This window comes from Cryptomeria japonica, chromosome 6, assembly GCF_030272615.1.
Source record: "Cryptomeria japonica chromosome 6, Sugi_1.0, whole genome shotgun sequence".
Taxonomy (NCBI): domain Eukaryota; kingdom Viridiplantae; phylum Streptophyta; class Pinopsida; order Cupressales; family Cupressaceae; genus Cryptomeria; species Cryptomeria japonica.
The window spans coordinates 674,890,603-674,962,691 of record NC_081410.1 but is presented as its reverse complement, the minus strand read 5'-3'; the positions used below and the strand labels follow the sequence as shown (position 1 = coordinate 674,962,691).

General features: G+C 34.8%; 1 pseudogene; it reads right to left on the bottom strand.

The window, feature by feature from the left end:
- Positions 1–24,625: 24,625 nt before the first annotated feature.
- LOC131036410 (serine carboxypeptidase-like 44) lies at positions 24,626–70,210 on the bottom strand (annotated as a pseudogene).
- Between the last annotated feature and the right edge of the window lie 1,879 nt (positions 70,211–72,089).

Here is a 72,089-nt window from a genome sequence, read left to right as displayed (position 1 = left end):
TTGGAGAAAACAGAGGATTCTTTACTTCATCGAAAACCAAGATAGACACTGTAGATACCCTGGTTGAAGGAAAAGGAAAGGGGATTATAGGTACTTCACCCTTAGTTTTGAAAAATATTAAGATAGTGGAAATTGAGCCCCCGGTAAATACAAATGTATAGATAAACAGTGAGATGTCGGTTAATATAGAGAGTGAACAAGCTAATATTGTACATGATACTAATATTGAGGATAATTGTCCTCCAGATACAAATGTACAGGTTGAGTTTACTGTTCCTATAGAGGAACCAATAGTTACACAGACTGCACCAAGTGGCGAAGCCACCAGTGCAAGTGAGGAGGTTATAAGGGATAAATTTTGAGAGGAGAAAACAGGGAATCCAATAGGGAACCAGTTGTTGGTCCACATTATTGTCAATTGACACTTCTCAGGTAGAAAAGAATAACATCACAGAGATGAGTCCCCTTGAAATGATGATGATGGCAGCACAAAAACTAATGAAGGAGGGATCCATAGATAAAGGGATTATAGATCAATCAATCACTATTCTACACAAACTGGTTGGTGCAGGAGCACCTAGTCATGCTTTACTCTCCATTTTTAGTATTTTCATGCTTAAGTGTTTGTAAGTCTTGTAATAGGTTTTGAATGTTTTCATAGGTTGTGTTTAGTCATTTCATGAGTGTTTGATCGCATTTTGTGCTTGAGAGATCAATTTTTGCTTCTTAGGGCTTGAATTGTCAATTTTGTGCTTCTAGGCCTAAAAGGGCTAAAAAGTGAAAAATTACCTTATAGGATTAGGCATGCTTTGGAAAGAATTGAAACATGTTTAGGAAGTGTTTTTAATCATTTCTAGGTGACTTTGGAAGGTTGTTTGTGTTAGGTTGCTCAAATTGCCATTTGGAGCAACAAAAGTTGTCATTTTGCTTGTAAAAGTTGTCATTTTAGACACTTTTTTGTAAAAAGAAGACAAAAATGCCTATGTCCGTACATGAATTGATAACTACCTCTAAATACTATATATATGCCTCCCTCTTCTTTTTATAGGGTTGGATTTTATACTTTCTAACAAAAATCAATTGAAAGGGCAACAATTTCATGTTTTTCTCTCATATTTTGACTCCATTTGTATAGCAGTCCATATTGGGACTCCTCATTTCTGTACTGTACCTTTTGGGAAGTGATTTTATTGTATATTCAATTCTCCTCATGTAATTAGATTGCAGGTTTTATGTTTGGAAGTTGGTTGTACAAAAATAGTTTCATTTTTGCTCTTTGGCTGCCTTGCCAAGGGTTTGGGCCACATAAATGCATCAACTTGTCTAAATCCAGGTTTGGGCTCCCATGGATGGACTTAGACAAGTTGTATTGCATTTTTATAGTGTAAATATTTCACATTTTTTCCAAGGTTGTGAGAAAGAAGAGTTTTTGAGCATATGCTAGGCAAATTGGTGATGGATTTGGCTAGCAATGTGAGTAAGACCAAACTTGTTTGTGCTCAAGACCAATTTGAGTAAGAAAACTTGAGAAAAAGGTCTGCACTCGAATTCAAGGGGTTTTGGATGCATTTTGAGTTCCAAACAATTTACTTTTCATCTTGCAACTGTGTGTTAACTCTGGTTGGCAGCAAGCATACACTTTCCAAATTTATGACAGTCAAAATTGGTTTCGGTGCAGAGATGATAAGTTTTTATTGCACCGTTAGATCTTTATGAATATTGGATAGGTTTTTCTTAATAAAGTTTTCGAAAACTTCACTGAAGCGATTGGACTATTCTTTTTTGGTTTCGAAGTTATTAATGTCTGACTGTGTTGAAGTAGTGGTTGGCAGGAAGTGCCCAATTTTGGGGAATTTAATGTATTTTTGAATCCAAAGTTGATTGATGACCATATCCATGCTTGGGGATATTTTTACAAGTGCTAAAAATGTTTCTTATAGGTTTAAACATGCTTTGGTGAAGTTTTTCATGAGTTCTAACCCTTCAAAGTGCAAAAAAACAATGAATTAGCAGCGACAATGCATTTTAACAATCATTTTATTGTTGTATGACAAGTGTTTGTTATAATGTCATGCAGGACAGTGCTGAATAAGTGTTCTAAATGATGTGGCAGAAGATATAAAAGAGTTTAGGATCTTGGTGTGGGATTTAGAAGAGACTTCCTTTGTTTCATGTGCAAAACTCTCTTTTCTTGTCTAAAAATGTGGACAACGATTAAACCACCTTCTCAGGAGCCAAGACCATAAAAAACCTTGAGCTTGGACCTTGTTGACATCATCCAAGGTAGGTTTCATGATGGTGATGGTCATCATTTCCCTATGCAATAAAAATTCACCCAATTAGGCCTCCACGAGCTAGTAGCCGTTTAGCCTTGTTTTCACTAAAAGTTGAACCCGATCTTCCCAAGGGTGTCAGAACCTTCCAAACTTGTGAAAAGTAGTTGAAAGACACACAATGGACATATTCCAATCAATTTTGACAATTAAGACATAATTTTGGAGTTTGGATCTATGGTGGAGGATTGAGTAACTTGTGGAAGCAAACTAGAACAATGTTGCATAACACACAATAGGGTGATTGTTTGAGGAGTAGTGTGGGTGTTGGGGTTTGATGTTGCCAAACACTGATTGAAAACATAAGAAAAGTATATCCTTAGGTCCACTTGTCAAATTAGACCAATTCAGACTAATTGAGTAACTTCTCACTCAATTTCCCTATCATAGTGGTATCAGAGCTTGAGTAAGATTTAGGTGAAAAGAGAAAATGAATTGACTTAGGATCAATAGAATCCTTAGAAGAAAACATGGCGACTAATGCTGAATTATTCAAGAAGGTCGAAGACCAAGAAGAAGAAAATAGAGCACTCAGAGAGAGGTTGGAGCAACTAGCAACAAAACTAGTTGAAATTGAAGTTAAGACTGAAGAAGTCCATGATAAGGTTGGAGATAAGGGCAAAATGGTCGCAATAGAAGATGAGGTTCCCATACTTGACCTTGTTCTTGAGCAAGAACCATTCTTGAAGGTTTTGAGAGCTATGAGTGGTAAAACCTTAGAGGGAGTGGCTCTTTTTAGTGGAAAGATGGATCCAGATGTTCTTATAGAATGGATTGAAGGCCTAGAAAACCATTTTGAATGTGATGGAATAAATGAAGCACAAAAGGTTAAAGTAGAAAAATCAAGGTTGAGAGGGACAACATTAACTTGGTGGAAGTTCATCCAAGAGGAAAGGGTGAAAGAAGGCAAACAACCAATAGCCACCTGAAAAACAATGGTATCCAAGATTAGAGAAACCTATCTTCCTGAAGACTATGAAATCCAACTACATAAGAAAAGACAAAATTTGAGACAAAAAGACTTAGATGTTAGTAGCTACATTGAGGAGTTTCAAAAACTATGCATGAGATCCAAGGTAGTAGAGGATGAGAGTATAAAGGTAGCAAGGTATTTGAATGGATTGAGATGGAACATACAGGAAGAGATGAGTTTGTTATGTCCACAAACACTACACAAGTGTTATCAACTAGCACTTAAAGTGGAAGAGAAGATTAAGAAAAAGAAAGAACAAAGAAAAAGAGGTAGAGGTAGGGGTAGAGATGGTAGAGGCCATAGAAGAAGTTTTGGTGGAAGAGGAGATCAAAGGTCCCAAGGAGAATCCAAACTTATTGAGCAAAGTGGGGATTCATATAGCAAGAGCAACTATAGAGGAAGGAGATCTAGCAACCCAGGTAGAGGTAGATCTAGTGGACCAGGAAGAGGGTCCTACTTCTCCACCATGAAATGCTACAACTGTCAGAAGTTGGGACACCCTACCTACAGATGTCTAGAGAAACCCACCTTGTCACAAGGAGGTGAAAGAAAGGTGAATTATATGGAAGAAAGTGCAGCAAGTAGCGAAGCTCATGAAGTGAGCTTAACATCAGAAGATGGTGAGAGTTTGATGATGAGAAGAGTCTTGATAAAGGGGCCAATCAAGGAGGAACCTATTCAAAGAAGGTCATTGTTCATAATTAAGTGCAAGATTATGGGAAAGGTATGCAAGGTGGTCATTGATTCAAGATCTACAGATAACATAGTTTTAGAATAAGTAGTGAGTAAACTCAAACTAGAAAGAATCCCTCACACACATCCCTATAGAGTCACATGGTTGAATAGGGGGCAACATGTTCTTTTCAATGAAAAAACATGGGTAGAATTCACCATAGGAGGGTATCAAGATAAGATATTATGTGATATTCTTCCAATGGATGCTTGCCATCTACTTCTTGGTAGACGTTGCCAATTTGACAGGAAAGCCATACACAATGGTGAAAAGAACTCCTACTCATTTCAGAAAGATGGTGTTACATACAAAATTCAATCTATAAATGAAGAGAAAGAGGGAAGCAGTTCAAAGAATTAGAATATTTTAATAATGAATGATAAAGAGTTTATTAACACACTTGAATAGGGTAAAGGAGTGGGATTTGCACTCATAGTGACACCTAAAGAAGAAAAGAAGGAGAAGAAGGTTGAGATACCACAAGAAGTGTAGAAAATACTTGATAACTATAAGGAAATCATAAGGGATGGGACACTTGCAACCTTACCACCTCCTAGAGCCATTAGCCATTAGATAGACTTCATACTAGGAGCTTCTTTACACAGGTCAACTGGTAAAAGTCCCTTTGAGATTGTTTATGGGATGCACCCAAGGGGTGTCATGGAGTTAAGGGACCTTGGTAACATGTAGCAAAAGAGTGGTACAACAGATGACATGTCTCAATCAATGAAGGAAGTTTATGAGCAAGTGAGAAAGACTCTTCAAGATACCTCACAAAAAATGAAAGCTAGAGTGGATGCATCAAAGAGGGATGTTCAATTTTCAGTTGGGAACTTTGTGATGGTTCATTTGAACAAGTCTAGATTGCAAAAGGGAGTTCCTAGCAAGCTCCAAATGAGGTGGAGTGGTCCTTGCAAGATATTGGCTAAGTATGGTTCTAATGCATATAAAATTGATTTGCCTATTGATCTTTCTTTGTCTCCTATTTTCAATGTCTCAGATTTGGTGGCATTCAAAGGCTAGCTTCCTAAGGAGGATGATATAGTTTAAGATGTTCAAAAGTCACTTTCAAACCTGCCTTTGCCTCCTCCATCCATTCCTCAAGCTGAACAAGTGTTGGACTCAAGAGTTTACAAGAAGACTCGCCACCAAGTGTACATGGAGCATCTTATCAAGTGGAAAGATAAACCACTTTCAGAAGCCACTTGGGTACATGAATCTTATTTCTCTAAGTCTTGAATTCCTTCTTCTTTTCTTCCTCAAGGAGTCATATGACTTATTTGTCTTTGGGGAAGTATGGTGCAGGAGCACCTAGTCATGCTTTACTCTCCATTTTTAGTATTTTCATGCTTAAGTGTTTGTAAGTCTTGAAATAGGTTTTGAATGTTTTCATAGGTCAGTTTTAGTCATTTCATGAGTGTTTTAGCTCATTTTGTGCTTGAGAGATCAATTTTGTGCTTCTAGGCCTAAAAGGGCTAAAAAGTGGAAAATTGCCTTATAGGCTTAGGAATGCTTTGGAAAGAATTGAATCATGTTTAGGAAGTTTTTTTAATCATTTATAGGTGACTTTGGAAGGTTGGTTATGTTAGGTTGCTCAAATTGCCATTTGGAGCAACAAAAGTTGTCATTTTGCTTGTAAAAGTTGTCATTTTAGACGCTTTTTTGTAAAAAGAAGACAAAAATAACTTATGTCCATATAGGAATTGATAACTACCTCCAAATAATATATATATTCCTCCCTCTTCTTTTTATAGGGTTGGATTTTGTACTTTCTAACAAAGATCATTTGAAAGGGCAACAATTTCATGTTTTTCTCTCATATTTTGACTCCATTTGTATAACAGTCCATATTGGGACTCTTCATTTCTATACTGTACCTTTTGGAAAGTGATTTTATTGTATATTCAATTCTCCTCATGTAATTAGATTTTAGGTTTTGTGTTTGGAAGTTGGTTGTACAAAAATAGTTTCATTTTTGCTCCTTGGTTGCCCTACCAAGGGTTTGGGCCACAAAAATGCATCAACTTGTCTAAATCTAGGTTTGGACTCCCATGGATGGACTTAGAAATTTTTTATTGCACTTTTATAGTGTAAATATTTCACATTTTTTCCAACGCTGTGAGAAAGAAGAGTTTTTGAGCATATGCTAGGCAAATTGGTGATGGATTTGGTTAACAATGTGAGTAAGACCAAACTTGTTTGTTCTCAAGACCAATTTGAGTAAGAAAACTTGAGGAAAAGGTCTGAACTATCATTCAAGGGGTTTTGGATGAATTTGGATTTCCAAACAATTTACTTTTCATCTTGCAAGTGTGTGTTAACTCTAGCTGGCAGCAAGCATACACTTTCCAGATTTATGACAGTCAAAATTGGTCTCGGTGCAAAGATGATAAATTTTTATTTCACCGTTGGACCTTAATGAATTTGGGATATGTTTCTGTTAATAATTTTTTCTAAAACTCCACCAAATAGATTGGACTATTCATTTTTGGTTTGGAAGTTATTAATGTCTGAGTGTGTTGAAGTAGTGGTTGGTAGCAAGTACCCAGTTTTGGGGAATTTAATATATTTTTGAATCCAAAATTGATTGATGACCATTTCCATGCTTGGGGATCTTGTTACAAGTGATAAAAATGTTTCATGGAGGTTTTTACATGATTTGGTAAAGTTTTTCATGAGTTCCGACCCTTCAAAGTGCAGAAAAATGATGAATTAGCAGCAACAGTGCATTTTAATAGTCATTTTATTGTTGTATGGCAAGTGTTTTTTATAATTTCATGCAAAGAAGTGTTGAATAAGTTTTCTAAATGATGTGGCAGAAGATATAAAAGATTTTAGAAGCTTGGTGTGGGATTTAGAAGAGACTTCCTTTGTTTCATGTACAAAACCCTCTTTTCTTGCCTAAAAATGTGGACATCGATTAAACCACCTTCTCAGGAGCCAAGACCATAAAAAACCTTGAGCTTGGACCTTGTTGACATCATCAAAGGTAGGTTTCATGATGGTGATGGTCATCATTTCTCTATGCATGCAAAATTCACCCAATTAGGCCTCCATGGGCTAGTAGCCTTTTAGCCTTGTTTTCACTAAAAGTTGAACTCGATCTTCCCAAGGGTGTAAGAAACTTCCAAAATTGTGAAAAGAATTTGAAAGACACACAATGGACATATTCCAATCAATTTTGACAATTAAGACATAATTTTGGAGTTTGGACCTATGGTGGAGGATTTGAGTAACTTGAGGAAGCAAACTAGAAAAATGTTGCATAACACACAATAGGGTGATTGTTTGAGGAGTAGTGTGGGTGTTGGGGTTTGATGTTGCCAAACACTGATAGAAAACATAAGAAAAGTATATCCTTGGGTCCACTTGTCAAATTAGACCAATTCAGATTGATTGAGTAACTTCTCACTCAATCTCCCTATCACTGGTCCCAGAGTGTAAGATTGAAAATGAAGCGAGTCCATCTGAAAAGCTTAAGGTGATCACTGAGCATATCTCAAAGGAATTTCAATCCTTACAACAAATCTCAAACCGACAAGCACTAGAAAGATTTACTCAAGCTAAGAGAGTTGCATTTGATCAGGTAATTGAAACTGAGAAGAAAAATATTGAGGAGAAGTTGATCCTAATAGAAAACTCCTTGAAATAATGTACAAATATATATAGGGTATTTTGTAACACTGAAATACTTATAGCTAATGTGGATAAAAAGATAAAGGAGATTCGGGAGAAAATTGCAAGTATAGCTAACTCTTTTGACATATTGATTTCATTGACTACATCAATTGATGGTCAAATTTTTATTATAGAGAACCAAATTTTTATTCTTGATAAGGAGAGAGACAAAATAATTAGAAGAGCCAGAAGTCTGAGAGGCTTGGTGAGTCCACGGTTGGATTCACTCTATGTACACAAGAAAGAATGCATGGATATGGTGGGAAAGCGCACATCGACATAGGTAAATGAGAAAGAGTCTTTGGCACATTTATTGAGTGGACTTGTATCTATTTTTGACACATTCAAAAATGGCTGGGATACTCATGTGGAGCTACTGAAGAAGGCTTATCCAGAAATTTTGAAGTTGGTCAAGCTCCGGCAAGACATTTTTGGGGATAATCATTCTTTGACATTCTTTTTCTAAATTCTTTTTATGGAATTTATGTAAAAGGGGGAGTATTATAGATGTGAAAAAGAATGAAAAGAGTTGTATACATTAGAGGGAGTTATAGAGCTTTGGATTTTTGGAGATATGGAGTATTTTGCATATTCAACTCAGGGGGAGCAGGGCAAGATTGAAACTCACAGTTGAAACCTTGACCATTTTTCACATGAGTGTTGCCATCAATGCCAAAGGGGGAGATTGTTGGCAATTGACACTCTATTGGTTGGTTTTACCATGTTGTCATTGATGGAAGCATGGCATTATGTTCCGGCTTCATGTTTTGGTTCTATGGTGTACCGGTAGGCACTTCACAGATACTACACTGGCACCGAGACCGATAGCGGCAGGATAGAAGGATTTCTTTGGTCACCGAAAATGTAGGCCGACATGGTTTAGTAAAGGTTATTGGTATTAAAGGCCGACATATCTTGGATCTGGCATTGACAATTGATTTTAATGTTTATGCATTTATGTTATCTGACCGACATGTAATTTGATATTGTATATATCTTTGTAAGCTAACATAAGGCATGTAAAATTTGTATAGGGTATATAGGATAGTTTGATAGATCTTTTTGAAATAGAGATACAAGAGACATATGATAGGAGATCATGGATATGTGAATGTAATATGATGCAAATATATCAGAGAGATCATGTATGTGAGGAAATTATTGTAAGGGTTATTCCGGTAAAGTGTTTAGGGATTCAAACTAGAACATACATAGCTTAAATCAAAGCTGTATTCTGGCATAGAAGATGCTATCTTATCAATTCTCACTTTTCTGGATTGTAGTCTGGAATTTTATGTAGTTAGTTAGGCTCCTATTGTGATTGAGCAGTGTGCTCTAGGTTGTAAGCCTTCCTGTAAGTGTAGGCCCCTCATATTTTGTAATATCTCTTCATATGACCAGACAATTGATATTGTGGGTCACAAATCCCACCGTGGTTTTTCCTTTTTGAGGTTTTCCACATATAAATCTATGTGTTATGATTCTAATTTATGTGATTGGCTTATTAGTTGCTTTACTTATTTCAATTATGTATGTACCAGTATACTGGTTGGTGTATGCATGTTTTAATAAGGCTAAAATTTACTATTCCGGTATAACACTGATTCACCCCCCCTCTCAGTGTTATTGGTTTCCAACAAGATAAAGAGAGGGAGAGGGAGAGAGAGAGAGAGAATAGGAGAGAGAGAGAGAGAGAGAGAGAGAGAGAGAGAGAGAGAGAGAGAATAGGGTCAAGAGAGGGGGAGGGGGAGGGGGAGAGAGAGAGAATATGATAAGATAACGAGAGGGGGAGGGAGAGAGACTTAGAGATAGAGAGAAGGGGATAGGAAGAGAGGGAGAGAGATAGGGAGAGAGAGAGAGAGTAGGGGGTAAGAGAGAGAATAGGGGATAGGGAGAGAGAGAGAGAGAGAGAGAGAGAGAGAGAGAGAGAGAGAGAGAGAGAGAGAGAAATTGGATAAAGGAGAGGGAGAGAGAGAGAGAGTAGGGGGAGAGGGGGTAAGAGATAGAATAGGAGATAGGAAGAGGGAGATAATAGGATAAGGAGAGGGGGAGGGAGAGAGAGGAGACTGGGAAAGAGGGAGGGGGAGGGTGGAGATGGGGAGAATAGGATAAAGAGATGGAGAGGGAGAGAGAGAGAATAGGAGGGAGAGAGAGAGAGGGGGGAGGGAGGGAGATTAGGAAAAGGAGAGTGGGAGAGGGAGAGAGAGAGAGAGGGGGGGCGTAAGAGAGAATAGGAGATAGGAAGAGAGGGAGAGAATAGGATAAGGAGAGGGGGAGGGATAGAGAGGGGGAGAGAGAGAGGATATTAGGAGAGAGGGAGAGGGAGGGAAGAGATGAGGAGAAGAGGAGAGAGAGAGAGAGAGAGAGAGAGAGAGAGAGAGAGAGAGAATAGGGTCAAGAGAGGGGGAGGGGGAGAGAGAGAATAGGATAAGCTAACAAGAAGGAGAGGGAGAAGGAGGGGTAGAGAAAGCGAGAGAAGAGGGAGAGGGTGAGAATAGGATAGGATAATGTGAGAGAGAGAGGGTGAGAGACATGAGGTAGAGAGAACGAGAAGGAGAAAAGGGTGAGAGACTCGATAGAGAGAGAAGTGTGAGGGGGAGAGAGATGAGATAGAAGTCAAGGAGGATAATTAGGGCTCAAAATAGACAGAGATGGTGATGGGGGAAGGAAGACAAGAGAAAGGAAAATAAGAGAGACATGCATGTATACAAACATATATACATATATCTATATAAATATTGTTGGCATTTAAATTGCATGAGAGATTGTTGTCTTTTCATTAAGGATATTGAGAAGGTTGTTGGAGATTATTGATATAACTGAAGAAGGATGTTTACTATCTTAATAATATTATTTTGTCATTGATGTTAAGAAATTGATTTTCTGATTCAGTATGATGTTGCCATATCTTGAGAAGTATGTTTTGATGAGAATTAAGATGTCAGTAAGTGACACAGAAAGAATATGATAAAGGGAGGTAAGGAATAAGTTATTCAATGGGCAACTATTACCGAGTTAGACAATGATGAGATCATGTTGTTTTTGATTTTTGTGATATCCTACATATGTTGTTTATTGTAAGGTTAATACTATACTATATCACCGAGCAAAGAACCTAGTCAGTAAACCCTAAGGAATGTAGTCAGTAAACCCTAAGGGTATCGATATCGGTTAATGAAGGTAGAATGACTACTCAATAAAGTTTAGTATTTATCGAGTTGTAACCGAGTTATGACAGATCGTATTGGATGGATAAAAGCATTATTTAATGAAGGATGTTGATGAGATAGAGATGTATAAATGATTGGTATGCCGCGCATGAAGTTTGTTAAGGATCTATGGCAATGGAAGATTGGTAGGAAGATCTACAGCTTAGATTGAACCGCAATAACCTTGTGCAAGTTCCAAGAAAGGAATGCAAGTCCCAAGGTGAGGTAAAACATTTTCAGATCGAAGGATACATTGAACCTAGTCAAGATTGAAGATCTGATGGCTAAGATTGATCATGGGAAATGTGATCAAGGAGATTAAGCGGTTAGCAAATTATTTATAAATAAGGAATTGTTGATAAACAATGTATGCAGATAAGTGTAAGCATAGGGATGCTACATAGTGATTACCAAGCATAGAAGCTTGAATACCTATTTGAATAACAGAGTAGGGAGACCAGTAGAGGGACAAGATAAGTCCTATGATTAGATTGTTTTGAGCAAAATAGAATATGCTTTAGCATTTTAGATGTGAAGTTGCAGATATATTTTATTACTGTTATTTTGTAAATGACAGAAAATCTCTTAACCGAGCGGACTTAACAGTCTTATTTGTAAACCCTCTAGCAAGGTAACATTCTAAATGAGTGTTTGAAATCCTTTTACAAGGTCACTTCTAACAAAGTGAAGATCCTAACAGATCTTAGGGAAATCCCTTAACGGGGTCACATCTAGCAATGTGTTTGTAATCTTTAACGGGATTTCCTTTTAACCGAGCATACTCTAGAAGAGTATATTTCTTAGTGAGTTTGAAATCCCACAGTGGTTTTTTCCTATTTGAGTTTCCACGTTAAATCTGGTGTTATATGTGTTTATGAGTTTGCATGCTTAGCAATTTTTGGTTATATTGCTGAAGTTTTATTTACCGAGGTTGAATCAGTTGATTTTATGGAAGATTAAGTTTGTATGATTCACCCCCCCCTCACATCTTGTTAGATATTGGCATCAGTACTTTACATTTAGTATCAGATCTTAACAATTGGTATCAGAGGTTTGGACTCCAGAAGAAAAAGTTTAAAGGTACTTGAGGCAAAGATCCGAAGATGTATAAAAGAGATGCACCAAAGCTGAACAAGTCAAGTTTCTCCACATGACAGAAAAGGATGAAGCTGCATTTATCAGGAATTGGAGAATATGCAACACATTATTTGGAGAATGATTACATACCACCAAGCACCAACCCGATGACCTTGGAAAAGATAAAGGCAAAGAAAGAACATATCCAATTTATGATTGAAATAACATCAGCATTGACCGACTCAGAGTTTAATGACCTAGAAGGTTGCAATGATGCAAAAGCAATGTGGACCAAGCTCATATCTATATGGTGGTGATGAACATGTTCAAAGAGCAAAAGTAGATAGTCTAAGAGGACAACTTGAATCCATGAGAATGAATGAAGGTGAGAACATAACCCAATACAATACAAGGTTAAAGGAGACTGTCAATCAAATTAAAGGAGCAGGAGGAACTATTGAAGAAAAGGATGTAACAAGTAAGTTGTTGAGAACACTTCTACCTGCTTATGCCATTCAAGGCTCTGCAATCAATGAATTGAGGTCTGTACCTAACATGCCAGTTTCTTTGGATGCTACTATTGGTAAGCTACATGCATTTGAGTTAAGTAATTTTGATAACAGTGGGTCTTCGATAAATAAAGTAGAATCTGCATTCAGTTCTTTTCATATTAGTGGATCTCATGATTACAATGATAGAATGAGTAAGTACTCTGAAGGGAATCACAATGGAGAAAGTGAAATATTTTGCAAGAACATAGAAGAAGTACACAAACTGTATGAGGAAATCAAGAAGCAAGAAGAGTTTGAAGCATTATTAGCCAAAAGGTTACCTAGAGGAAAAGGTAAGTATAAAGGAAAGCTACCTTTAAAATGTTTCAATTGTGATAAAATAGGACATATGGCTTCTAACTGTCCTGACAAAGAATCTAGTGAAAAGAGAGAATACCGAGATAACAGGAAGAAAGACAACCAATACAGAGGACACTGAGATTTCAGAAGGAGAGACAGAAAGACATGCCTAGTAGCTGATGAGGAATCCAACGATGATAAATCTGATGAAATAGATACAGAGGAAGTTGTTTATGTGGCTATTGAAGATGAATCTAATGAAGAAAGGTATGAAGAAAAAGCCCTAGTATCTCACATAGCTAATAATGATTCTTGGATCATAGACAGTGGATGCTCACATCACATGATAGGTGATAAACACAAGTTTGTTAAATTAGAAGACTATGATGGAGGCTATGTAAGATTTGGTAATGATGCACCATGTCCAGTGAAAGGTAAAGGATCTATAACACTTCTTGACAATGCTAAATGTGATGATGTATACTGGGTTGAAGGTTTGAAATACAATTTGTTGAGTGTAGCACAGCTAAACAATACAGGATACCGAATAGAATTTCAGAAAGGAATTGTCAAAGTTCATGACAAGCATGGAAAGTTAGCTGCTACCGGGACACAAACAAAAGGTAATACATTTCATCTTGACTCAACTTAGAACAAGTGTCTTTATGCAAAGATAGATGATACCTGGTTATGGCATAAAAGGTTTTGTCATGCAAATTTTGATAATCTGATCAAAATAAGCAAGAAGCACCGAGTAAGAGGTCTACTAAGCTTAGAAAAACTTGAGAATGCTATGTGTCGGGAATGCCAGATGGGTAAGATGATAAGATCAAGCTTTACAAGTAAGTTCTACACTTCTAAAGGAATTTTAGATCTTGTGCACACTGATCTATGTGGTCCCATGAAAGCTCAAAGTTATTATGGTGATAAATATTTCATATTATTTGTGGATGATTACTCAAGGATGATGTCAGTTATGTTTTTGAAAGAAAAATCAGAAGCTTTTCAAATGTTCAAGTGGTACAAGGCAAGAGTTGAAAATGAAACATGAAGACAACTGAAATGTCTTAGATCTGATAGAGGAGGTGAGTTCACTTCTGATGAATTTAACTTATTCTGCAATGATCATGGTATAAAAAGACAAGTATTTGCACCAAGAACACCTCAGCAAAATGGGATAGCTGAGAGAAGAAACAGATCAATTGTAGATTGTGCTAGAACCCTGATGATAGAAAAAAGGGTACCTCAAACATTTTGGAGAGAAGCAATCAACACTGTAGTTTACACCCTGAACCGAGTACAACTGAAGAAAGGAACTATGAAGACACCATATGAGATTGGGTATGACAAGAAACCTAATGTAAGTTATTTTAAAATCTTTGGAAGCAGATGCTATGTTCACAAAGATGACAAAAATGGAAAGTTTGATCAGAAAAGTGAAGAAGGAACATTTCTTGGTTATTCTTCTAGAAGTAAAGCATTTAAATGTCTAATCAAATCATCTAACAAAATAGTAGAAAGTGCAAATGTGAAAATTGATGAATTTGTAGAAAGAAATGACAAAGGAAATTCTAAAGAACCAGAAGATTATGAAGAATTTGTTTATGTTCAACCGAGAACTCCTACCGAGAAAGCTATTGAATAAAATGAAGATAATGTCCAGTTACCGAGTGATGAAGAAGATCATACAAAACCTACCGAGCCTATATTAGCCAAATATGTTAGAAGAAATCATGCATCAAGTCAGATTATTGGAGATAAGGATGGTCTAGTGATGACAAGGAATAAACTGAGACAAAACACATGGCTGATATCTGAATTTGAACTGAGAATAGTAAAAGAGGCATTTAACAGTGAAGATTGGGTAAATGCTATGACATAAGAGATTGATCAAATCAAGAAGAATGACACATGGACACTGATCCTAAGACCGAAGGACAAAAATGTAATCGGTACTAAGTGGATTTTTAGAAACAAGCTAAATGAAAAAGGTGAGGTCATTCAGAACAAAGAAAGACTAGTTTGCAAAGGATATGCTCAAGAAGAAGGAATAGATTATGGTGAGACATTTGCACCTATGGCTAGACTTGAAGGAGTAAGAACATTGTTGGCATATGCTGCTTTCAAAAACTTCAAGGTATATCAAATGGATGTTAAATCTGCATTTTTGAATGGTATACTAGAAGAAGAAGTTTACATTGAACAACCTAAAGGATTTGTTGAAGACAAGAATAAAGATCAGGTATGTAAACTAAACAAAGCTTTATATGGTCTAAAAAAAGCACCTAGAGCATGGTGTGAAAGACTGCACTCTTACTTGATCAAGATTGGTTTTATAAGGACAAGTGAAAACAACAATATGTACATTGAAGAATGACGAGGACAATGGAATACTGATCTCAACCATATTTGTTGATGACATTATATTTTGTGGAAATGACTCTCTATGCAAGAACTTTGGAAATGAAACGAGCAAAGAATTTGAGATGTCATTAATTGGTGAGATAAAGTATTTTATAGGTTTATAGATATTGCAAATGAAAGATGATATTTTCATTACTCAATCCGAGTACATAAAGTATATCTTGAAGAAATTTGGAATGGAGGATTCTAAACCAGTAAGTACTTCTATGACTACTAACTGTAAACTCTCAAAGAATGATGAATTTGCATCTGTTGATGAGACACTTTACCGATCTATAATTGGGAAGTTGCAATATGTTGTGCATAGTAGACCGGATATAACACATGCAGTAGGTATTGTTGCAAGATTTTCTGCAGATCCCAAAGAAACTCATATGACAGCAATCAAGAGAATTTTCAGATAACTAAGAGGCACTGAAGATTATGGCTTAGTATATGAAAAGAGAAATGATTTTGATTTAAAATTTTATACTAATGCTAATTGGGCAGGCAACATAGATGACAGGAAAAGCACAAGTGGTGGAGCTTTCTTCTTGGGAGAAAGACTAGTAAGTTGGCTTAGCAAGAAACAAGGATGTATTTCATAGTCAACAACTGAAGCTGAATATGTTGCTGCAACATTGAATTGCACAAATATAGCATGGATCAAACAACTATTGGAAGGTATAAATGAAAAATTTACCAAGCCAGTAACTATATTCTGTGATAATACTAGTGCCATTAACATTTCAAAGAATTCGGTAATGCACTCTAAGACCAAGCACATATCTATAAACTATCATTATCTCAGAGAAGAAGTTCAAGAGAAGAAAGTTGTGCTGGAATATATCAGTTCAAAGGAGCAAATAGCAGACATCTTCACAAAGCCACTGCCAAGGGACACTTTTGAGTATCTCAGAAGCAAGTTAGGGGTCCTACCCCTATCTTCTACTCACTGACAGAGTTTGGTGAAAGCATCAATTCAATGAATCTACAGAATATCATGTGTGGATTGATGCTGATTTACACTTTAGGATGTCGCCTAAAGTTGTGCAGGAAACAAGAATTGAAGATATGTTACTTTGGCCGAGATTGAGATGATATATTTGTATTTGTCCTTACCAGCAAGGAAATCACTTCTCAGAGGAAGAAATCATGAATTAGTTCTTTTACTTTTTGGCATTGTTGTCAAAGGGGGAGAAGACTAAATGGACCAAGTAAGATGGAGAAGACTAAATGGATCAACGAAAGGGGGAGAAAGCTAATTGAGGAAGATGAAGAAGAATAATGACAGGGGGAGAAGACTTTCAGAAGAAGTCTACAGCTCAAGGATAACAGGGGAAGTCTCTACAGTAATCTGAATCCGAATCAATTTGAATGAATCATGTTGGTATTTCCATTTAACGTTGGTATTGCCATCAATGCCAAAGGAGGAGATTGTTGGTATTTAAATTGCATGAGAGATTGTTGGCTTTTCATTAAGGATATTGAGAAGGTTTTTGGAGATTATTGATATAACAAAAGAAGGATGTTTACTGTCTTAATAATATTATTTTGTCATTGATGTCAAGAAATTGATTTTTTGATTCAGTATGATGTTGCCATATCTTGAGAAGTATGTTTTGATGAGAATTAAGATGTTGGTAAGTGACACAGAAAGAATATGATAACTTGGGAGGTAAGGAATAAGTTATTCAATGGGCAACTGTTACCGAGTTAGACAATGATGAGATCATGTTGTTTTGATTGTTGTGATATCCTACATATGTTGTTTATTGTAAGGTTAATACTATACTATGTCACTGAGCAAAGAACCTAGTCGGTAAACCCTAAGGTTATCGATATCGGTTAATGAAGGTGGAATGTCTACCGAGTAAAGTTTAGTATTTACTGAGTTGCAACCGAGTTATGACATATCGTATTGGATGGATAAAAGCATTATTTAAGGAAGGATGCTGATGAGCTGGAGATGTATAAATGATTGGTATGCCATGCATGAAGTTTGTTAAGGATCTATGGCAATGGAAGATCGATAGGAAGATCTACAGCTCAGATTGAACCGCAATAACCTTGTGCAAGTTCCGAGAAAGGAATGCAAGTCCCAAGGCGAGGTAAAACATTTTCAGATCGAAGGATACATTGAACCTAGTCAAGATTGAAGATTTGATGGCTAAGATTGATCATGGGAAATGTGATCAAGGAGATTAAGCGGTTAGCAAATTGTTTATAAATAAGGAATTATTGATAAATAATGTATGTGGGCAATTGTAAGCATTGGGATGCTACATAGTGATTACCGAGCATAGAAGCTTGAATACCTATTTGAATAATAGAGTAGGGAGCCCAGTAGAGGGACAAGATAAGTCCTATGATTAGATTGTTTTGAGCAAAATAGAATCTGCTTTAGCATTTTAGATGTGAAGTTGCAGATATATCTTATTACTGTTATTTTGTAAGTGACAGAAAATCTCTTAACCGAGTGGACTTAATAGTCTTATTTGTAAACCCTCTAGCAAGGTAACATTCTAAATGAGTGTTTGAAATCCTTTTACAAGGTCACTTCTAACAAAGTGAAGATCCTAACAGATCTGAAGGAAATCCCTTAACCGGGTCACATCTAGCAATGTGTTTGTAATCTTTAACAGGATTTGCTTTTAACCGAGCGTACTCTAGAGGAGTATATTTCTTAGTGGGTTCGAAATCCCACAATGGTTTTTCCCTATTTGGGTTTCCACATTAAATTTGGTGTTATATGTGTTATGATGATTATGTGTTTATGAGTTTGCATGCTTAGCAGTTTTTGGTTATATTGCTGAAGTTTTATTTACCGAGGTTGAATCAGTTGATTTTATGGAAGATTAAGTTTGTATGATTCACCCCCCGCTCACATCTTGTTAGCTATTGGCATCAATACTTTACATTTAGTATCAGATCTTAACAATATGTATATATAACTATAGATATGCATATATACATACATAAACACATATTATATATGTATATCTATACATATGTGTAGTAAATGATAGGTTTACAAGCATACATTAGTATTTCTTTATAACCCGTATGGGTTTTGTGAAACACAAAATAAAGGTTTTAGTTCTACATAACGCGTACGGGTTATGTAGAACTATGAATAGTACTTTTTTGTTTTTCAAAACCCATGCGGGTTATGGAGAACTATGAATAGTACTTTTTTTTTTCAAAACCCGTGCCGGTTTTGGCTTTGTAAGAGGGTTAGAAAATGACCCTAAGGCTTGCAAGCCCATTTTCCCTCTATTTTTGTCCCTTTACACATTTTTTCATCTTCCAACATGATTTCTCGACTTTGTCATCATCAGGTTTACAAATAATCAAGTGGGTATATCTAAAATTACCACCATAATCTCACATGTCTTCTCAGTTTTTTGACCATATAATTTTTTCTATTTTTGGATAACATTAGCATAGTAAATTTTAATTTTCTTTACTAGTGCCTTGACAGTCCTCACAGACATATGTCTATGATTTTTCTACTAACTTTTGATATACTTGACAAAATTCAAAATAAATTACATATTATTGTTCTACACTAGATTCTATACACTTTTAAAAAAAGAAGTTTGCATTTTCAATTATTTTGATGCAAGTTATGCCCAATGCACGAACAAGTACCAAATTTTCAGGATGCGGTCACTTCAAAAAATCATAAAAAAAAATACTCAATGGAAAATTACAAACAAATACACAACTTCTAGATCTCACTCTTACCTATCATCCTACCAAAGGGTTTTGTAAAATACTAAATCTAACTATATATTTTGTGAACTAAATGAAAATAACTATGTTATGTTTTTCTAAAAAAATCAAGAACATTTTTTTGTGCGCAAGAGGTTTTACCATCTTAATCTTATCCAATTTTAAAAAACTTTAGTATTTTAGAAACTAGATTTAGAGCACTACAATTCTTATTCTTTTCTCAGCTCCTAGTTTTTAGTGCATGACCTTCAAATATCTCTTTGAAGTTCACGTTTACCTATTTTCAGAAAAAAAAAGTGGCCACTTATACCCCCCCTTTTTTTCACCATCTTGGCGCACTTACCGCCTGTCTAAACATTAGAAAGTCACCTTCAAGTACTAGATCAACATTACCAACTCTCGCTTCTTCTGGTTGTTCTTCCCCTTGTGCTAATTGAACTCTTTTCTCAGCCTTCTTGCCACCTTGTTCACTCATTAGACACTTGAAAGAAGGGTGCCCAACCTCATTGCATGTAAAAAAATTGCCTATAAACACTCTTAATCCTCTACCTGATCCAAATTTTCTTCCACCTTCATAGCCTCCCCTCTGATCAGAAAATGACTCCTTTTGCTTGTCATTCCTGCCTTGTCTTTGTCCTTCATTGTTAGGTCTTCTGCCCCTTCCTCTATTTGCACCACCTCTGCCACTTCCTCCTTACCTCTCTTGCTTCCTCTTTACCTTTTCTTCAGTCCTTATAGCCAACTAAAAACACTCTCCAAGTTTCTTTGGTATACTCAAACCAATTTCATCTTGCAAGTTATACCTAAGCACATTAAGGTATCTTGCCACTTTCTCATCCTCATCTTCCAATCCACCTCTACTAATCAACTTGTGGAATTTCTCAGTGGATGTCATCACATCTAGGTCCTTCTGCTTCAATTTTTGTCTCATCCTCTTAGTTTGAATTTGATGGGAGAAACTGATTGTTTATCATGGCTTTCGTTCTACTCCAAGAAGTGATTTTTGTTTCTCCTCTAGCAACTCTCTCTGCCTTATCACTAGTCCACCTTGTCATAGAAGTACCCCTCAAATTTGTTTTGGAAAAATTAACCTTCTTCTCCAAACTCATCTCCTCATATTCAAATAAATTCTCTAGGGCATCTATCCACCCTAACACCTCTTCACTATCCATCTTGCCATGATAGATAGGTAACTCTATGGTTGTCTTAGTTCCACCACCTTGGACTGCCATCAACAATCTAACCATATTCCTTTCATCAACATCCAGTTCTTCTTCATTCCCTCTATGTTAATTCTCATTTGTTTCTATACCTCCTTCTGGTTTGTTTTGCTCATCCCCTCTAGGGTTCCTCTCCAATGCTTATAATCTTGCCAAGATTGATGCATTCTCTCTCCTTACCTGTCTTAGTTCTCTTTCTCTTGCAAAATAATGTTCTATTATCTCCCTCAAATCTCCTTCTCTTTCCTCTAAGGCTTCTCTCAATTCATTATTCTCCCTAGCCATCTGGTTCTTAGGAGGAATCTTCACAATCTATCTCCAATAGTTAACTCTTTCACATAAGAAACCACTCAATATTTCCTCAAGGACCTACTTGCGGCTCTAATACCAATATGATGCAGAGACTTGTGCCTTCTTATAATCATACTCAATTGACCTAAAGAGAATCAAACTCCAATTATCCAATACTAGGTTTCTCACCCTTTCACACCTTGTCTCAATGCACTCTCAAGGCATCACCCAACCACACAAATGGGGTTTTCAACTTCAATGGCTTAACCAAACATAAATTAGGGGTTTAACACACCTATGACATCCTAACACAAGGTTCCACATTCCCAAGTTGACTGGTTCACGTCCCAATACACAAAACTGCACATAGGAGGCTTATTCCTACTAGCCCTCCAAATCGGGTAATTCAACAATAACTCAAAACTTTCCCAAAACACTTGGAAATTTTTTTATAGATTCACATACCCACTTATAAGTTACACAACATGCTTCAAATTCAGATATAGTTGTTTTTGACCAATACCCAATTTCAGTACCCTATCCTACTAGGATTAGGCCTAATTAGGCCACTTTTACAAATCAACACTATCAAATACTTCACTCCACAATACCAAACCCCAAATTAGTCTTTAGTTAGGGTTCAAATCAACATATTTTCAATTTTTTTTAAGGTTCCATGCCCATTTACCCATTCAAATACAAAACCCTCACTTTTAGGATCCAAAACCTAGGCCTTCCCCAATCCCTTACTTCCAGTTACTTCTTGAACCAACCAAAGAATATAACACCATCTACATGAACTGTGTAGACATAATCCAATATAAATGGTTACTCTCATTCAAGGAAAACTCTCAAACTATTACATGGCACTGTGTATCCACACCTTCAACATGCAACTTCTCTCAATAGGAGATCACCCTTTTTTCAATCCAACTTACCTGCATTCAAGACAAAATAAGAGGCTATAATACATTTTCCTAGACTTAGTCCACAAGTAACAACAAGAGCATAAAGTGGAATGAGTCTATTTCCACATAATGACCCTCAAAACTGTGAATTACAACAATATTCAGAAAACAGTCAATAATGTCTGTACAAATGGATTAAAGAAATTTAAAAATTGTTGGTAATGGATATAATAATATTTATATATCATCTATAGAGATGATCCAAATTTCAAATGAAGAATTTAGAGTAACACAAGCAAGTAATGTTTAGATTTCAATCTAAATCTGCAGGAAACCGTGTATATTGTATTGCCAATTTTGATCTTTTTTACATATATCTCCTTCCTTCCCCTTGCAACAACCTCTCCCACACATGAAAGTGAAGTTTTTAAACTCATTCTAGACTCACAAACCAACTACAACCTCCCTAACTAATATTTGAACCAACTAGTCAGTAGAGTTCACATTTGAATTTGTTAAATATTGGCAACTTTTGATATCTTGACCTAGTTACATTAGGAAACTTGATCTAATGCCTCAAGAATATTCAAAACACCTTATGAAATCCTAATTGACACCTATTATTCCTTCTTGGAAATTATTACACATATTTTCCTTTGGGCACCATTTGACCATTGGTGACTCAACTAAACAACTTAACCCTATGACTCCAAACCATTATATCAATTGAACTTCATTGACCTTATTACATTGTTTTAGGTCATGAATGACCTTATTACATTCAACGAAACCTATGATTACTCATTTTTATTACAGGTCTCATTGGACCCTTAGGTTCTCCTGCACAAGGAGGTAAGGAAGATGAAAAGTAGATGAACCATTAAGAATCAGAGGTTAGGGAATTGGGGATTGCCTATTGCTAAGTGATTCCCCGACCCTTGACATCTAATCCTTAAATGGAAAATGAAGCTGGGCATCAAGATTTGGGGTTGATAGTTCCAACTTGGAGCCAAGGATGGCCAAAGGATTGATGCCTAGAGAATAAAGAAGAAAAAAGGAAACCATGTGTAGATTAGGGATCAAGGATCAGGGTTCCCAAGAATGATTGGGGGAACTAGTTAAGCCCTAAGCTTAAAGACCAAGAAGAAACAATGAAAGAAGGTAAGGAAAACAAATTAAAAAAAAGTGAAGGGTTATAGACCTATGAGAAAAACAAGAAAAAAATGGGTGTCCCCACTTTACCAAGTGGTGCAGTAGGGTATGATTTGTGAAGCACAACACTACCCTGCTTGGTCTTGCGAAACAAAAGGTGTAGAACAATCTAATCCTTAGGGTTAATTATGCTCATTTATAACTACTCTAATACCCTTTAAATAATAAGTGGCTAACCTTTAGAGGGTTTATAGACTAATCAGTTGGAAAAAACCAACAAATAGACTCGTTAGTGTGAATAACTACTCTTCATCACTCATGGAGATTTTTATACATTAGCTTTATGGAGTCCTAGATTGTCAACTTCTACATTGATTGGATATGTACCTACTTGTCTTGTGACACCATCATCCTTCATGGAAAATGTGAAATTTACACTATTTATGGAGGTACACACTATTTAGATATGGCCTCCTAGTTATTTTTATTTAGAGGAATGACTTCTTATATCACTAATATATTTGTTTCTTCCTGAGGGAATAAATATTGTTTTCAGGTAGTGGATTGTGTTATGTCTTTAGGCATTCATCATTTGAACAAGAGTTACCTCTTTATGGGGGTAATTCTATCCTCATTTTCTCTCTATTATGATGATTCATTCATTTTACTTGTTTGATAGAAGCAATCCTTGGGGGATCACATTGAATCCTATTTTTTTGTCACCAGTGCAATTATTTCATTCTCTCTTTTAGAGAGCGGTTTTTTCATATGTGGTTTTCTCCTTTTCTATAGTTGTGAGGGTTTGTATTTTGTTGTACATGGGTACCTCATCAAGCATTGTAGTTGGGACCCATCCACACATACATTCTTTTATTCATGCATTTATTATTATATTTTTAGCTTCTCCCTAAGTTAATCTTAAAAGAGGGTGTTAAGATAATTAGAATAATCACCTAATTAATTAAGTAATTAGGTCCTTTATTACTTTATTACACTTAAGCTAAACTTACAAGTGCATCATTATATTTATATTTTAAGCTAATTATAGTTCAAGTTATCTAAAGTCATATGATTAAGACACTTTTCATGCTCTAATTTAATTCTCTTTGAGGGTATTCGCATAGGGTTTTATCTTTATGCTTTTATAAGTATTCATTATATTAAAATTATGATTAATCTGATTCATTTACAAGTTAATCTCATCTTAATATAAAATTCCTACTTGGATCAATCTCTCTCAAGGTTGCATGACATCAATCATGACTTTTTCTCTTCATATGCAATATTCATTTTGGTTGTAGATGATTTGTAGGAGCTAGGGATTTGCTATCAACACCAACAATTATGAAGTAGATAAGATCCATATTTTTCTTGAACATTCCTATTTTGAACTTAGGTAATTGGATCTCTATTTTCATTCATAATTTTCATCTCTTACAATCTAAAGGTTTATGTCTATTAGAGTTAGAAACATATATCAAATTTATGTAGGGTGTGATTTATTTCCATATAATATGTCAAATAATTAACATTATTAGTGCATGCAATTATTATGCTATACTATCAATGTCTTGTAATAATAAAAACACTAAAAAGATTAAGTCCCTAATAGATAATCATTAGAACTCACTAACATAAGAGATGTAAAGTTAAAAATATGATAGTTGAGGTAGCATAAGGTATAGAAAATTGTGAATAATGCTTAATTAAATAAATTATAATGTTGTACATAATATTAAATATTTTTGTATGTGAGAGTGAATATAACATTAAAGAACTCAAAATAATCTTAGGTAAGATAAATAATTGAAATAAAAAATTAAAGTGTATTAATTATTTTGATTAATAATTCATTCTTGAGCATTGAATTCATGAGATCACAGATTTACAATATAGTTACTATTTAATACCATTTCTAATTAGTATTTTTTTTATTACAAGATTATTAAGGGGGTCAATGTATGGTTCATATCTCATAAATGAGTATGAATGATAGAAATCCAACATTTTTGTAAAAATAATAGATTGCCCATCTAGTTTCACTTATCATAAAAACAAATTAAGGCTTGCTTTGTAAATCTTCACCCAATAAAAATGATTGAAACAAACTCAATGCTCTATCGGGCTGGGAATATGGAACCATATGTGATGCTCCTCTAACTGTTGCAAATGTCAACAATGTTCCATAAGAATTTGTCCACCCAACTACCTATTGTTTTGTCCAAAAAAATTGAATTATAAACATATAAATATATTACAATTCTTCTAAGATCACTATAAACTATATTAATTTTCAAAAATTTTAATAAATAAGAATATATGCATATATACATTGGTATTTATATGTTTATACATAAATATATACATATTTATGTTAACATGTGTGTGTATGTACATGTAAATATACAATACAAAATACTATTACAATACAACTCTAAAATAAATTATATTTAATATTGTACCTGTCCCTTATGATACCAAGCATGATAAGGTACTCTTATAGGTATCTTCATGTCATGGGCTAGATGACGAATATGAGTGCGTGTTCCCAATAAAGGGACAACTGTATCTTGGTCTCCACTGCAAATTCAAGTGTTCTTTTATGTTATATTTTGACTACTATTACGATGGCTTATTTTTAATAATTAATATATTTAGATATATTATATTTCACATATTTTGAAGCTCAATTTTTTTTTTGATTCAACTATCTAGATATACTACTAAATTAATTACATGTAAAAATATCTTTAACAAAAAATAATCATTTTCTTGATTTTTTAAATATATTTTAAAAATATTTGAATAAAAAAACATAGTGTGGAGAATATAAAATATCATCATTAATGAAGTCAACAAGTTGTGTAAAATCACAACCACTACTAATATGTGATAGGAAAATTGAACAAAAACAGTTGAAGAATTTCTTTTCTTTTCTTGGTCAATCTTACCTGAAAATCCAAAGACGTATATCATTTGTAATAATTTCCTTCAACACTGGAAGAATATTAATTTCCTCATCACGTAAAGTGTAATTTAAGAACCTAATCCAAAAAAATACATTAAAAACTTCATTATAAATGATGAGAACATTATCACATACATAAGTAAAACTCCAAAAAGAATATTCATCACTTAAGTATTAAAAATTATGAGTCATTTTAAATTTCTTTATATTCTTGGTTATTTAGTGAGCTTTATTCTCCTCATGATATATTTTTAAAATATTTATTGAAATTTCATTTATAGTATTAATAATTACAATAAAAAAATATTTAATATTTTAGTGATTACTATCATTTTTATCTAAAAACAACAATTATAATAAAAAATTAGATCTTTATACATTTTCTTCTTATTTAAATTCAATTTCTAGAAATTATATAATCTATTAAATTAATATGATTAATATAAAATATTTATGACAAAGAAAATATATAAATTTTGTTTTACAAGTTTTTTCGATAAAAAATAATTTATCTTAAAATTCATATTTTAGAAAACAAAATTAAAACAAATTGTTTTATTATAAATTTGTACCTATTCATTATTATAACTATTTTTCTTCTTACATGAACATACTTTTTGTAAATTGAAATAATACAAATATTCAAATGTAAAATAAAAAAAATATGAAAGAAAATAATCATATATTTGTTTTGATTAATTAAAAACAAGTTTTTGGAAGGAACCCGGAACCTTGATTACATATCAGGAGAAAGATAAAGCATTAAAGTAGCATGAAATAACAGTGCTTGGACACCCATACAAAGATCAGATCCCATAAAAACAAAAAGGGATCACAAGACAAAGAGAACATCATAAGACAACCTAAGGACAACACAAAGACAAGGACAACAAGATGTTTCTTATGAGTTCTTCCGCATGAACCACCATCTCCTTTATATTGACCACAAATTTCTTCATATCATCAAGCTCTTTTTCCTTGATGCCCACCTGCTTTCGAGTGTTGGCCCTGGTTCTTTTTTCATGACCCGTCTTCTTTGTCTGGTCCTTCTCATCTTCCTTGTCTTTAATCTGTTCAAATTTATTTATCAACATGTTAACATGGTCGATAGTGGCCTTAAGGATCTGGAAATTTTGCTCAACAATCCTCTTCACAGTAAGCTCCATCTTATCCACTCTATTGACCAGGTTGTTTAGGTTAATTTCCAAACCTTTATCATCTTTGATTCCTTCCAGCTCCTTCACCTTCTTTTCCATTTCCAAAATTTTACTAACCATTGTTTCAATAGCCCCAACCTTAGTAATAGCAACCATTAATTCTTTGATGTTCATAGAGAGAGGCTTCTCACCCATGGTTTCCCTTTTGATCATATTGAGATCAGTCTTCAAATCACCAATCTCTTTCACCATTTTGCTAATGACCTTACAGAAACCCTTGATTCTATCATTACCTATGGCACCTTGGCAGACATTTTGATTGCCCATGTTGGTCTCCTAACCCTCATTCTACATTCTTTGTGTGTTCAGGTTCTCCCCATGGTCAACATCCAACATTTCATCTTCCTCCTTACCCTTGTTCTTGTCCATTTTTTTAGCCTCAGAATCCTCATCAGAAGAAATAATAATCTTCCTTTTCACCTTATTTATCCCCTTACTAGTCTTCTTGATCCTTTGGGTTTGCTTACCAATTCCCTTTATCTTCTTAATTTTTTATGATTTTATCATCAAAAGACTCCCCCTCAGAGTCCGAAATATCAGATCCCATAGCAATCCCCTTGCTCTTTCCCTTGGTCTTCCCCTTCTTGCTAAAATATTCAAACTCACCCTCAGTTTCAGAATAGAGATTGAACCCACTATCCTCACTTTCAGTATCATCATCCCTAATTTGTTTGCCTTTACTAATGGGTTTCTCAATAATTTTCCCTTTCAACATCTTGTAAACTAAAACCATTAAACCCTGGTGAAGGATGTGATCTCTTTTAAAATCTTTATGCATTTCATGAATAGTATGATCCATAGAGCAAGCAAGATAGTGAGGTAGACTTCCCTTATCACCATGGCGAAAGTGGTTGAGGAGCACAAAGTGATGCCCATAAGCCCTTGTGAATCTCTCATCTAGAGTAATGTAGTTGATGGTGGAAAACAACACAAACCTTCACAACCTGCAAATACGCTTAGGAGAATAGTAGGGATTATCCGCCTTCACCAATTTCCTTTTTTCACCATCTGTGACAAGATACCTATCCCCAGCCTTGTCAGACACACTTTGATCTCTGTAAAATTTCATACCTTCTTTCACCATACTCGTAGCTTCTGCAATGACATCCTCATCCACTTGCATCATCTGGGTGCCAACAAGAATCTTACCACTCTTCCTGTTTTTTATGAAATGCTTAGTGATAGTAGGGTCTTTGCCACAAAGCCTTTCCATAAAAACATCCAAACCTCCTTCTTGAAGAATCTCCCATACTTCATTGTTTCTATTCCAATCCGAGCAAGAAGCCGGTTCAAACCTTTTTTATTGCCCCCCATTTTATCCTTAAATTCCCAATTCTTCCTTATCGCAACTCTGTTATTTTCTCTGCAAGCTCTATGAAAAAACCTAACAATTTTATTGCTGTTATGCAGTGCCACCTAGAATCCATGCCAAATAAATATGATATGATAAATAAAAAAAGCCTCGCCACCATTGTGATCAATCATAGACAACTGAGGAAAAGGCATTAGAGGTTATGATTAGCTAAGACACATTGCTTCATCTGGATCCGGTCTAGTTCAATCAAAGATTTCGCCTCACATTTGAGATTACTCTCACCATAACGGGTAATAATTTGGTCAAAACGACAAGCCAGGTTGGCAGCCCAGTCATCACATTTGTTGGCTTCTCTATATGCATGTGTGAAAATACATATTTCAAAGGTTTTACTTATATCCTTCACAGTTTTAATGGAATTATGTATAGACCAAGAGGGAGGGAAAACATTATTCAAGCAGTTAATAATGATCAAAGAATCGCCTTGAACCCACACTTTAGTGCAATTTGAGTCTTTAGCTAGAACCAACCCCTGATAAGCAACAATGGCCTCAACAACATGATTGGTTTGGTGACCTATTGGAATACATTTAATAGATTTGCATATTCCCCCTTCATCTCTTAATACCACATCACACCCCGCATTACCAAGATTACCCTTGGAAGCGCCATCAAAATTGATTTTCATCCATCCCTGAGGGGGACATTCCCATCTCACCTCTTCTCTAGGATTAGCATGTATGATTTCACTCCCCTTTATTTGCCAATTTTAAAAAATAATGTTATCACCTTGATCTTTGGGATTCATTATTCCACCGGTGATGTAGAGTTTCTCCACCATATGTCTTTTGATTTTCTCAAAAATAATTTGAGATTTTGATGCCTTATCTCTGAACACTCTATCATTTCTCTCTTTCCAGATTCCCCAACAAATATGAGGTAAAGAAAATTTCCATAGCAGATTAACTGAATTGTTCTTCGAAGGGTGGAACCAAGAATTGAAGACATCTTGGAAAGCTTTAGGGAAGACCCATCTGATATTGAAGTTGTCCAAGCATCTAGCCCAAATATCCACAGAGAAAGGGCAATGGATAAACATGTGATTAATAGTTTCCTCATTCTGCATACAAAGATGACAAATACTAGGCAAACAAAAGTCTCTTGTTTTGAGATTGTCATTCGTTAGAATCTTGTTTTGAAGAACAGTCCAGAAAAAATAATTAATTTTGGGGATAAGACCTTCCACCCAAGCCTTAGCCCAACATGGACTATCCTGACTAGAATATTGCCGAAAATAAAGAGAGGAGACAGAAAATTTACCATCAGCAGTAAGTTTCTAGATAAGCTGGTCCTCGTCATCAACCACCACCATAGAATTCATAATTTTATTCAGATGCTCAAGAGAAGGATCAATAGTGGATAGGTCCTTCCACTGACCTAAATTCTAGTAGTCAGCCACAATAGTAAATTTTTCCTTACACTGATCCTAAAACTTTCCCCAATTAGGATTATCACTAATGGGAGAGTCTAACAACCAAGTGTCTTCCCAAAATTTAATAAAATTACCCTTCCCCACCTTCCATTTCACTCCTTTGAGTATTATGTCTCTAGTTCTATTGACATTTTTCCAAATGTTAGAGCCAATTGGAATAATCATATATTTTTTATTATTATTTTGTAAGGGCAAAAGATAAAGTGTACCTAAAACACCTAAAATTCTACTTAATAAAAATTAAAGCTCATATTAAAGCTTGAAAAGTTATGTATGATTGTGTACATGTACAATGATGTAAATAAACTAGTAATATGACATATCAATTATTAATGGACTTTTTTCACTTCTCTACTTCAATGTAATCGGTCATATTATCTTCCCAATGGGATTTTATGAGCAAGACCAGAGGTTTTCTTTGCCTGGTTCTTTCCTACCGATTCTCTTTGAACCAGGATTGTATAAATTTATAATTAATAAAATTAGTGGTTCTCCACTTTTATTGAAAAAAATAAAAGTATAAAATAAAATAAATATTAAAATAAATCTAAAGTTTTTGTTGACAAAGGCACCTTTAAAATAAGGAACCTTTGATTTCCAATTCTGTATCTTTTTATTTATGTTGAATGTTAACAATCTCTTATTATTTTATCTAGATCTTGGATATTCATATCATAATCATATCCAATTAAATCAAATAAAAAAGGGTATCAATTAATCATCTCTCTTCAAGGATTGAACTTGAACCTTATTAGTTGCTCCCCCAATGAAATAAACCTTTGTTGGGAATAATGAATTAGTTTGGATCTCTACTAAGACCCCATTTCTCAAATATTTTATTTTGGCAAACCCAATTTTTTTCATTATTTCTCATTTAGATGTTTAGATCTAAGTTTAGTTTCATAAAAAATTTAAATTTAGAAGCATTTCCTTTTTTAAATTTATTGCTTATGTTCTTTCATTAAATAATTTTAACCACCATTTTAATATCTCATATTGCTTAATTAAGTGTTTGATTGATCAAATCATATCTATATCATATAGTTTAATCAATTGCATCATTACTATTGTTTCATTTCCTTTGAATACTTGGTTAATTGATTATAGTACCATCATTTATATTTATAATATATTTTTTAATTAATTAAATACAATACAAGCATAAATTGGTTCTGTATGTGGGAAAAATGGATTAATAAAATTTAAAATGTGAAAAATACGTAAAATACCAATCCACACACACACACAGGACTTCTTGATGCAAGCTATGGAGTAACGATGCGTTACTCAGCTTCCCAAGGAGGGTCCCATGGTTCTCTATCTCACAATGTCCCTCAAACCAATGTTTTGCTCTCAGATTACTGAGCAAAATGGTTTAGGGATGGCAAATATGAGAACGAGAGAGATTTTAACTGTTTTTAATATGAGATGTGTTGTAAGCTAGATGATATGCTAGAAATGCAACAAACTAAATGATAAGATGAGGAGATTAGTATGAATACTATCCTAGCATACTATATTTAATCTATGATTGAGCTAAAATGATAAATAAACTACTTTAGCATGCATGTTCATGATTAATTCTGATCTAAAAGAGGCTAAATGATGAGCATAAGATGATATGAAAGTTTGAAAGAATTTGAGCATAAGTGTGATGCTTCAAATTTGAAAGATGATTGTTAAGAATGGAGGAATGAGAGCTCTATTTATAGCACAAACAGGGCAATGGATGGTCAAGATTGAATGGCTTAATCAAGGGCCAAGTTTGAAAGTTGGGGATCCATGTGCACAATTGGCACCAATGAAATAGTGACAAATGTCCACACCAGATTGGGTTGAAAGAAGAGGTTGGAGGCATTAAAGGCCTGAGGAGACCTCATGGTTATCTAAAGGCTAAGGGTCAAGTCTAAGTTAGGTTTACCCACTGAATTAGGATCTAATCCAAAGATAAACCTTTGTGCAAATGATTAAGAGATAATCATGGTCAAAGCATTAATGACCTGATGAGACCCTTGGGTTGGATAGAGGTTGAGTCAAAACAAATGTTTTAACCATGTGGGAGGGTTTGAATTAACCATTAATGGTTATTGGAGACTTTGGGGATTAAGTGGTTGAAAGTTGGAAGCCTTCAATGGTTTTCAAAGACTTTAGGGTTTTAGTGGTTGAAGGTTGAAAACCTTCAATGGTTATCCAAGACTTTGGGCCATTTGAGAAGTGACCTCCCTTTGCTTAGGGATGTGACAAAGTTTAGAGGAGGGTTAGGTTAATTAGAATCGATTAGAAGATTCTAGAAGGGATTAGGAAGGGGTTTGGGATTTTGCAAGTGGATGGGGGGATAATAGGATTTAATTGAATTATTTGATTTTCATTCAATTTGGTTGCAATTAAATAAATTTGATTTATTCAATTTAGGATAACTATTTAATTAAATTTGAATTTAATTAAAAGTGGATAGGGGGGATTTAATTGAATAAAATGATTTATTCATTAAATAGTATAGTGAATTTAATCAAGTGATTTACTTAATTAAATAGAAGAATGTGGATAATTTAATTAAATTGGATTTAATTAAATAGGAAAATGAACATAAAATATTCATTTAGGAATATGGTCATTTTTATATGTCTACATTTTGCCCCTCTTTGAAGTGACGTGTGTGCACATGTTATTTCAAAGAAAATGATGCCTTATCATGATTTTATGATCAAATGCAATTTTTGTTGTGTCGCTCTTTGATTTGCAAGTCATGCCCCAGATTTGATGTGATGCCCCAGATTCGATATTTGATGTGATGCCCCAGATTTGATTTGATGTGTGATGCCCCAGATTCGAGATTTGTGTCGTGTTGTCATGATTTTATGTAGTTGTCCAATATGAGTGTCGGTATAACTTGTTTTGATGTGAGATATTTCAAGTTATGTATAGATTATCAAGCTGTTGTTTTGATCAGAAACTGATGTATTTGCGTTGTCTGTTTCAAGTTCAATGTGTGTGAAAGCCTGAGTTGTTTTACAAGCCGATATGGGTTGGAAACTTGAGTTGTTTTACAAGTTGATATGGGTGGGAAACTTGAGTTGTTTTACAAGTTTATGTGATTGTGGTACTTGAGTTGTTTTACAAGTTTTGATATGGTTTTTGAGAACTTGAGTTGTTTGACAAGTTGATATGAAATGATAGGTTTTTGAACTTTGATTGTAGATGAGCAGATTTGTTTCATGTTTTTGATGTAAGTTTTATTTTGATATCTTTGTGTTGATGTGGAAAACTGATATTGGATATGTTTTGTGATTTGATATGATAATGCCCCCTCGGGAGATCGTTCGTGCACACAAAGCATGAATGATCTCTCGAAAGAAGAAGAATGTTGTTTGAAAGATGGAAGAGTAGATAGTGATGGCATGCATGGGTTTGATAAGATTGATTAGATTGATTGGAATGAGAGCAAGTCTTGTTTTAGGTATGACACCTCCTGTATAAGACATGGATGATCGAGCGTCTGGTTTCAAGAATGATACCACCTGTATAAGATATGGATGATTGAGTGTTTGGAAGAATGACAAAAGATAGGTTGGAAGAATGATAGAAGATAGTTTGGAAGAATGATAGAAGATATGAAAGTGAAGAAAGATTCTATGATGATGTGATAGATATGCATGCGAGGGATGCAATGATGAATGATGAATGATATTTTGAAAATGAGATGTATGATATGATATGCAACTAATTGTAAAATGATATGCAACTAATTGTAAAATGATATGCAACTAATTGTTTTTGGAGCATCTCTCATTCTGTATTTGCCATCCGATAGAACCATTCATTTGCTTTCTTTGTAAATATCATCACTGAGCATTGATTTTTTTAGGATATGTTGAAAATTTATACAAGCATAATGGTATAATTGAACCATAATGACCTGAGAAAAATTTACCTGATATTTGATTTTGCAAGATAGCACAAGCGTCAAGGTATAATTGAACCAGGACAACCTGAGTGCGTATTGCGTAAACATACAAGAGTTAACCTTTGTCCCATACAAATCCGAAATGTCCTCAGCAATATGCCACCGGATTTCTTCATAGGACAAATTTGCATGGTAAAAGGCTTCACTCACAGATAGAAGACAAATAAAACATCACATTCCTTCCTTGCTTCTCTAGTCGTAAGACATCCTGGAGGTGCTCAGGAGATATGATAAGCAAAAATTAACAACCATAAGTAATCATGCATGCTATTGGAAATGTATTCTTGTCAATTAAAACATCTTGCAAAATAGATCTTTGTTCAGTTGAAATCAGTTCAAGTTCATGATGTTTAGCCTTCTTGCATTGTCATTTGTCATTTGTTGGTTGTTTAAATCCTTGTTGTCTTGCTACGTTTTTGGTCTGATGTTGAAAATCTTGAAGGCGAGATGCCCCCAGCGAGGTCAGGATTTTGCCCCTTGTCGTTGATACTACTTTGATATGGATATGTATACTGATCACCAAGCCATGGTGAGATATTATTTGGATAATTGTTTCAGATAAACCAAGGACAGTGACTACACTAAGTATGTCCAAGATTGATAAGCATTTGTGAATTTTTGGTGATGTCTCAGATGGATGGATATGATATGTACAATATGATTTGTGAAACATGTATTTCCATCAGTTGATAAAGATAAGGCTAACTATAATAAAATCCAGCAGTCATACTGATTGATGTCATTGTTATGATTTGGTTGATGATTGATGTATAAAAATTTATTTCTCTTGATGAATTTGGAAAAACTGGGTTGTTGTTTCTTCAACGTGATGTTACGATAGAGGTTCTCAGAATAAGGGGATTAGTCATGCATGAGTGATCAATGGTTTCCTTTGATTTGTTTGGATTCAGTTGATTCCTGTTTGAGAAATTTCAAATCTTACTCTATCAAAGTGAAGGTTTAGCTGTCCCTTCAGGATAAAGCGTGTCAAATGATATGGATAAAGTTTCCTGGTCTGGAAACTGGATTTGACAATGTGAAAATTCTAAACAAGTGTTTTTGAGATAAAAATCCGTAAGATGGTAAAGGATTTGATTGATACTGATGATGAAAATTTTCCGGATTATGATAGGAGAGACATCCTCTATTGCTTGATTCGTTTAGGATTCAGACAACTTTGTTTGACACAAATTTAGCTTAAGAAATAGTTTTATGGCTTGTTTTTGTCACTCTGCTTTGATGAGAAATGATGTTTGGTGGATGGATTGATTATCAAGACTTGATGATTGATAGGAATGTCTAGATTCAAAGAGTGAGTACCCCGTATAAGACCGATCTGTCTGGTTTCGAGTGTACCTATCCCTGTATAAGACATGTTTGATGTTGATGTTGATTTCAAGAAATGAATTGATTAACAAGACATGTGATAAGTTTGATTGTAGACTTTGAGAGTTTTCCAGTTGTTGATCTGATTTGATGGATGGTCCATGTGTTCATGCTTTGATTTTTTTGTGATTTTTTTTTATTTTTAATTTTTGGATATTTTGATTTTTTTTTTTTGAGTTTTTTGGATATTTTGATTTTTTTGAGTTTTTGGATATTTGATTTTTTTGAGTTTTTGGGATATTTTGATTTTTTTGAGTTTTTGGATTAGAAGAAAGATGTATTTGGTTGCCCCAATGTATATCAAGACAAGGAATGGATGAATGGATGACTGAACCAAAATAGATTTGTTGTCCATAGTTTTGATCAAGATCAAGGATGAAAAAGGGGATATGGATAGAGATAGGATATAGATAGCACTGGATGATGGAAGAAATGAATAGATAGGATAGATAGATATGAATTAGAGTGAAGCAAGATTGTAGAAAGAATTGGAGGATAGAAGAAATGAATAGATAGGATAAATTGATATGAATTAGAGTGAAGCAAGATTGTAGAAAGAATTGGATGATAGAAGAAATGAATAGATAGGATAAGGGATATGGATTAGAGTGAAGCAAGATTGTAGAAAGAATTGGATGATAGAAGAAATGAATAGATAGGATAAGGGATATGGATTAGAGTGAAGCAAGAATAGAGTGGATGAACTTTTCCCCCAAGCATAGAGGTTTCCATTTGCAAAAAGGTGATATGTAAGATTGTCATAGTATTTAGCACCATCTGAATAAGTGTTTCTGAACTTTTCAAAGATAGAGACCCATCCCACACTTAGAACCTCTGGAAAATTCAACTGAACATTTCTAGCAACTAGGAAGCAGACTCAAAAGGGAAGAAGAATCTCAAACTGGATCAAGGTACTTAGTCTTTGATTACCCATGTGTGTGCAAGTGGGTTCATTCTGGCTCATATGATCATTCTAATCTTCAGAATCCAACATGGCTAGCTACATGAGTTACCTTGACTTCAAAAGCATCCTAGATAGAGCCTCGCTGCCAGCGAGCATCCATAGCCCCGACGAGGTTATCGCTGTAATTTCACAAATATTGCTCCATTGCCAGCCAGGCGTCCATAGCCCCGATGGAGTTACTTGCATGTTCCCATAGCCAATCATTTTGATATTGCTTTTCATTGCATTTTGCTTTTCTTGATATTCATTTTCTTGCTCATGCTTTTGATATTTCTTTTTTTCTCTTGTTTCTTGCATTGGCTTGTAAGTGATGAAACTTACATGGGTCTGATAATTACAGTGGCGCTGAAGCAAGATTTTAGATTTTTCACGAGCCATGTCTTCAATTTAAGAGATCACAATGATTTTTAGAGCAATCAATTAAGTGTATGAGATATAGTAATCAAAAGATGTCGGTACCAAGATACGATAAGTGGTTCTTTTCTAGATTGAGTGTGTATCCCAACCAAAAGAAAATGTTAAAGAGGAACAACCTCAGATTCTGAAGCATTTCATGAATAGATATCTAAGGAAAGGACTGAACATGAGATTCGAGCATGGGCAAGTATGTGACAAAATGACACAAATGCCTATCTCACAGGTGAAGGATGTATGCAAAGGATTGGATGATAGGGATGGAAAGAGGTGTTGGATAATAGATAGAATGTTTTGAAGATTTGTGCGAGGATAGATAGAAATGTTTTCAAGATGAATGTTGGTACTTGAGAAGTGATGAAGAGATGGAGGAAAATTGAATTTTGGGACAGAAGGACCCTAAATAGATAGAGGAAATGATAGAAGAAGTTTTGGAAAAATGTTTAGATAGAGGATTGAAAGAATTTCAAAGATGTGCTCCTCGTTGATCTTTCTTATGGATCATTTGAAGTAATGGATTTGGGGATGGAGGGAAGTAAGGACCCAAGATGGATGGAAGGGATGGAGAATTCAATTGTGGAATGAAAGGACCTAAGATAGATTTGGAGGATGAAGAGATTCCTTGATCTTGATCTTGACTTGGAGTAGGATCATTTGAGTTTGTGCTTTTCTCTTGATTTTGAATTAGAATAGTGGAGGATATGGAAGGCCATTTCAAAAGATGTTTTGTTGGATATGGAAATCTTCTCCACTTTATGATTTTTCCTTGTTTCAACTGACTTTTGAGTTTGATTGTTGGATACTTTGCAAGATATTTTGACATTTGTGACAAGAATACATAGCACACATGAAGACAATGATCATCCTAATGCTAAACATTGAGTGTATATTCTTTTGAGGATGTGTTCAAATCCTCGATGTTATCACTGGTTTGATTTACAACAGAAGACACATCAGATAGACTCTTTATTCAAAGGTCATTGATAATATCATAGCCCACTAGTCTCGAACTCCGTCAGCTCAAACAGACTTGTCACCCCCTAGGGGGCGCCCATTTTTTTTGCCTTTTGCCAGAAATTAACTCAAAGTGAATCGCTTCACAATTGAGTAGTTATCTTGGGAGATATATGGTGAGTAATCTTGGGGGTGGATTCTTCCCCACCCTTGCACTATGATATTGCCAATGTTTGGCAACTGACTCAGCTCAAAGTTTCTAATGCTAAAGTTCGTAATCAGGCTTCCTGTTCGGCCGTCAGTGATAAACTCCCTCAGGAGGCTTCCCAACCTTTAGAACAAAGGCTTTACGTATCTCAAGGATACTGGGGGAAGGCTAATCGCTGCGCGTAACCGTTGAAAAGGACTTTCGTCACTTTCCACATTTGATTATAGTGGGTTGGAATTCTTGGCGTCAAAGCCGTTCCCCACTTAGGTCATTCCCTTCACACCGGCCATAAACGGCTTTAAGAGTTGAGTGCAACTCCTCGGGAAGGCAGGCCTGCTAAAGGATTTATGGCTTGAAACACTGAAAGCATAAGAGTGGTGTGACTTTTTGGTCACCCAGTTAAGGGGAGAGCATATACCTTCCACTTTCGAGACAAGGCAATCAAGTTTGTTCTTTTTAGCCTTCAAGACAATGATTTGCTAACTTCTATTTGGAGATGTTGCTCCAACAAGCATGATGTTCTTTTTAACCTTTCATAGCAATGTGTGTATTTCCAAAACTTTTGTAAAACAAGCCTGGTCAACAAAGTAAATCGTGATGTTTGGTCAACAAAATTAAAGTCGATAGGGGAAAACTTTCCCTCTTTGCTTTGCACAAAATGAAGATGAGGTTCTTTTACTTTGTAAAATGAAGTGAATCCTTTTAAACACCAAAGGATGGTGAGGTTCGTTTTAAAACTTTTGCCAAAGTAAAGATTGTTTGTCTTGTTCTTTTTAAAGCTTCCAAAATGAAGTGTTTTTCCTCTAATCTTGCAAGAATGAAAGGTTTGTTTTGTTGTTCTTTTTACCATGCAATAAAGAAAAGATGAAGTTTCTTTTAAAACACCAAAAAGGAAGGCATGAAGTTCATTTTATGCATCCAAATGAAATGATGAGGTTTATTTTAATTTGTGCAAAAAAGGAGAGTGAGTTCTTTTTAACCAACTTTTGTTGAAAGAAAGTAAAAAAAAGAGACTTAAACCCTCTAAACTAACTCCTTCCCCTGCATAAAAAATATTAGAACCTGCACACAATCAGTGATCAAACGTTAGTGTGGGCTTACACAAGCCTAAATTCTGATCTTGGTTACAAATTTTATAATTCTGATCCTGAAATGCCCTGAAATTTGTCTAAGTCTGAAATTTGGAAGATCTTCCAAAAACTAGATTTTGCATTACAACTCCTAGAGGTCTGAAACCCCTCTCAAACGTCCTGAAAGTATATATGGAATATAACTTAAAGTATAAGTTACATTTCCTCTTATCTTATAAGAGGAAATGTAACTTATACTTAAATGTTATATTCCATATATATTCCATATATACTATGCCTCTCACAAGCCTAATTTTTTTACTCTGTCATGAATTTTTGACTCTGTCAACTCCATGCGCTAAACTATTGCACGGACGCGCTAAGAAAAAGCACCCACGTGCTATTATGTGCCCCCAATGCGCTAATCTGTTTTATGGACGCGCTAAAATATTGATTCTGGAAAATTTTGTTTTGTTGACTGTGAAATATGCACGCGCTAGACTGTATTTTCCACGCGCTGACTGGTTTGGCTAATGCGCTAAAACAAGAATTCTACGCGCTAAGCTGTTTGTTCCACGCGCTAAAACAGGCTGTTTTGAAATTTGCTGTGAACTTTTTCTGAGAATCACGCGCTAATGTTTGAACTGCACGCGCTAGAAGATGGTCTCCACGCGCTGAACAGTGGATTGGATGCGCTACTCTGTTTACTGGATGCGCTAAACAGTGTTTTACCCGCGTCAATACCTACAGGAAAATTTTTTAAATAGAATCACGCGCTAAGGAAAAGTATCCATGCGCTAAGACAGAGAGCCCACGCGCTAAACAGTAGGCTAGAAACGCTAAACTGTTGGGCGGATGCGCTACTCTGTTAAGTAGATGCGCTACTCTGTGTTTTGCCCGTGTCAATACCTACAGGAAATTTTTTTAAACAGAATCACGCGCTAAGACAGAGAGCCCACGTGCTAAACAGTAGGCTAGAAGCGCTAAACTCTTAGGCGGATGCGCTAAAATATGTCTTTGACGCGCCAATTCTAGTTTCCCGCGTACCTGCAAAAGTCTTCAAATTCAAAAAATGATAGGTTATTGGGGTGCGTGCCCCACGGTGGGCGCCAGAAATGTATGTGGGAAAAATGGATTAATAAAATTTAAAATGTGAAAAATACGTAAAATACCAATCCACACACACACACAGGACTTCTTGATGCAAGCTATGGAGTAACGATGCGTTACTCAGCTTCCCAAGGAGGGTCCCATGGTTCTCTATCTCACAATGTCCCTCAAACCAATGTTTTGCTCTCAGATTACTGAGCAAAATGGTTTAGGGATGGCAAATATGAGAACGAGAGAGATTTTAACTGTTTTTAATATGAGATGTGTTGTAAGCTAGATGATATGCTAGAAATGCAACAAACTAAATGATAAGATGAGGAGATTAGTATGAATACTATCCTAGCATACTATATTTAATCTATGATTGAGCTAAAATGATAAATAAACTACTTTAGCATGCATGTTCATGATTAATTCTGATCTAAAAGAGGCTAAATGATGAGCATAAGATGATATGAAAGTTTGAAAGAATTTGAGCATAAGTGTGATGCTTCAAATTTGAAAGATGATTGTTAAGAATGGAGGAATGAGAGCTCTATTTATAGCACAAACAGGGCAATGGATGGTCAAGATTGAATGGCTTAATCAAGGGCCAAGTTTGAAAGTTGGGGATCCATGTGCACAATTGGCACCAATGAAATAGTGACAAATGTCCACACCAGATTGGGTTGAAAGAAGAGGTTGGAGGCATTAAAGGCCTGAGGAGACCTCATGGTTATCTAAAGGCTAAGGGTCAAGTCTAAGTTAGGTTTACCCACTGAATTAGGATCTAATCCAAAGATAAACCTTTGTGCAAATGATTAAGAGATAATCATGGTCAAAGCATTAATGACCTGATGAGACCCTTGGGTTGGATAGAGGTTGAGTCAAAACAAATGTTTTAACCATGTGGGAGGGTTTGAATTAACCATTAATGGTTATTGGAGACTTTGGGGATTAAGTGGTTGAAAGTTGGAAGCCTTCAATGGTTTTCAAAGACTTTAGGGTTTTAGTGGTTGAAGGTTGAAAACCTTCAATGGTTATCCAAGACTTTGGGCCATTTGAGAAGTGACCTCCCTTTGCTTAGGGATGTGACAAAGTTTAGAGGAGGGTTAGGTTAATTAGAATCGATTAGAAGATTCTAGAAGGGATTAGGAAGGGGTTTGGGATTTTGCAAGTGGATGGGGGGATAATAGGATTTAATTGAATTATTTGATTTTCATTCAATTTGGTTGCAATTAAATAAATTTGATTTATTCAATTTAGGATAACTATTTAATTAAATTTGAATTTAATTAAAAGTGGATAGGGGGGATTTAATTGAATAAAATGATTTATTCATTAAATAGTATAGTGAATTTAATCAAGTGATTTACTTAATTAAATAGAAGAATGTGGATAATTTAATTAAATTGGATTTAATTAAATAGGAAAATGAACATAAAATATTCATTTAGGAATATGGTCATTTTTATATGTCTACAGGTTCCTTTATCCTTTCTTTTATTGCTTTCTAGGAACAATTGTTGTTTTTAATACAATTGTTTATGAATTTCATAACCTATTATTTTGAATCTAGAATTATTATGAAAAGAAGTTATATTCTCATGGCTTCCCATGCTTTTAATAGTAATGATGTTGAGCCTAAGTTGCATGATAACTTATTCCCACCAAGGATATTAGGAGAGCAATATTCTCATAATCCAATAAACATCATGCCTAACATACTTTAAAATCATTCCACTCATGCTTTTCATGACGAGGGTGACCAATCAATATACATATCTAATGAACAATTAATAAATATTTATAAGGGATTAGAATCTATCTTCAAAAATTTGTGAGTAGCGAAAACTTGTTTGAAGAAGAAATTTCCTTGATTGAGAATCTAAGGAAAATGATACAAGTTCATTCACATGGTGTGGATTTTCTATGTAGCAGAGATCACATAATGGATGAAAACACTATGATACCAATACCTATGCCTACCAAATACCCAATATTGCTACATGCACATCCTCTATCATTTACATTGCTAAACAAAATGGTAATTCCATCCATGTTAGTAATGGGACTAATCATATCAATCAATATGCTTATGTTCCATCTCCAGCCAATATTCCTTTGTTTCTCAAAACATCCATCAACCACATCCTCCACCTACTTGCCATAATACTTCACATACATACCACAATATCCCTTCAAATACACCACAACAATCCAACTTTTCACAAGCCAATTGACCTATTGATGCCACTATAAACCATTTATTATAAAATATATCATATTTACAATGACAATTGACCAACATGACTAAATCCCAATCCAATATCCCATCATATTGCATGAGTAGCCCACCTTTTATTACCATCCTCAAGATTCGCATCCCATAACAAATTGAGATGACTTGTTTTCATAAATACAATGGAAAAAGTGAATCTCATACTCATCTATTGACATTTATCACTCTATGCAACTACTTTTTCTTTAAACAAAATATTCTTGAATGAAACTAACTTGGAATGGTTTTTCTCTTTGCCTAATATATCAATTGACAATTTTCAACAATTGGTGGATAAATTAATGCAACATTTTCAAAATAATATTTGCCAACAAGTTGCATTAACTATTTTTGTGTATTGTAAACAAGGTGTTAAAGAGAAAGTAATTGGTTTCACTAGTAGATTCAAAATTTGTATTAAAATATTTTTTGTTCTCTTCTCGAGGCTAATATTAAAAGAGTATTTATTGGTAATTTATAATTAAACATTAGAGATAAGATTTTTTTTATGAAATGCCCATTTTTCACACACTTATGCACAACACTTTGTGAATATCAACTCTAGATTAGTCAATATGAAGGATATTCATGTATGACTTCAATTGATAAATCTAATTTCATCAATTTTACAAAGGTTTTAGGAAACAAAATAAAATTTAGTAAGATAAACAACCATTTTTACAAAAAAATTAAAGTCAAGTTGAAGCTACAACACCAATTTTTGATTCCTTACACTCTATTATGCTTCAATTGTTAAGTAACAATTTGATGAAGCTCCCCCCCATCAATCCTACAGAAACTTAAAAGACTTTGTCTCCTTTGTTTAACTCAATTTTTTTTTGTTAATACCATTGTACACAGACATGATACAAAGAGATCTATGTGTTTTAAAAATAAAATTCAATACCTCATTGAATCTAATATCATTGTGATAGATGGAGTGAATGATAAAGGGAATAAATTCATAGCACCACCTACTCAAAACTTGTAAACCTTCACTAATACTTTGCCTTCTGGTGTAGGAGCACCTTGAAAATTTTGAAGACCACTTGAGAAATGAAGGCTCTTAGAGGTGTTTATAGGTTATTTTAATGTTTTAAGTAGTAATAAGATCTTTCAAGACCATTCATTTTGTTTTGATTTGCCATGTATGGCTTTGATGCCATTTTTGTAGTGTGAACTTCCTAGGACCTATTTGGTCAACCATGGTCAAATGACATCCAAAATGCCTAAATGAGGAAAGCAATGTATTTTGGATTCTATGTGGCCTATTTTTAAGGTTTATGATGTGTCCTAATAGGTCCCATTGGCAAAATTCATAAATTGTCAAGTTTGTGCAAAGTTGTCAAGTTGGATGACAACTTTTGTTGTCAATTTGCTGTCACATTGTAACTAATCTCCCTCCAACAACTACCTAATTCAAATTTCAGTTGGATTTAGATGGTAAAACCTTTTTTAAATCCTTGGAGGTTGAGAAGAATGATGATGATGAATTTTGGATGTAAGATTGTGATCAGATTCAATAAACATTCATAAATTTTTAAAAAATTGCTATAACAGTGCCTTCTACGAAAATTGTACGGACTCCACGTGCAGTATAAGTTATTTATTCGAGTAGGAATCTATGTTGATGTTATTTTTGTTTTTATTTGGCAGAATAAAACTAATTAATAAGTGAGATATCTTTATTTTAGTGACAAGCAGTCTAAAAACCTTCCAAAACTAGGGTTTCTAAGGAAATGCTTTCTTAACCCCACATTCCTCCCACCAAAATGGCTCAAAATCCAAGGAATGAGAGGGGAGATGATTTATTTTAATATTTTTGAGGTTTCTGAGTGGGCCGTTGAACTGGTGGAGTTTGGGATCATGCCCTGGGCTAGGCATCCTCATGTGACTAGCCGGTTTTGACTGCTAAAGTTGGTGCAAAGATAAAAGTAAATGTGTTGGACCCTATATGACTATGAATTTTGTGTTTGGGAATGTTTATAGACCTTTTACATCCATTTGTGACTTTGGATTAGACGTTTGGAGTGTGGTTTCTTTGTAAAAAAGGCCTAAAAGCCTTTTTAGGTCTCATATAGTAGCAACGGTTGACCCAGTCAATGCAAGATTTGGGTTTTGCGTTTAGGAAGTCTTTTTGTGTCAAAAAAAGGGTCTCTGAAAGTTTCAAAATTTTGGGGTTTCATTAGGGGGTTTTCAGTGTTTCACCCTTAAAGGCACAAAATAGGGTTGTTAGGAGTAGGCGTCTTGTAGCAGGCAGATTACTTTGATTGAACTACATAAACAAAAGGGTTGGTTGAGGATAGTGTTATTTGAGTTGGTAAAGAGGTTCTATAGGTTCCACACCTATTTTCAATGTTGGTTGTGTCATAACCAAATTTGTTATAGATGATTACAAGAGAGTTGGTGTCAATAGTAGTCTTGATGTGAGAAGTTGTATCTCCATGAGTTGTTCATGGATATAGTGGGGCTCCATTGAGAAAAGGGGAGTGTAGCAATGTCCTTTCTGGTTGTTGACAAGACTATCCAATAGTCCATGCATTTTAACACCTTAGTTGAGGGTCTTGTAGATTGAGTTGGTGTAAGAAACTCTTTGTTCCTTGGGGCTTTGCATCACCTTCCTAGATTCCAAAAATATTGTCAATTCTAATATTGGTAGTAGCATAAACCTTAATGATAAAATTAGACATATTAAGAACATTGTAAATATGATAGAACAAGGGAAATCTAAGCCTAAGTGTGAGCCTAATATTGCCTTTACCTCAAGTGATATCTTAAATATGCCTAGTGAACCATTGTATATTATTGCTAGAATGAATAAAAAACTCATACATGGTGTTCTTATTGATCTAGTATGTATGGTGAATATGAATATTGAAAAATAGTTTTACACATATATGAATTATATCAAGAAACTTATGTTAAATCTAGAGTCTTGATTAAGATTCATGATGGTTTCACTTGTCCCACCATTGGTTCTGGAATCACCCTTCTAGTTGAAGTTGTATCTAAACAATTCTTTGTTCATTTTACCATTTTCCATACCTTAGACAAATTTAGTGAGAATTTGGGTCATCCTTGGACCACATACATTTAAGTTAGTCCCTTCCATAATCCATAAGTGTTTGAAGTTTCTAGTTGAAGGACAAGTCAAGACTTTACATCATAGTAGTTTCCAACCCTTGTCTAACCATGGAAAATTTTCACTTGATTACTTTTTTCCTCAAAAACTTTCAACGAAAAAAACCTTATGAAGATGACCTATAATTTTATACCCAATAGGATAGCTGAGCAATCCACATGTAATCCTTTGGGACTTGCTTCTATTACCACTCCTAATAATCCTTCAACATATATGGCTATATAAGTAGCTCTCCCTACTCCACAAATAGCGAGTGAACCACATCGTAGATCAGGAATCCTCCCTAATGCTAATATTCCTAGCATGTATGTTATGGTTTCACCTTTTCCATTCTATAAAGGACAAAGAGGCAAATTCATGACACTATCTATAACTTCCCCTATTTCTCAACCTTTAGAGGTTCCTTCCATTCCTCCTTCTATTACTAGAGTATAGGAAGAAATGGAATTGATGTTGAGTGATACCCAACCTTCTCCTATAGAAGCTTCAAATTGTAATTGACAAAATTATAGTGCAAGATAATTCTAATGAAGACATTGTGCCAAGGCTCATGAGCTTACTACAAGAAGTGAGTCTTCTCCTACTAGGTAGATGAATGTTTCTTTGGTCCCACCTTCTCAACCTTCCTTACTACCATCACTCACCCCTAGAGAGGAATCTTACCTTGGCAAAACTGGTTTAAATATGAAGTTGTCAATTCTAAGGGAAACTTATCCTCCTACTATCAAATCTCCTATAGTGATCAATTTGTATGAATTTTTTGATAATATGGTTGAAACTATGAAAAATGATGATTTTTTTCTTTTTATATTTTTAAAATCACTAACTTTAGCTAATAATGACACTCATTATGATCCATTCTTAGATCATGGTCCATGTTTTCCACTAGATATAACTTCATCTATTTTACTAGCCATGTTTCCTTTAGCATCTTTTCTACCATCTCTATATAATGATGAGCAATATTGGGAGGTAGATCATTTTCTAGGCTAGCTTGTTCGAGTAGTAATGCTTTATTTTATGTGCTTGATTTCATTTAATGTGCTTCCCCATGATGTGTTTCTTGGAATGCATATTTTATTTAGGCTCTCTTTGGATGACCCTTGAGGCTTTGTTGGCACAAGGATACAAAGAGACCAATCTTGTTGTGACATTACTCTATTTATATCTCAATTCTTCTACAAGTAGTATACATGTTGTGTCATATATGTGTTTTTGTTGTAAATGTGCTCTTGTATTGTCTTTTGGGTATGATACAAAGTGTTGAGGACTTTTGGTCTCCTCCATATTGACCCATAAAGACCCTTCATTTATCTTATGTTCCCTTCCTTCGTTGTGGTTGTAGTTCCACTATTTGATGTGGATATTGACCCCAAATCCTTAATCCCTCATGTGGTGTTTGATGGAAATAGGGCAGACAATTGAGAGGGGGGGTGAATCAATTGTCACAAAAACTTACATACCTTAAACTTATTCTCAGATCCAATAGTTAAATATGAAAGCACAAATAAACAACACAACATGAACACACATAACACCAAGATTTTTGATGTGGAAAACCTGGTCAAGGGAAAAACCACAGTGGGAACACACCTACAATATGAGTATACTCTATAAGAAGTATATTATCATTACAATGGGAATGCACATGCATTCAGACACACTTCCTAAATCTCACTACTCAAAAACAAAAAAAGGGCTACAACCCAAGAAAGGCTCACTGCCTTACAAACAGATTTAGATCACATCCAAAAGAAATGAACTCGAAAATAACATCTCCTTAATACCTGGTTACATTTTTAGTTAAACTGCATAACAACTTTCTCTTCTTCACACTTCTTCTTTGCTTCTAAAATATGTATACATTCAATGCACATACATTATGATTCTCATCCACACATACACTCAAATACAAAGATATTACATTTATTTATACATTAAATCAACCAATCTTTCCAGGGTTAGCTCAACAATCAACACATAATTACAAAAATATAACCACACATGATACAATATCACATGCAGACTAAGGAATGTTGGCTAAGACATAGAAAAGACCCAAATCAAACACCTTGAATATGAAACACCTCCAAGAATTATGCATCAAACATACACAACATGCTACAAGCATCTGGTTGGCCAAAAACATTAAGACCACTAACACACCAGAGAAAATCATCAATTATGATCTCAATGATCAATGTGGACCACCAACACAAAATTCACACAATCTAAAAACATCCACAAGCATCATGAATTACCACCACAACATCCACACCAACACAAATTACTAGAATCATCAACATCATCATACCGAACCTCAAGAACACTAACTGCAACAACTGTCAACCTTGAAAAATAACTCGTGAAGCTCCAAACCATGAACCACTTGAATTGAGGATACACACCAATGTTACTAATGTATCTCCAAATCCATAGATCAAGATATTACAATGCAGAGAAATGTAGATCAAAATACTAACACTATGTTATTATTGAACAACTGAAAAACAAAATCAACACATAGATACCCATTACTCAATCAAATCTTTATGCGGACCTCTAAAAATTGCATTGAATCATCTATACACAATCTTCTACAAACCCTTTAATCCACAAACTTTGATCTTCATCATGTTGACTATGCTGAACAAATAAACTCACCGAACTTCACTGTATCACTACATAGATAGAGAAATATGTTGACATCAATGAAAAAACATCTCTCAGATATCTCTCTAGCACATGTTTGTAGCATACTTCCATCAATCTCCAATAGTTTTGTCTTTTATGCGACTTTCATCATACATTTTTCTATGTTTTATTGTATTTTACTATCATGACGTACTTGTCTTTGGATGTATGTTACCTTAAAGAAATTAATCAGGTAGTTGATGTACGCAATCACTTTAATGTGGGGGCATACACTCTATTGTGTATTTCGCTCTGTGCACACACCACAATATTGTTTTGTACACTTTGATCACACACCATGATGTGCTTGGTGTGAGTACAACACTCATTTTACATAACCATATCATTTTTTTTCTTGATATCATTGAAACACCCATCTTGTAGTCTCATATTTAGATTACCTAGTAAATAGAGGGTTTTTTCTTTGTACTCTATATTGGTGTGATGATTACCTAGCGTAATGCAGCTTGCTAGACCTATGTGAATCCCTGTGTAACATGACTCCTAGTAAGTATCTAAGGATTCTTACTAGCCCTAGAGGTCATTCTTTGTGTTTTTATGGCTCCTAGTAAGTTCTCATAGATCTTACTAGTCCTAGACCTATCATATCTCTTTTGCATTTGCATTCTTGATGTGTCTATTAACTATACTGATTGTGTCACTTACTTTTGTCTTGATATTTTAGATTGATAAGTTCCCAAGTCTTGGGCTCTACCATTTTGCTAAGGTTGGTGTTGTTGTGTTTCTTTAATATCTTGATGAAAGTATTTCTTTACTTCTCTCTACTTTACTAAGATTAGGAGCATAATTTAATACGCTTGCTAAAGTGGAGCCTAAACATAGTGTAATAAATTATATGCACCTCTATAATTTCACACTCAGTTTGGGCTCACTTTGGTGGTTATGCCTCATGTTCCTAATTCATGTTGGATTATGCTTATTTTTAGGATCACATTTGGAAGCTTAGTGTGTTGGCATTGCATGAAGATTGCATTGAAGAAGTATAGTGTTGTCATTGATGTCAATAACAACTGGTAAACAAGATGTAAAGCAACCGATAATGAAGCAATGAAGATCAACTGGTAACCCTATCTAGTTGAGAAGCAGAACACTAACTGATGAAGCTTGGAGATCAGTTGTGATGATTTATGACCAAATGATGTTTAGTGATGAAGATGCCACAAAAGCATGTTGCACATGATGAGTTTTGAGATGGTTTTGGCATGTAAAGATAACTATTTATCTTGGGAATGATCAAATTCATAGTATGAAGTGACAAACACATGATGTGTTACAAGATTCAAAATGTGATGATCCAGGAGTGGTTGTAGATGCCTAGAAAAATGAAAAGTTGATTGCATGTAATCTAATGGTCAAGATTGAACCGATGTGTTTGTAATCTCTATGAGAATTTTAGGGTTTGTGTTGTGTTACTGACCTGATCTATTTGTTCATAAGGTCAATGGACTGATTGAATGAGTGGTTGGAAAATTTGATTAAGTGTGAAAGTGATTGTTTCTGAACCAGGAGGCGTGTCTGCAGAATGATGTGAAGGCAAATAAGAGCGGTAAAGGATTTGATTCAACAAGGAAGTGCTATTTCCAGATTGATCAAAGAACTTGTTGTTCTCTAACCATTACAATAGTTTGAAATTCCCTCACAGGGTAAGCTCTAATAGGCTTGTTGTTGAAATCCTCTAACCAGGTGATCCATTAGCTTGGATTTGAAATCCTCCATTGAGGTTACCTTTAACGGGGTGTTTATAGTCAATCCCTTAACCAGGCGGTCATTAACTGGGTCTATTCCTAATAGAACATTCTTGTATAAGCTTCTAACCAAGCTTGGCTCCTAACAAGGCAAACTTCAGAAGAGTTCAAAAATACTTGTGGGTATTCATCCCCATTGTGGTTTTTACCATTCGGGTTTCCATGTGAAAAATCATTATGTCAAGTGGTGAATGATTTTGTGGATGTGTTTTTGGTATGGTTGATATGAATGATTGGTAAATCTGCATAGATATATTTAAATGATTGGAAATGATCTGAAATATGTTATTATTGGTATTAGTGAAGTGGTTTTGAAATATGTTATTATTGGTATTAGTGAAGTGGTTTAAGGTTTTGGTCAAAGGATATTTAAGTTTCAGATCTGTTGCATTATATCACTTAAGTATTAGGTCAATCGATAAGGTTTAACAGTGCAGCTGCAGATTTGTTAAAGTGACTAAATCGGTAAACTTTGTGAGTTGATTCTAAGTTGAAAATAAATCTGGTGAAAATTCAGTTTATTTTCCAACTACTGATTCACCTCCCTCTCAGTAGTTGACTGGATCTTTATAGTTTCATCATATTATCAATTGGTATTAGAGCATTCCAGGTGCTCTTGAGTATAAGCCTAATAGCTTGAGGAAAAGATCCAAGATAAAATGATGAAGAGAGAGGATCTGAAATTCAATAGAGATAACTACACAATCTAGAGTGATAGGATGAATATTTACATCAAGAGCTTAGGAAATCAGTATTGGGATCATGTTTTTACTAAGTATAACTTGCCCAATGGAATTTTGATAGATGATTAGAAGAAGGAGCAATAGGAGAACAACCAAGCATTGGAATCCTTCATCAATACCTTGTTAGATTCAGAATATGTTGATGTTCATGGATTGGAGACTACATATGAAGTTTGGAAGAAACTGGAAGAAATCTATGATAGTGATGAGCATGTAAAGATAGCCAAGGAAGAGAGTCTCAGAGAAAAATTTGATGACATGAGAATGGTTGAAGGTGAAAACATTCAACGGCATGGTCAGAGAATCAAGGAGACAATTGGAGAAATCGAAAGTGTTGGAGGTACAGTGGAGGATGCCACTGTGGTTAGCAAGGTATTGAGAACCCTTCTACCAGTCTACGCTATCAGAGTTGCAACCATTCAATAACTCAAATCTATTGACAAGACAAAGGTAACTCTTGACTCTATCATTGGTAAATTGACTGCATTCAAATTAAATGGTTTTGATGGAAGTGTTTAGAGGTCATAATATGCATTTAAAGCCTCAGTCTCAACCCCACCAGTAAGGAAAAGAAGAGAAGTAAGTTACAATCATGAATCTAGATCCAACAGAGAGGTACTTGATGATGATAGCCTGATGGAAATTGAAGGATTTTTTGCCGAGCGGTTACCCAGAGGTAACGGTAAGTATAGAGGTAAATTACCACTAAAATGTTTTGCATGTAACTGGATAGGACATATTTCTGCTAACTATCCTAATGGAGATAATGAGGAAAAATGAGAGAAATATAGGAAGTTTAAAGGAAAAGGAAAAATATATTGTCTCATTGTAGTGGATGAAGGTATTACAGATGAAGAATCCAAGGAAGATACAAATGAGGACATTGTCTTTGTTGCTATCAAAGAAGACATATCAGATTAGAAGGCATTGGTCTCTCACTTGGATAATTTAGATGACTAGATTATTGACAGTGGTTGTTCACACTACATGACTAGTGACCGGAGCAAGTTTCTAATATTGGACGTATTTGATGGAGGTGTTGTCAGATTTGGGAATAACTCTCCTTGCATGGTGATAGGAAAAGGATCCATTTCCATGAATGGTAAGAGTAGTGTAGATGATGTCTACTAGGTTGAAGGTCTGAAACACAATCTTTTGAGTGTTGCTCAACTCAATGACAAAGACTACTCATTAGAATTCAAGAATGGAGTTTGCAAGATGTTTGGAAGCAAAGGTGAACTGATTGCAATAGGAAAACAAACCAGAGGTAATATTTTTCACTTAAACTCTAAAATCAACAATTGTTTGATTGAAAAAGTAGAAGGTAGTTGGCTTTGGCATCGAAGGTTTTGTCATGTGAATTTTCATAACATTGTAAGAGTCAACAAGTCAAAATTAGTAAGAGGATTGCCACAGTTAGACAAACCGGTGAATTCTTTGTGCAAGGAATGTCAGTTAGGGAAAATGACAACCTCAATATTTAAGAGAAAATCTTTCTCAGCTGAATATTTGCTAGATTTGGTTCATACTGACCTATATGGACCAATGAGGACTAGGAGTGCTCAAGAAGATTGATACTTCATGATATTTACCGATGACTTCTCAAGAATGATGTGGGTCACATTCTTGTAAGACAAGACACAAGCATTCAAAAAATTTGAATCATTCAGAGCCTTGGTTGAAAATGAAAATGGAAGGAAGCTAAAATGTTTAAGAACTTATCAAGGTGGTGAATTTACTTCAAAGGAATTCAATAGATACTGTGAAAATAATGGGATCAAGAGGCAACTATCTGCACCAAGGACACCACAGTAGAATGGTATTGCAAAATGGAACAACCGATCAATGGTTGAAGCTGCTAGGACTATGTTAATTCAAGGAGGTGTAGCTAAGACATTTTGGAGAGAAGCTGTCAGCAAAATTGTTTATACTATGAACCAGATATTGGTCAAAAGAGGTAAAGACAAAACACCCTATGAATACTGGTATGATAGGTCACCGAATGTCAGTTACTTCAAAAATTTTGGTAGTAGATGTTTTATTAAAATAAGTGATTATATTGGAAAGTTTGATGCCAAAAGTGATGAAGGCATATTTCTTGGTTACTCCACCAAGAGAAAAGATTACAAGTGCTACAATAGTCGGACTAAGAATATCATTGAAAGTGTCAATGTCCGAATAGATGAATTTCCTAAAAATTTTGAAGAAACCAGGAAGAAGAAGGAAGAAGAAGGAAGAAGAAGAACCAAACACATTGTTTTTAGAACCGGAACTAGTAAAGCCATAAGTTGGAGGACTGAACATAGAAGTCCCAATTCAACCGAAATAGGAAGGTCCATCAAAAGATGAAGAAATTGAAGAAGAAGAAGAACCTAAAAACCAAGATCATATTATTCCAAGGTATGTCAGACTCAATCACAACCCCGATCAGATTATTGGAGACAAGAATGTAGGTGTGTTAACTAGAAGAAGGCTAAGAGAAAACTCTTGTATGATCTCCACCATTGAGCCTAGAACAACAAAAGAAGCCTTTGCAGATGAAGACTGGATCAAGGCAATGGAAGAAGAAATTGATCAGATAGAGAAGAATAATACATGGTCATTGGTATCCAGACTGGAAAATAAGAATGTAATAGGCACAAAGTGGGTATTCAGAAACAAATCGAATGAAGATGGAGTAGTGGTTAGGAATAAAGCCAGATTGGTATGCAAGCTACATAAGGCACTATATGGATTAAAACAAGCACCAAGAGCATGGTATGAAAGATTGCACTCTCACTTAGTAAAGATAGGTTTTCAAAGAACTAGTGAAGATAGTAACCTATATCTCAAGACAGAAGGAGATAAAATACTGGTAAGTGAGGTATTTGTTGATGATATCATTTTTGGGGGTAATGATGATGTGTCATGATTTTGCTAATTAAATGAAGAATGAATTTGAGATGTCACTGGTAGATGAGATAGAGAATTTCATAGGTTTACAAATCCAACAGATGAAGGAAGGAATTTTTATCACACAATCCAAGTATGTGAAGGAAGTGTTGAGAACTTTTGGAATGGGAGATTGTAAACCAATTGGAACACCAATGGTTACAGGCTATAAATTATCAAAGGAAGATGATTATGCACTAGTTGATGAAAAAGAATATAGATCCATGATAGGTAAGATACATTATGTTGTCCATAGTAGACCAAAATTTGCTCATGCAGTAGGATTGGTTGCTAGATTTTAGAAAAATCTGAAGGAGTCACACATGATTGCAACCAAGAGAATTTTCAGATACTTGAAAGGCACAATAGACTATGGATTATGGTATCCATATGCATGAGACTTTGACTTAAAAGTCTATACCAATGCAGATTGGGCAGACAATGTTGATGCCAAGAAAAGTACAACTGGGGGAGCATTTTTTCTTGGAGGAATATTAGTGTCTTGGAGAAGCAAGAAACAAAGTTGTATCTCTCAGTCAACAACAAAAGTTGAGTATGTTGCAGCTTACATAAATTATACACAAACAATTTGGATGAAACACATATTGGAAGGTTTCAAGCTGAAGATATTAGAACCGGTAAGAATTTTATGTGATAACATAAGTGCTATAAATATTTCCAAGAACCCGGTGTTGCATGCTAGGACTAAGCATATAGAGCTGAGTATCATTTCCTGAGAGAGAAAGTTCAAAGCAAAGATGTATCACTGGAGCATGTTTCCACTAAAGAACAACTAGCAGATATTTTTACTAAGCCTCTACCTAAGGCTACATTTGAATATCTCAGAGGTGAGTTAGGGGTTGTACCCCTTCATGAAGTCAATTAAGCAGATATGGAAGACATCAATTCCAGAGCCTAATGAAAACATTGAAGAAGGATTGGTGAAGAATGGAGCTAATCCATAAGGGGAGCAACTAATTGTAGATCGATGAAGCATGGATAAGAAACAAAATGGTTTAACTTCACTTTGGCATTATTGTCAAAGGGGGAGAAAAGTAGATGATTGATAGCCTTATATGTTAAGGAGAGAAGACATATTGCAGACCAATTACCAGCAGAAGACATAAAGATACAGTTGAAGGATAATTTATGTTAAAAAATGTAAACCAGGATTCCTATACAATCATTTGAAGGATAGTATATGTTTTACTCTCAATCATGACAATCAATTGGTATTGATATTTGTATTGCCGTTCATTCCAATGCTAGTGGATCTAGGTAATGCACCGCATAGAAGGCATGGATCAATGCCAAAGGGGGATAATGTTGGCATTGCATGAAGATCGCATTGAAGAAGTATAGTGTTGTCATTGATGTCAATAGAAACCGGTAAAGATGCAGTAAAGAAACCGATAATGAAGCAGTGAAGATCAACCGATAACCCTATCCAGTTGAGAAGAAAAACCCTAATTGATGAAGATTGGAGATTGGTTGTGATGATTTATGACTGAACGATGATCGGTGATGAAGATGCCATGAAAGCATGTTGCACGTGATGAGTTTCGAGATGGTTTTGGCGTGTAAAGATAATCGTTTATCTTGGGAATGGTCAAATTCATAGTATGAAGTGACAAACACATGATGTGTTACAAGATTCAAAATGTGATGATCCAAGAGTGGTTGTAGATGCCTAGAAGAATGTAAAGGTCATTGCATGTAATCTAAAGGTCAAGATGGAACCGCGTGTTTGTAATCTCTATGAGAATTTTAGGGTTTGTGTTGTGTTACCAACCTAATGTATTTGTTCATAAGGTCGATGGATTGATTGAATGAGTGGTTGGCAAATTTGATTAAGTGTGAAAGTGATTGTTGCTGAACCAGAAGGTGTGTCTGCAGAATGATGTGAAGGTAGATAGGAGTGATAAGGATCCGATTCAGCAAGGAAGTGCTATTTCCAGATTGGTCAAAGAACCTGTTGTTCTATAACCATTACAGCAGTTTGAAATCCCCTCACAAGCTCTAACAGGCTTGTTGAAATCCTCTAACCAAGTGATCCATTAGCTTGGATTTGAAATCCTCCATTGAGGTTACCTTTAACAGGGTATTTATAGTCAATCCCTTAACCGGGTGGTCCTTAACCGAATTTTTTCCTAACAGAACATTCTTGTATAAGCTTCTAACCAATCTTGGCTCCTAACAGGGTGAACTTCAGAAGATTTCAAAAATACTTGTCTGTATTCATCCCCAGCGTGGTTTTTCCCATTCGGGTTTCTACGTGAAAAATCATTGTGTCAAGTGGTGAATGATTTTGTGGATGTGTTTTTGGTATGGTTGATATGAATGATTGGTAAATTTGCATAGATATACTTAAATGATTGGAAATGATCTGAAATATGTTATTATTGGTATTAGTGAAGTGGTTTAAGGTTTTGGTTCTTCTACATTATATCACTGAAGTATTAGTTCAATCGGTAAGGTTTAATAGTGCAACTACAGATTTGTTAAAGTGACTAAACCGGTAAACTTTGTGAGTTGATTCTGAGTTGAAAATAAATTTGGTGAAAATTTGGTTTATTTTCCAACTACTAATTCACTCCCCCTCTTAGTAGTTGATTGGATCTTTATAGTTTCATCATATTATCACAGTGCAATCCATTTCTCAATGATATTTTATGGCCTAAAATAGTAGGAATAGGGCACCTAGAGCCCCTATTCTCCTAGAGTAAGGCACACAACAACCTTTTCTAGGCATTTTAGTCCCAAATTTTAAATCATAGCAGTTGGCTTTGAAAGTAGAGGAAAAGTGCTTCTTGATGTCACTCTTAACCAAAAAATGAATCCAAAATTGTTGTAAGTTGAATATAAATACAACTCCCTCTCTCACTCAAGCATTTATCCAATCTATACAAGTTAAGTATTAATTCTAATTGAGCATTCAATTTAGCATCTTGAAGAAAATTGAGAACAAGTCTACAATCAAGGATTCAAGCATTCAAGTTCAACAACCATGATCAATTTTTATATGCTCTTCCATGATGAAGACATGCATTAACATTGATCAAGAAACATCAAATTGTGTGTCTAACTTCAAGGAAAGGGTTTTATATCAAAGGTATCATTTGTCATTTCAATAATTTTCATCAAGGTTTTTTTAGCCTTTTCCCTACCAAGTGTAATCTCTCTTTCATCCACCATTTTTGTAGTAAAGGTGGAAACACCAACACGAGAGATAAATTAGGCAAGCCCCTATACATAACAACAATTTTCCCTATTTTGTGTGTGCAGTTATAGATCTGACAATCGAAAGTTACAAAATTATGCATAGTAGACTAATATAGACACTCTTACACTTGAAACAAGTGAAAACCTCTAGACCATGCCAATTAGCAAACATGTATGACATTTTAAGGCTGATTTTTGGAGGGATAAATATAAAAAGCTTCTTAATAAAAATATCGTGATTTCTATTGATGAAGGCACCTTTAGACTAATTCACCTAGCACATTGGTCCAACACTTCTAGGTCTACATTGTTGTCATAGGTTCTTCTCTATCTCTTGATTACATGTATGCACTTCTTTGTTGGTTTCCAATTGTATATCTTTTATTTATGCTAGATGTTGTCAATTTCCTATCATTTTATCTAGATTTTGCATAATCGTATCATAATCCAATCCAATCAAATCAAATAAAAAATGGAGAACAACTAATCGAAGTGTTCAACTCTCCTTAAGGATTGAAGTTGAACCTTATATTTTATTCCCCAAATGAAATGATCCAGAAGGTTGGAAATGGTGAATGAATAATTTCTTAATTTACATTCCTATGCTAAAACCATTTTCACCCACATTTTAGATGGAAGGGTACAAAGAAATCAATATTTTAAATCATAAGAGTTCTCATATTTCATCTTATAACCATGAATAATCTATATCAAATGTCATTAATTATTGTTATTAAAGATTATCCATCTAACACTATTATTAACCCTATTTACAATTCAAGTAAATATAGAATAATAATTGTGATTATATTTTTAGAATGATAAATTTTAATTTTCTAAATAGACTCTCAAATTCTCTTACCACTATAAATTTTATTGAGGTTTGTATTAAAGATTATTAGTGGTAAATTAACTTTTTCATAGTTTTTCACTTTACATTTAAAAAAAGAAAAAAAAAGGGGTAAACACTTTTGACCCAGAGCTATGAACCAATGATGTCACAAATGGGGGACCTCATCCCCATTTAAACATTTAGCAATAGAACCCTAGTGGGGTTTGAACCTTGATGGCAAGAACAACACCACAACTTTACCATCACAACATGGCAATGTCATCAATTTCAATTTAGACATTATTAAAGATAATTTTAATTGATTTTTTTATTAAATAAAGATGGATATTTTGAAGTTATAGGATCTTTAATAATTTTAAATATTTTAAGATAGAATTAATTTACGCAATTAATTTAAAACATTAATATCAACAAAAAAAAAAAAAATTACTTTTAATCATTCTAATTGATTATAAAAAATTAATATACACTATTTATTCTTTTATTTTGTTATTTTTTTAAAACTGAAGGGGTAAACACTTTTGTTGGGGCTATGAACCAATGAGGTCATAAATAGGGGACCTCATCCCCATTTAAACACCAACAATACCACCCTAGTGGGGTTTGAACCTTGTTGGAAAGACCAATAACACCACAACTTAACCATCACACCATAGCCCTACCAACTTTATATTATGTTAATTTATTTTTAATTTTCATAATTAATTTAATTTTTTTTAAAAATCATTCCTATAGTTTAAAAGGTTTTAACAATGAAATAAAATGGGAGCATTTTTTTATCTAGGTATTTATTGTATTATGAATCTATGAAAGATTTAACTCCTTTGAAAACAAAACCATGGCTTTCTAAATTTTTTATTCATCATGATTATGATTATTCTAAAAAAAATTCTTATATACTTTTATAGATCAAATATATTATTTTTACAATCTTATTGGCCTAATTTAATTAATAATAATCTAATTTATAAATTTTAAATTATACATTCTCATTTAATTCATAATAGCTTATGAATTAATTGCTATGTGAAGACACTCAATGTATATTACTCTCTTTTATTAATATAAAAACTGATGATTACACATTCAAATTTATATATGGCACACTAAATACAAAATATTCAAGCTATATTGATTATGGGAAGCAAAAAATGTTACTCACCTACTGCACATACTCCAATCATATGGTAACTTTGTTGTATTTGCATGAAGTGATTTTTGAACATCAGGTAAATTGAAATAAAATGATCTCTCATAACCCACGCAAACATCAATTCCAAGGCTCATGTGTGTTACCTATTATCCAATGAACCCCAAACATGATTATGATAAGAAAACTTATAACCGAGTTTCAAAATGTAACTAAGACACTAAAATGTCTCAAACTATATACCTAATTTTTTCTCATTAAAATTTGAAACAATGCAAAAATATTATCTATTTAATTTAATACTAACTATGAACATAAGAAAAAATCACCTTTTTTCTTAATAGAAGCTCTTGTTCAATAAGCTCCGTGGGACAAATATCAATTATTACGTTATAAAGATCAAAATAGTCACCAGCTTCATTTTCCATCTTGTCTACTATGTCATCACACTCATTGGAGGAATTTGTAACATCAACACATTTTTTCTTGAAATAAATATAAGATTCATCAGATATCATTCCATGTGACCAATAGTACTCATAAGGTGCTATGTTATAATCAACTTTAAGTATAAGCACTGGATTACCAATCTACAAAAAAAAAATTAAGGTCAAAATTTGAAATACTAGAAACTTGAAAAAGATATACAAGCATACTAAATAAATATCAACTTAAAAAATTATCTTAATTGTTAAATATTTATAAAATAAAATAAGTACGTGATAAATGTCTGAATTCTTACAATAGTACAAAAGAGATCTAGGCCTTAATTTATACACATTTTTATTCAATATTAAGTATGCTATATTCCCAATTAATAATAAGATCATATACAAATTTTAACTAAAATTATAATAACATTCATGTCAAATAATACGTAAACAAAAATATAATAATAGAAAAATACTTAAAAAATACTCACAACACCCCCTTAAGATTGAATTTATAACTTGTGTATCTTTGATTGTATTCTATCACCTTAGCTGCTAATTGTGGTATATAATGACCTATATTCCATGACAAAAAAAAAGGATTATGTTAAGAAAAAACAAAAAAATGACTAATAAGATTTTTAGAAATATGTTGAGTGGATGTTAAACCTGCATAGCTTTCTCCGGCTAAAAATAGACCCCTAAATGCATACTCAGGAAACCTTTGAATCCATTTTAAAAGAAATGTGCGCATGTCTGTAGCTGTATTAGAAAATAATAATGTTGTAAAACTAGTTCAAACTATAGGACACAAATGGTAATATTCTCTTTAGTCAATAATCACCTGTGGATTCATCACCACGATTATAGTCTAAAGTAGTGTTTGAGTAAGACCATCCTACTCCAACAGGAGATTCTACAAAAAGAAGGTTTGATACTGCAAGTTGAAAGCATGTTAGAATACAAAAATCTATAATTATCATAAAGTCCTTGTTCCATGCATCTATAATTATCATAAAGTCCTTGTTCCATGCATTTATAATTATCATATAGTATATGCTTGACATCTGATATGATACCTTTGTTCCAGGATTGCAAATTTCTCGTAAGTCCCCGACCATCTCCAAGTGGATAAAATGGGCCTAACTCGGTAAATGCACCCCCTCCGATTGAAGAACAATCTGGCCCTATACAAGTTATGAAAACATATTTTACTATTCATTGAAAAGGTAGGGCAAACCACGTTAATTCATCTCTTATTTGGATCATCAACTACTACTCTTAAGAAAATAAAGACTCAATTACACAGGAACCAAAATAAAATTGTATTTAGAGAAGAGGGATTATTGAGCAAATTCTATTTGTTGTAGAAGGAAAGTAAAGTTTATTAGTTATATTGTGATTATTTAAGGTTATTAAATATGGTTATATAACTAGTTCTTTCATAATTGTTAGAAAACTAAAATTATATTCAAAGAAGAGGGATTATTGAGCAAATTCTATTTGTTAGTTATAACCTCAGTAAGGGACTATTTTATTTGCCTAGTCACACTAAAGCCATTTTCAAGTATGGTCCTTGGTACATGAGTTAGATATTTGATATTATTTTCACCTTGGACTAGGGAATTTATCATATTCGAGGACATATCATTATTATTTCTTTTTTTCTTCAACTTTGTTGGCATACCTTTACCTTAGTGGCCTTTTAGGACTATATTGTGACCTAAAAACAAAATTTTACTTTTCAATAAAATTATGTATACATTAAGGTAAATATTTTACAATTTTAAAAAGAGTTATAACTTGATATCATAATTTTCTAAATATTACATGGTCAAAGAGTCATCTATCTCAACTTACTTAACAACTACTATAAATGTCAATCCCCTAAACATAATGTCAAATACTATCCCCTCATTACTCCCAAAGCCAAGGTTGGGTCTAAAGTCTTCAAACAATTCTATTTCTTCCAAAAATGAGGAGGCTTAGACAATGGATGGGAAATGCAAGAATAACCAAAATAATGGTAAAAAATTTCTACATAAATTAACAGTGGTATACCTTTTAAATTTTTTTGCATATTGTAGTTGCATAACCTCTAGATAAGGAGGATGACATAAATCTCTTTTCTCTCTATGAAGAATATTTTGAGGAGGTGAGTCAAAACTTCACTCTTTACTAGTTTGTTAACTTTTAACTATAAGATGAATCATTCCTCTTAATATGAACCCACGAGAATAGAAAAACTAACAAAAGATATCTTTCTCAATAAAGTCAATTACAAACAAAGATGATTCTAGAAAAGAGAACTTTTAATAAATTTGAATACAAAATATAATAATATTCCTCTAACAAAAAATTATAACTGTTAAAAATATTATATTTTAATATACTAATTAATCAAATATTAATTCTAATGAAGATGCTATGAAGGGCTTTAACCATGATCAATTCTTTCTTTTCTAGAAGAAAATGTCTATTATTACCCCTTAATAAGGGGAAAATTCTACTCAAATGATGTTTATAAAATTAATTTATCTTGGGTTGGTAGGGTATCCTTAGGACCAATCAAGTATGAGTGGTAGTTCCTCTCCTAATAGAGCATGCGTGAACCTCAAAAATGGTATTTACATCCAAAGGAGATTAAAAATATATTGTATTATAATTGGGATGAAATAAAGGAATATCATCTTCCAAGTGAGTTCATTCATGTATTGTTTTAGTCAATTAACATTAACTACATTATGGATTCCAAGTTATGTCGGGAGATCAATTTTGAACGTATTATCTCTTATTTATCAAATAATGGTGTAAGGATCATATCTAATACTAGGATTGGTATTATGTTGTCAAAATTTGAATATTTTTATCTATAGATCCAAACTTTATCCCCAATTGTGAAGTTAGAAGGGGTACAATACTTATCATGAATTTTCTTATACTTACCCTAATAAGTATGAAGAGTTTCTTGACTTGTGCATGAATTTTCACTATATTTTAAACAAATTAAGAATCTTGGCCATGTTAGTTTTTTTGGTATGACGAAGAAGCTAGAGAAGAGTAACTAAAATATCATATGGAGAAAGAAAATCTTGATATCTAACACACGTCAAAAGAAGAATGTTGTATAGAGACATGTGTACCCTGATTATAGCTATGTTGTAGAACATGAAGATACGTATCCCACTATGTATTCTTATTGTAGTAGAACTTAAGAGATGAAATAGAAATTTGATTCAGTACTTCAATTTTATTATTTGTTTATGGATTAAAATTTATAAAATATCAAAGTCGACACACCAAGAGCTTCCAAACTAATTTCCAAAAGTGACTCAAAAATATTGAATCATGATAAAAAAATTAATAGAAAGAGGGAAACCAAACTAACACCATACATTACTACCTTAAGAGCACCGATAGTTTTCTTGCAAGGGATAAAGATGTACATCTTTGAAAATAGGCATACCACCACAAAAATACAATCATTATGTTTTAAACTAATATATTTCATAGAAATAGGCTCATATGTTCAAGTGAGAATATGTAGAGGTTGATTAAAAACTAAGATTGCAATTAGTAAGCTTAAATTGGCTACATATAAACATTAATGAATACAATCTTTCACTTTCTTTCTCCGAGAGTCAATATAATTACCTCTATAGATTTACAACTTAAATATACATGAATGCAATAGAAATAACTAATACTTTAAAAAATATTAACATCGAGTACCCATCTAACAACTTTTCCTCAGAGTTCTGATGGAGGGCGGTCGGATCCAGTATTCAAATTTGAGCGGGAGTTCTGGATCAACATCAGGACAGCAGGCGGTAGATGACATAAAGATTCCTGCAGATTGGGGGGGGGGATTTGGATGGAAAGGACCTTGATGATCCCATGGTTTTGGGGGACCCAGGGGGAGGACCAACACTACGTGATGAGTGGTTAACAAATGAGAGCGGGAAAGAGTAGGTTCAAACTTAAAAAATAGAAGACGACAACTCAGTAGGAGCCCAAGGACAGCAAGAGATTTGTGTCTTAGAGAACATGGTAGAAGGAAAAGATCACCCGGAAAAGGTTCTTTCGTCAAGGGACCTGAAGGGGGGACCCAATGGACAGACACATAAGTGGTCCTCGCTGTTTGGGATTAAGCCTAAAGGTAAGTTCTCATTGCTTCCTATTAAAAACTCCTCGAATGTGTCTCAAGGCAAGTTTGCTATTGTTGTTCTAGACCAAATCATAGATCAAAACATTGCCAGAATGGAAAACACTTTGATTGGTAATTTTTTTGGGTCAAGACCTAATATAGAAATAGTTCGTGGATTTGTCAAAATAAAGTGGAACCTGAAAGGTCAGGTTGATGTGGTAGCAATGAACAAAGGTTGTCTATCTTTCTCTTTTTCCTGTGATGAGGATAGAAGAAACATTCTTTGTAGTGGATCTTGGACAATAGGTAAATACATTATGTACATCCAGAAGTGGCACCCTAATGTAGCGAAAGGAAAAAAAAATTTGGTCCAAGTCCTAGTGTGGGTCAAGCTCCCTAGGCTCCCAATGGAATTCTGGGATGAAGATGTTTTTGCAAGAATTACCAATACCTTTGGGGAGCTCATCGCTATTGACCAGGTCACGACATCCAGAAGAAGACTGATTTACGCTAGGATTTGTGTTGGAGTCAGACCTGACATGAACATGCCAGAGGAAATAGAGATAGAATTGAAACTGGGGAAGTGGAAGCAAAATATTGTTTATGAAAAAATCCCCTTTGCCTATTTCCATTGTAAAAAGGTTGGACACTAGGCTAAAAAATGTCCAAATATGGAGGATAAACCCTTCCCCCAAACTAAGGTCTAGAAAAAAGTAGACAAGCCACTAAAAGCCTTGGAATCCAATGATCTTAATTAGGAGAATCAGTCTCAGATAGGATGGGTGGAGGAAGAAATTACCAACGAAGTGGGTAATGAACTAAAGATTTAGATGCTGGAGCAGAATGTTGAGGACTCAAAAAAGAAACCCTCAGTCAAAGAGGAAGGAGATAACTTTAACCTTGTCTCAAAATCTCAAGATCAAGATAAAGAAATAGACTGGTTCTAGGAGGCCCAACCTGATACCATTCTGGAATAAGGGCTATCAAAAATTTCTCCAAATTATGGGATAATTATTGGACAACAGACTAGACTTGATGGACTTCATAAACAATAATGCAATTCATGATCTGGAATTGCAAGGAGTCAAATACACCTGGACCAACAGAAGAAGTGGTGAGAATCTGATCCAGGTTAGACTCGATAGAGCTCTTCTTTCCTTAGATTGGTATAATCTTCATGATTGTTCATTATCCTCTCACATAAGGGTTGGATCAAATCATTATCCCATAACCTTCACAGCTGATGTAAAGAACAGAAGAAGACATTTCCCTTATAGATTTGAAAAAATGTGGACTAGACACCCGGATCTAGAAAGTAAGATTAAGGAATGGTGGCAGGTCAGTATAGAAGGGAACACCATTTACAAAGTGGTCAAAAAGCTGAAGAATGTTAAAGATAATGTTAAGAAGTGGAATAAGGATTGCTTTGGGAACATCTTTACCTCAAAAGCTACAACCCTCTTAGAGCTCAAGGAAATCCAAGAAGAGATATAGATCAATGGTTACACTAATATGTCTAGAAACACTGAAGATGCTATTCTTATGAGATATCATGATATAATAGCTAAAGAGGAAACCTACTGGAAACAAATATCGAGGAATTTCTGGTTAAAAGAGGGGGATAGGAACACTAAATACTTCCATATGTCCACCTTAAGACATAAGGCCATGAATAGAATTGTTCAGATTAAAGTGAATGGCAGATGTGTTGTTGATGATGATTCCATGAGCAAAGCTGCTATGGATTTTTTCTCTAATTTACTTACTAAGGACCAAGATTTAGAAATACAGGCACAGAGGGAACTCTTGGACAACATACCTACCATTTTGGGGGAGGAACAAAATGATCACCTATCGGCTATCCCTTCCCATGAAGAAATTTTGATAGCTGTCAAATCCTTTGAAGGCAACAAAGCCCCAGGTCTAGATGGCTTTCCCATGTTTTTCTTCCAATTGTACTGGCATATTATAGGAGATGATATCACCAGAGCTGTGAAAGAGTTTTTTGGTGCTAGAAAACTGTTAAAAGAAGTTAATGGTACTTATTGCTCTCATTCCCAAAAAGATGGGGGCAGACTCTATGGATCTTTTCAGACCTATAAGTTTATGCAACTCTCTCTATAAGATTATTTCTAAGGTCCTAACCTCTAGAATTTTGAAGCTGTTGCCCTCCATCATATTGCCTCAGCAAAGTGGTTTTGTCCCGGGAAGACAAATTCTGGATTCTATCATCTGTGTTCATGAAAATATCCACTCACTGGCTTTCTCTAAAAAAGAAGGTTTTTTTTTAAAAACTAGATCTCTCTAAAGCCTACGATAGAGTGGATTGGGATTTTATGGTGGATGTTCTCTCTGCTTTTGGCTTTAGTCCTAGAAGTGTCAGCCTTATCAGACAACTTGTTTCTTCGACATCTTTCTCTATTTTAATGAATGGCTCCCCTTCTCCTTTCTTTAAAGCCTTAAGAGGTCTTAGGCAGGGGGATCCTCTATCTCCAGTGATCTTCATCATCATGGCGGAATGCTTGGGGAGATGTATTGGTAAGTTGGTTGAGAAAAGGGAGTTTTGTGGTTTGAATCCTTCTTCGGTAGATCAAATATGCTCTATCAACAGTTTGTTGATGACTCTATAATAATGGGAAAAGCCACTATTAAGGACTCTAGAAGACTAAAAAAGGCTTTGGACAACTATGGAGAGGCTACTGGTCAGCTAATTTATTGGTCTAAAAGCTTTGCTAACTTTATCAATACCCCAAAGAGAAGGAGGATTAAAATTAGTAACATTCTGGGAGGCCAAATTGGTAGTCTGCCCGCTTCTTACTTGGGGCTCCCCTTAGGCCTTGATCCCCCAGACACCTTTTGGGGACCTTTGGTGGATAAATTCCACAAAAAGATGTCTGGATGGAAGGGAGCTCTCCTTAGTCAAGCAGGTAAGGTCCAACTACTTAAATCCACCCTACAAAGTATCCCCCTCTATGCCATCAGTCTGTTCAGGATTCTAGCTAAGTATGCTGAGGCCACTGAAAAAATTCAGAGATCCTTCTTACGGACAGGGGTGGAAGAGAAGATAATGAACTTAATTGCATGGGAGAGGTCTGTAAGCTTAAGAATAAAGGAGGTCTTGGCCTTAGAAGAATAAGAGACATAAATGATCACCTCATGGCCAAGCAGATTTGGAGAGGATATAGAAATCAAGGAGAGTGGAAAAAAATATGGGACAATAAATACAAAAGCCAATGCCCGAATCTTCAAAGTTTCCTCAAAGCGGAGACCATCCCAATTGGTTCCAATATTTGGAAAAATGTCTCTAGGACTAGAGACTTAATTATCAAAGGTACAAAGTGGAGGTTGGGGAATGGGAATCTTATTCAGTTTTGGGAGGACCCTTGGCTTCTGGATTCCCCTTTGAATGGAAACCTTGAGTGGAACAGATATCAGAACCAATGCAATGAAAGATTTGGAACCAAGGTTGAGGATTACTGGAAAGATGGACAGTGGCAAGACTTATCTCAAGTGGATTAGTCTTTAGGTAGTTTGAACAAAGTTATGAACTCTATGGTAAGGATTGAAGAAGAAGACCAAATAATTTGGAAACTCACAGCTAGTGGTACTTTTTTAGTGATTTCTCTATATCATCAACAGTTTAAGAACATGGAAAGTCCTTGCTGGGCCAAAGCTTGGGTGAAAGGCCTCATCCCCAAAATCAATATTTTCTTTTGGACAGCCCTTCAAGACAAAATTCTCACTACTGAGAATATCAGAAAAAGAGGTATCAGCATGCCTAGTTTCTGTATTCTCTGTAAGCAGAATGAGGAGACTATAAATCATATGCTCTTCCATTGTCCCTTCTCTGTTGATGTTTGGGGAAGCTATCTGGATCAATTCAATATTAGTTGGAGCTTCCCTAATTCGATTTAGGAAATTTTCAAGTCTTGGCATCATCCTTCAAAAAATAAAACCACAACCTTATTATGGAAAATTGCTTTACCCCACATGTGTTGGGGTCTTTGGAAAGAGAGAAATGATAGAATTTTCAAGGAAAAGACTACTAAGGCTAAAATTGTGTTTGAAAAAATAAGAAGAAGCATAAGGGAAAATCTGAATATCATAGGTGGTTTTGATAATCCTCACACTAAGGAGGATCAATGTATCTATAAAAAGTGGAGACTAAAGGCTCAAGAGAGTGTTCAGAGCAACCCTAGAGAGGGAGTGAGATGGATCAGCCCACCCAGAGGATGGATGAAAGTCAATTTTGAGGGGGCCTCTAAGGGTAATCTAGGGGTTGCAGGATGTGGAGTGGTCCTAAGGGATGAATGGGGAATATGTAAAATCATTAAATGCATTCCCATAGGAAATCAAACCAATCATGTAGCCGAAGCCATGGCGGCCTATCATGGGATGATCCTTGCTAAGGAAGCCAAATGCACTAAAGTTTGGTGTGAAGGAGACTCCTTAAACATTATCAACTGTTTAAATATGAAATTCCCATCGTCTTGGTCTATTAGTAATGCTATTAAAGCTACTAGGAAAATTAGCTGTGTTTTCACACATGTTTACAGGGAGGCCAACTCTTGTGCTGACTGGGCTGCCAATCGGGAGACATCATTACTAATTATGGTGAAATGGAGATTGCAAGCGAAATGAAATCCTTGCTCAATCAAGACCAAAGCTATACAAGGCAACGTGGTACTTTTAATCATTATTTCTAATGACCTTTCCGCCTGTTTTGATGCAGGGCTTGTTTGAAGATAATGAACTTTTAAATAGGTGTCTTATCATAATTACTTGGCATGGATTCTGGGCGCTCTTATAGAATAACCATAGAAACCAGAGGGGAAGTGATCAAATCGAGAGAAGGAATTGCAAGGAAGGAGCTGGAAAAATGGGAGGTAACAAGAAGAGATTTGAACCTGCTTCCTGCTCAGACTGGAGAAAGAATGATGAAGTCTGGGATATCCTCCAGCAGGGAGGAATGAATGTTTTCATGGAATGACTAAGTGGGAAAGACCCCACAATTACTTCTTACTTCATCAAGAACTGGAAAAATGGAAAAATTCTAATTGGTTCACAGATGATGAATGTCGATGAAGAGGTTATTACCAAGGCCATGGGGATGTCTACTAAGGGTATGAAATTTTACAGGGACAGAGGAATATCTGACAAAGCTGCAGACAAGTTTCCAGTTACAGATGGAGAGAGGTGAAAGATGATCAAAATTGACAATTCCTACCACTCCCTGAAGAGAATTTGTAGGCCTTGGAGGTTTGTTCTTTTTTCTTCTATTGAATACATTACCTTAGACGGTAGGTTTACCAGGGCCTACGGGCATCACTTCATTCTTATTAATCATTTTCATCATGGAGAAAGGGTTAGCCTTCCTTATTACCTTGCCTATTCTATGGATCATACTATAAAGGAAATCCAGAGGGATCCTAAAGGTGATCATGCCCTGCACTAGGGGCTTATGGTCCTGGTTTATAAAATGCTAAAGGGGAAGTGCATTGAAAAGCCTATCAAAGGCAAAAATGCTAGAGATGAAACTACAGAAAGTAAGGATAGTGGTTTTAATTTTGACTTAGAAACCGAGGGAGAGTCAGAGGAAACTAGCAAGAAAGGGAGGATTAGGGCCAAGAAGAGGAGGATTATTGTGGACTTTGATACGTCGGACTCTGCAACTGAATCCCTTGAGGAAAAATCTACTAAAAAAAGGAAAGGGAAAACCACTGGAAAGAAGGCTCAGAAAAAGAACATTAAAAATGGGAGTAATTCTAACTTCAATCATGTTCAGATTGAATTGAAAGAGGAGGTTGAAGAAAACAAGGTGGTTGATAGACAGGATAAATAAGGGGAGGGTAACTCGGTGATGGATAATTTGGAGACCGTGAATACCACTAATCTGCATAAGGACGAAAAAGGAGACAATGGTGACAAAGACACTGTTAAGGCCTTCTATGAGACCATCACTACTATGGTGAAGGATGTTAACAGTTTGAAAACCGATACACATGCCATTGCAAGAATTACAGTTGGTGACAAGCCCTTGGCGGAACATGTTAAAGAATTGGTGGCCATTCTGCATAATGCACAAGCTATTGAATGTATGGTTGGAAAAATTATGGCAACGGAGAAAAAGGTCAACCAGATGGGAGATCCTAAGGAAATGGAAAACAAAATGAAAGATTTCAGCACCAGAATTGACAAGCTGGAGCTCAATGTTAAGAAGATAGCTGACCAAAATTTCTAAATCCTCAAATCCTTGATGGACAACATGAACATCCTTATTAATAGGTTCGAGAATGATGCAAAAAAGGATGGTGATAAAGAGAAGCCGAACAAGAAAGGGCATGAAAGGAGGACCAGAGCTAACACAAAGAAAAAAGGCGACATCGAAGGTCGTGAGCTGGAGGATCTGAAGACCTAAGCGAACAGCATGAAACAAATGGTTGTTCATGCTGAGGAAATTATGAATTTAGTATTTAGTTTTTGTTGTTGTCCCGGGTTAGGTCTCTTTGCTGTCTTTATGATTTCCTTTTATTGTCTGTACCGAGATACTTTATTATGTAATGTTGTGTTAAGTTGATCCCTTTTGGTGGGTTCATTTTGTTTTTTGAAGTGACCAGGCACTTTTTTTAGCTGGTCTTTCTCCTGGTTTGTACAAGGTTCGGGTACCTTTCAAATACCTACTTTTACTTAATCAATACTGATACTTTAAAAAATATATAAAATTAATATTAAAAAATGAATAAAAATAATAAAATTTATCTTTCTAAATATATATATAATTTCAATAGAAGAAATTTTTTGTATAATCATCAAATTTATGACCCAAATATAAATACCAATCACTAAATAATCTAACCCTCTATTACATCCCTAAACTGAAAAAAGAAATTGAAAGAAAGAAAATCGAAAGGATTAGCAAAATGATCCAAAAAGGAAAGCAGTAAAGGAGTCTTAAAAGGAATAGAAATACCTCCATTGAAAGGATTTTAGTTTGCAGAGGGTACATACCTCCATTGAACCACAAGGTAAGAGGCGTGGATTGTGTATCATTCTCTGCTTCCACAAAATAATAATATAAAGCTCGTCTAGCTTGCTCGTCCACAGTAACATATCCTCCGTATTGCTTGAAATTTACTTCTAGCTGTCCCGGAAGTCTATCGATTAAATCCTCTATCAGTCTTGCCTTAATTTTCGCAACACTAATAAGTATAATGTGTAGCAGAAAATAGAGACATGGCCTCATTTTGGCGGGCATCTCCCTTGTTTCACAGTCATAATATGAAGATTTGCTTATATCAGCACATTTTCTCCATAATTTATTAGTACAATATTAAGATTTCTTGTAAATTTTTTCATTCAATGTATCAGATCATACTTAATAAGAAAATAATGAAAACTTAGATTGCAAATACAATCTTAAAAATAAAGAAAAAGAAAAAAGACTGAAGAACAATTATATTAAAAAACAGTAGATTTAATACAATAGAAACTAGATTAACAAGAATTTTACTGAAGAAACAAGAAGACATTGTGGAAATTCTATTGTAGTTACTAATTATTAATCTCCTATATCATACAGATTATTTGCTTCTCAACAAATATTGAAAAATAACACAACTACAACTCCACAAAACACATAAAATACTCAACACAGTGAACATGATATTTTCGGACAAATTGTCCCTAGAAAAACCCCAAAGGGAAAACCAGTACTGCAAATGAGAAATATATTAAACTTCAGCAAATTAAGAGATACAAAATTCCTTGCCTCTCATTGGCAGAACCTCGACAATCTCCCAATTCCTCTTGCTGATATTCCTCCACTGCTATCTCCCAACGCTATCACTGCACCTCTTGCTAACACTACAAGACTGTTTGCTATTACTGCAAACACATTTGCTAACACTACAAATTCTCTCCAAGATGTGTTTTCCAAATGCCCCTAGACCTCCTTTTATACTACCCTCGTTGATAAACCAACGGTCGAGATTGATTCTCAATCAATGGTTGAGATTAAAACAACCCAACAACCAATAACAAAACCGGTTTCTAGTTGCTTCCAAAAGTGGTCAATTAATTAACAAATAATTGTCCCTACTCTAACTAATTAGTTAGTAAAACAATTATTTACTAATTAATCACATCTGGACAAACAGCTCTCCAAAGCTTACAAACTAACACTCCCTCTTAGCGAGAAAGTTGTTCTGCATGACACCCAACTTCTCTCTGAAGAAGATGAATTTCACCTTCCCTAATGCCTTTGTTAGAATGCCTGCTACCTGTTGATCTATAGGTATAAATTGTAGCTGAACAATCCCTTGCTGTACACAATCCCTAATGAAGTGATACCTGATGTCTATATGTTTTGACCTATCATGAAACACTGGATTCTCAGTCAACTTGATGCAACTCTGATTGTCGCAATGTATCACTGTAGTCTCAACCTTCTGACCAAACAAGGCTACTAGCAACTTTCAAAGCCATATAGCTTCATATGTCGCCATGCTAGCTGCTATGTATTCTGACTCTGCAGATCTCAGAGCCACAGACTTCTGCTTCCTACTGAACCAAGAGACAACCCCTGATCCCAAACTGAAACAACACCTTGAAGTGCTTCTCTTGTCCATTGTACTACCTGCCCAATCTACATCAGTATAGCCCATCAACCTAATTCCTTCACCTTGAGAATATCTAATCCCATACTCGATTGTACCTCGCAAATAACGCAACACATGCTTTGTTGCTATCCAATGCACTCTCTTTGGCTCTACCATGAACTGACTAAGAGTGTTGACTGCAAAAGCTATATCTGGCCTAGTGTTGACCAAATACATGAGAGAACCAATCAACTGCCTGTATAAGGTGGGATCTACATCCTTCTCCTTGGATGTGTCTACCTTCCTCCAATTTGTGATCATGGGTGTAGACATGGCTTTGCAATCCTCCATCCTGAATCTCTTCAAGATTTCAAAGCAATATTTCCCTTGTCCAAGGAAAATCTCTCCATCTATCTGCCATACCTCCATGCCTAGAAAGTAGTGCATAAGTCCCAAATCCTTCATCTTGAACTCTGTTGCAAGGTCCCTCTTGCACTCTTCTATGAGCCCCAATGAACCTGTTAA